The sequence below is a fragment of the Pseudophryne corroboree genome, chromosome 6 (assembly GCF_028390025.1).
Source record: "Pseudophryne corroboree isolate aPseCor3 chromosome 6, aPseCor3.hap2, whole genome shotgun sequence".
Taxonomy (NCBI): domain Eukaryota; kingdom Metazoa; phylum Chordata; class Amphibia; order Anura; family Myobatrachidae; genus Pseudophryne; species Pseudophryne corroboree.
In genome coordinates this window covers 35,693,722-35,765,810 of record NC_086449.1, presented here as the reverse complement: position 1 = coordinate 35,765,810, position 72,089 = coordinate 35,693,722, and the positions used below count along the sequence as shown (strand labels likewise).

At 46.7% G+C, this 72,089-nt stretch overlaps 1 long non-coding RNA gene across 1 annotated transcript; it reads left to right on the top strand.

Annotated features, from left to right (window-relative positions):
- Positions 1–13,403: 13,403 nt before the first annotated feature.
- Positions 13,404–70,324, top strand: LOC134934793 (uncharacterized). Its single transcript, XR_010179807.1, has 3 exons — positions 13,404–13,490; positions 30,713–30,835; positions 70,184–70,324. It is a non-coding gene; the product is annotated as an uncharacterized LOC134934793 (long non-coding RNA).
- The last annotated feature ends 1,765 nt before the right edge of the window (positions 70,325–72,089 follow it).

Here is a 72,089-nt window from a genome sequence, read left to right as displayed (position 1 = left end):
CTTCTGGACTTCTCTCTTAATGTATGATTGCCGGCACCTGTGATGAACAGGTTAATGGAAAGGAAAGGTGTTACAGCACAGGTGATGGCAATCATAAATTAAGAGACAAGTCCAGGAGCAGAGCGTTCTGTCCCTCCTGGAGAGGGTCATGTTGGGAGATATGGATAAGACACCAGCTTTGTACTTATTATTACATTTATAATAAGGCCAGACACATCACAGAGTGTCTCATTACAGCAGAGAATTAAGGGGTCTATTTATTAATATTATTTTCACTAAAATAATGAGAAAAAAAGGTGTTTTCTGTTTTCACATTATTTTAGTATCACCTGAATGTATTAAAAGGCATTTGGAGCAGTTTTCATGAAAAACTGTTCCAAACCCTTTAATTCACTTTTTTTTTAGTAACCCACGTCGCATCCCCCCCCCCCCCCCTATACTTATAATGGGAAATGCAATGTAGACAAATTAAAAAAATAAAATAAAAATTGAAAGAATACAGCAGTGTGCCCTGTGAAAATCTGCCTCTAATAATGTGGCATTTGCCCAACTTTCTCTGCCCCTGGCAGAGAGAGCTGAGCAGGGACCCAGCAGAGTGATCAGCTATGTGTGTCCGATGGACCCACAAGCTGATTACAGTGTAAAAAACAAAACAAACAAACATACTCACCTGTCCAGTTAGCCGGTGTCCGCTGCCCCAATGAGCGCTGCCGGGCGCCGGGTACCCCATATGCTGCGCTGTGACCCCAGTGCAGTAAAGTGATGCTGCAAAACGGCAGCGCACTTTGCAGCATCGGGGGTCACAGCGCAGGAGAAGGACCCGACACCCGGCAGCCTCCTGAAGCAGTGCGGACCGGCTCCCTGGACAGGTGAGTATATTGATCTTCTGGGGGGGGTCCGTGGCACGCAGGGATAGTCGCGACGGGTGGGGGAGTCGACCGGGCGGTGGCGGTATCGGCGATGTCAGCGGGGGTGGCGCATGCGCAGCAGGACATCGTGTATTTTTTACGAAAAGTACCCCGATGATGCTGCGGAGTATCATCGCAGGGACAGAGCTTGACCGCAAGCTCTGTCCCTGCATGCTATAATTGATACATCTCTGCAATGTAATCAGTTATCGCAGTGCGAGTTTGGGCGATTTTATCACCTGTCATCCGCATCCTGGATGCGGATGGTGATAAATAGTCTGACTGACCTGGCTCAATTAATCCTATTAAAGGCCAAGATAAACATGGCTCCATCTGTATGCCCCCCCTGCAGTGCACATCAGTGACGGGCGGTGAAGTCAGTAAGTGGTTAGGCACTGGCTGATTGCGGCGCCCCCCAAGAAACCAACAACAACCCACAGCATAGTGTTTGCCTCATTTTAGTAAAACCAGCACCAGACTGAACCATCCAGCGGGGATAATCCTATAGCAGGGGAGACACTCAGTGTGGGGACCCCCTGCCATAACATTAAACACCCCCCAAACTAGTCATCCCAGGGCTGGAATTCCTTAGAAAGTTAGGACCCTAAAAATTTAAATAGGGTCCCCCCCTCCTGAGCAACAACCAGCACTGGGCTGAAAGCCCACTGCTATGCCCCGCACCCCTGGTGGCGGTGGGTGCGGGGTTCATATCATATTAATGTTGTTCTTTACAGGTGTCCTACAGGTCCCAGCAAGCCTACCCCAGCATGCCAGCACTTGGAGAACCACAAGTGCCAGCATGCCTGGACATTAAGGGCCCGCTGGCACCCGTAGTCCTCCTGTAAGGAAAATGTTGAAATAAAACAACAACACCTAATGTTTCAATAGTTTATTGTACTGCGTCTTCACCTGGGGGTGGCGCCTTTAAGCTCTTTTTCATGGTCGCCGCCTCCCCAGGGCTTCCAGTGTCTTCATCTTTGAGAGCTCTTGCCTGTTCCCTCCTCACCGCCGGACTGACCGCCGCTGCCTCGTGCTGGCTTATATAAGTCAGTCAAGGGGGCGGGGCGATGACGCGGCGAGCCGTGATTGGCTTGCGATGTCCATCTTGAATTTCAAAAATGACGCTGAGGTGCCATTTTTGAAATGGGACTCCGGCTCTCTGCTGCTGAACTCTGCAGAATGGCTGGCAGGGACTGCATCCTCTCAGATCCAAGTCTGCCACCAGCCACCCTTTCTCCGCTGGGTCCCGCCACCACAAATGCCCGCCGAGTAGCGCCGTTGCATGTGACCGCTGGCCAGCGGATCCAGTGGATCCGCTGGTCCAATCACATCTGCGGGGCTGACAGGGGCGTGCTTTCAGGTGGGCTGAATGCACGCCCCTGTCATTGAGGCACATATACTGGTGCCGCTTTACTGTACTGTACTTTTTCAATGGGCTTTTACAGCCCATGGCTGGGCCCTGCCCCCTACCTGCCCCCTGCTTCCTGAACATTGGTATTAATATCGGGAGGCACCTCTCACGCTGCCTCCCACCCCGATATGCAGGGGTTTTCTAGGGGGAGAAATGATTAGAATAGTAAAAGAAGAAATCTATGACACTGTGCATAACTCCCAACATGACCCTCTCCAGGAGGGACACAATGCTCTGCTCCTGGACTTCCCTCTTAATTTATGATTGTCATCACCTGTAATGAAACACCTTTCTCATCCATTAACCTGTTCAACACAGGTGATAGCAATCATAAATTAAGAGAAAAGTCCAGAAGCAGAGCATTGTGTCCCTCCTGGAGAGGGTCATGTTGGGAGATATGAATGTGTCCGGTGTTATAAATATCTTCTTTATATTAGAGTGACCATATTATCCCTTTTACCTGGGACAATCATGGATTACACAGGTTCTGTGGCTGGCTGACTTCAAGCCTACATTTCAGCTGGTTCTACAGATGGCATTAGCTGTAGGAGCCAAGCTTAGGAATGGTTCAGATTCTGGACCTTAGTAACTCTAACAGCATAGCATTCCCCATAGAAACCTAGGATCTGCTGTCAGGAATGGAGGGATCACACCTCTGTGATATACAGAGGTGAGACTAAATATTTGCAGTAATGAATAAAGTGTTTATTTTGACGCTTCTGTTCTGGAAAATGTACTTTGCTCCATCTATGGATGGTGGAGCCCCATGAAACTTGACAAATAGGTTTCCCCACTATGATTCAGGCCCACTGAGATGTCGTGGGTATGGGAGCGTGGCCAAATCCAGGAGTCATGACCACGCTTCCTCCCAAAAATAATCAATGTAATATACTTGTGGTGCCGCACGCTGCAAAGTAGCACATTTGTTCCCCTCAGCAGCTGGCCCAGGCCCGGGTAATTGGTAACCACCCACTCTCAGCACCCCTGGTGAGGCTAGCGTTAATATAAAAGGCAACAAGGCTTATTGCCAATGAAGAATACACATTTCCTTCACCAATTCAGCTTTACATTAGTATTCAAAACCAAAAACTGCCATATTTTAAGGCTGCCCTCTGGCTACAGTGCTCCAGCTAGCCCCTGGCTGTTGGTCATTGCAGTGTTGGGAAGGTGGGCAATGATGCCGTGATATGGTTACATAACGGGAGGTCTAATATAATTCCATGGACATGCCCATTGCATACTGCCTCAGTGGTCTTCCCTGCTGGCTGAACCAATGACCAACCCGCTTTAATGGTGTAAAAGATTGACTGTAATATTGGAATGTGAAAATGCTGAAATATCTGTAAAGACTCCGGTACACACCGAATATGTGACCTTATTATTAAATCTAGATAAATATGATGTGACTCTTACATCATTTCTGCAGGAAAAAAGGTCGATTTATTACTGAGCAGCAACACTGACCAATAGATTTAGTAGGCCAATAGGAATGAATGCTTAATCAGGCATGTTCAACATTTGATCTTATTGCCGTTTTAAAGCCAATGTGATCGATGGATTTGACAACCAGCTTCTTAGTATATCTGCCCCTCAGTCTTCCATGGAACAGTGTCTGGCAGTGTACCATCCATAAACGCACACCCCTCCCCCTCTGGGGGCATACTGTAGGAGCAGGACACGCCACAGACAGCACAAGATACGCCCAGTAAGGGAAGCTAGACACGCCCCCTTCATTTTAATACACAGTCTCCCATAAATAATTAAAAGTGAATAGGTATAACCCCCAGGTGCTCGTACTAGCAATGTCCAGGAATACTGAGTGTTATGCAGGATGGAAGCTCCCTTTATAAGCCTGTAGACACGTGACATTAGCTGATGCTTGCAGATTGGCTTATCTCTCATTTATTCATTATTTAACAAATTGTGAGCAAATCATGGCTGATTCGTGAATTATGAATTCACAGATCATTCGGCAAATATTTTAAATTCATCTGGATCTGGAAAGTGGTTTAATAGGTTTATCTGATATTGTTTTCATGTTTACTCACTATAGGTGACAGGTCCGTATCTCAGCTGGATGAACTGGTAGCTGTCCTAGAAGAACAGGTCACCATCCCCTGTCACTACCCGCAGGAGACCACAGGGGCAGCACAACAGGTGGCCTGGTATATAGGAATCAGCGAAAAGTGTTCAATTGATTCTGGAAATGAACTATTCACTTCGGACAACCCAACAAAAAATCCACGATACTCACTAAGCAGTTTTCCCACAGATGTCTCTCTGCGAATAAAAAATGTAATAACAAGTGAATACACCCATTTCTGCTGCAGAGTGACCACCATTACTGAGACATTAACGAGCAGATCCGCCACAGCGCTGGTCATTGCAGGTAAGATTATAGCCTATCCCAAGTCTGTTAACTCTTTATGAATCATCATTCTTTTAGCCTGGAAATGTCTAGTTGCTGTGTCCTTTAAATTATTATAACCTATAATGAAATCCTACATCTAACACATAGCAGAAGTGACAGCTGATAGATGTATGAATGCAGACAATGCTTAGTCCATGAAATATAAGAACTATGGATCTGATTCAGGTTGTATTGCAAATTTGGATGGAAAATACCAAGAACGGTGCTCGGGCGCAATATGGGCTGTTCTAATGCTGCTGCTATATAACAGGATTAGTCAATCCTGATACCTAAGCATACACAAAAAGAAAACCAATAATAGCAGCGCTGAATTCAATTAATACTAAAAATTAAAAATTGAGATGGATTGAATGAAAACAGATTAAAAAATGTATTAATAACTCTGATTAATAACCAATTAAAAGTCAATGTGACCACCGGCAGAATAAGTGAACCAGAAATGTCCGTTCCTTTTAAATAACTGGACACCAGTTTAGGCAGAATATACAGGCTTAGGAGCTGATTGCACAGTCCCGAAAAGGGTTATTACCGCTTCTTAGGCCGCTGGAGGGAGAAATATCCCATAGATGATCCTTCAATTGTGAGTTGATAGCATATTCTCAATCCTCACCAGTATGCGGAGCTTGACTTGCGGGATGGTCCTAAGTACGCCTGTTAAAATCCACCAAATAGCAAACTCTGGGCATCCAGTATGGTCCGGGCACTGGTTCAGCAACAAAGCAACGGTGATCAGGGTGGCAGCTGACGCGTTTCGCTGCAGGTCCTGCAGCTTTTTCACCTTTGAAAAAGCTGCAGGACCTGCAGCGAAACGCGTCAGGTGCCACCCTGATCACCGTTGCTTTGTTGCTGAACCAGTGCCCGGACCATACTGGATGCCCAGAGTTTGCTATGTGGTGGATTTTAACAGGCGTACTTAGGACCATCCCGCAAGTCAAGCTCCGCATACTGGTGAGGATTGAGAATATGCTATCAACTCCCAATTGAAGGATCATCTATGGGATATTTCTCCCTCCAGCGGCCTAAGAAGCGGTAATAACCCTTTTCGGGACTGTGCAATCAGCTCCTAAGCCTGTATATTCTGCCTAAACTGGTGTCCAGTTATTTAAAAGGAACGGACATTTCTGATTCACTTATTCTGCCGGTGGTCACATTGACTTTTAATTGGTTATTAATCAGAGTTATTAATAATTTTTAATCTGTTTTCATTCAATCCATCTCATTTTTTAATTTTTAGTATTAATTGAATTCAGCGCTGCTATTATTGGTTTTCTTTTTGTGTATTGCAAATTCTGCAAAGTACAGTAGCCAAATATGCAAACCTTGTGAATGCAAGGCTGCCCAGCATTCCGACTGCCGCTCTCCCTCCTTGATGAAGCAGATTGCGATTGCATGGCAATTTCTGCTTCATCGTAGAAATTTGGGTAGCCTCCTACCGGCACAGCCGCCCCGATCATGCCCCTGCCATGTCCTCGTTTGCACCGCACCAACCCAAGTTTTTTAGCCATGCCCCTGCAATGCTCCGTCTCCGCCTAGTAAACGGAGCATTGACGCCAGCCTCTCCCGTTCCCGCGAACACCTCTGTCTGATTGACAGGCAGAGGCGGTCCCATTTTCTGCGCCCGTCCCCCTTCGCAGAAAATGTGGGTGGATGCATGGAGATCGGCGCTACACATGCGCTCGCATCTTTTTTGTAATATTTGCGGTTGGAGCAAATTTGACATACAACTAGAGATGTGCACCGGAAATTTTTCGGGTTTTGTGTTTTGGTTTTGGACTCGGATCCGCGGCCGTGTTCTGGATTCAGGGGCGTTTTGGCAAAACCTCCCTGAAATTTTTTTGTCGGATTCGAGTGTGTTTTGGATACGGGAGTTTTTTTACAAAACCCCCTCAAAAACAGCTTAAATCATAGAATTTGGGGGTAATTTTGATCCCATAGTATTATTAACCTCAATAACCATAATTTCCACTAATTTCCAGTCTATTCTGAACACCTCACAATATTATTTTTAGTCCTAAAATTTGCACCGAGGTCGCTGGATGGCTAAGCTAAGCGACCCAAGTGGCCGACACAAACACCTGGCCCATCTAGGAGTGTCACTGCAGTGTCAGACAGGATGGCAGATTTAAAAAATAGTCCCCAAACAGCACATGATGCAAAGAAAAAAAGAGGCGCAATGAGGTAGCTGTGTGACTAAGCTAAGCGACCCAAGTGGCCGACACAAACACCTGGCCCATCTAGGAGTGGCACTGCAGTGTCAGGATGGCAGATTTAAAAAATAGTTCCCAAACAGCACATGATGCAAAGATAAATTAAAGAAAAAAGAGGTGCAAGATGGAATTGTCCTTGGGCCCTCCCACCCACCCTTATGTTGTATAAACAGGACATGCACACTTTAACAAACCCATAATTTCAGCGACAGGGTCTGCCACACGACTGTGACTGAAATTACTGGTTGGTTTGAGCCCCCACCAAAAAAGAAGCAATCAATCTCTCCTTGCACAAACTGGCTCTACAGAGGCAAGATGTCCACCTCCTCCTCATCGTCCGATTCCTCACCCCTTTCACTGTGTACAAACTCCTCCTCACAGATTATTAATTCGTCCACACTGGAATCCCCCATTTCAGGTCCCTGTGTACTTTCTGGAGGCAATTGCTGCTGGTGTATGTCTCCACGGAGGAATTGATTATAATTCATTTTGATGAACATCATCTTCTCCACATTTTCTGGAAGTAACCTCGTACGCCGATTGCTGACAAGGTGAGCGGCTGCACTAAACACTCTTTCGGAGTACACACTGGAGGGGGGGCAACTTAGGTAAAACAAAGCCAGTTTGTGCAAGGGTCTCCAAATTGCCTCTTTTTCCTGCCAGTATACGTACGGACTGTCTGACGTGCCTACTTGGATGCGGTCACTCATATAATCCTCCACCATTCTTTCAATGGTGACAGAATCATATGCAGTGACAGTAGACGACATGTCAGTAATCGTTGGCAAGTCCTTCAGTCCGGACCAGATGTCAGCACTCGCTCCAGACTGCCCTGCATCACCGCCAGCGGGTATGATCGGAATTCTTAGCCTTTTCCTCGCAGCCCCAGTTGCGGGAGAATGTGAAGGAGGAGCTGTTGACGGGTCACGTTCCGCTTGACTTGACAATTTTCTCACCAGCAGGTCTTTGAACCTCTGCAGACTTGTGTCGGCCAGAAAGAGAGATACAACGTAGGTTTTAAATCTAGGATCGTGCACGATGGCCAAAATGTAGTGCTCTGATTTCAATAGATTGACCACCCGTGAATCCTGGTTAAGCGAATTAAGGGCTCCATCCACAAGTCCCACATGCCTAGAGGAATCGCTCCGATTTAGCTCCTCCTTCAATCTCTCCAGCTTCTTCTGCAAAAGCCTGATGAGGGGAATGACCTGACTCAGGCTGGCAGTGTCTGAACTGACTTCACGTGTGGCAAGTTCAAAGGGTTGCAGAACCTTGCACAATGTTGAAATCATTCTCCACTGCGCTTGAGTCAGGTGCATTCCCCCTCCTTTGCCTATATCGTAGGTAGCTGTATAGGCTTGAATGGCCTTTTGCTGCTCCATCCTCTGAAGCATATAGAGGGTTGAATTCCACCTCGTTACCACCTCTTGCTTCAGATGATGGCGGGGCAGGTTCAGGAGTGTTTGCTGGTGCTCCAGTCTTCGGCACACGTGGCTGAATACCGAAAGTGGACACCGACAGCATCTCTTTCATGCCCCTGTCGTTTTTTAAATAATTCTGCACCACCAAATTCAATGTATGTGCAAAACATGGGACGTGCTGGAATTTGCCCATATGTAATGCACGCACAATATTGGTGGCGTTGTCCGATGTCACAAATCCCCAGGAGAGTCCAATTGGGGTAAGCCACTCTGCGATGATGTTCCTCAGTTTCCGTAAGAGGTTGTCAGCTGTGTGCCTCTTATGGAAAGCGGTGATACAAAGCGTAGCCTGCCTAGTAAAGAGTTGGCGCTTGCAAGATGCTGCTACTGGTGCCGCCGCTGCTGTTCTTGCTGCGGGAGGCAATACATCTACCCAGTGGGCTGTCACAGTCATATAGTCCTGAGTCTGCCCTGCTCCACTTGTCCACATGTCCGTGGTTAAGTGGACATTGGGTACAACTGCCTTTTTTAGGACACTGGTGACTCTTTTTCTGAAATCTGTGTACATTCTCGGTATCGCCTGCCTAGAGAAATGGAACCTAGATGGTATTTGGTACCGGGGACACACTACCTCAAGCAATTCTCTAGTTCCCTGTGAATTAACGCTGGATACCGGACACACATTTAACACCACCGAAGGTGCCAAGACCTGAGTTATCCGCTTTGCAGCAGGATGACTGCTGTGATATTTCATCTTCCTCGCAAAGGACTGTTGGACAGTCAATTGCTTACTGGAAGTAGTACAAGTGGTCTTCCGACTTCCCCTCTGGGATGACGATCGACTCCCAGTAGCGACAACAGCAGCGCCAGCAGCAATAGGCGTTACACTCAAGGATGCATCAGAGGAATCCCAGGCAGGAGAGGACTCGTCAGACTTGCCAGTGACATGGCCTGCAGGACTATTTGCTTTCCTGTCTAAGGAGGAAATTGACACTGAAGGAGTTGGTGGTGTGGTTTGCAGGAGCTTGGTTACAAGAGGAAGGGATTTAGTTGTCATTGGACTGCTTCTGCTGTCACCCAATGTTTTTGAACTTGTCACTGACTTTTGATGAATGCGCTCCAGGTGACGTATAAGGGAGGATGTTCCTAGGTGGTTACTTATTACAGCTTGACAAAGGCAACACACGGCTTGACACCTTTTGTCCGCATTTCTGTTAAAATAATTCCACACAGAAGAGGTGATTTTTTTTGTAATTTAGCCAGGCATGTCAATGGCCATATTCTTCCCACGGACAACAGGTGTCTCCCCGGGTGCCTGACTTAAACAAACCACCTCACCATCAGAATCCTCCTTGTCAATTTCCTCCTCAGCGCCAGCAACACCCATATCCTCATCCTGGTGTACTTCAACAGTGACATCTTCAATTTGACTATCAGGAACTGGACTGCAGGTGCTCCTTCCAGCACTTGCAGGGGGCGTGCAAATGGTGGAAGGCGCCACCTCTTCCCGTCCAGTGTTGGGAAGGTCATGCATTGCAACCGACACAATTGGACTCTCCTTGGGGATTTGTGATTTAGAAGAACGCACAGTTCTTTGCTGTGCTTTTGCCAGTTTAAGTCTTTTCATTTTTCTAGCGGCCTTGGCAGACGACGTTGATGGCATTTCATTGTCTCGGCCATGACTAGTGGCAGCAGCTTCAGCACGAGGTGGAAGTGGATCTTCATCTTTCCCTATTTTACCCTCCACATTTTTGTTCTCCATTTTTTAATGTGAGGAATTATATTTCAGTAATATATCAATAGAAATGGCCTACTGTACCGTACTGCTATATATTATATACTGGTGGTCACCAAATTATGCACTGTCCTCCTACTCTATATACTGCGCACATCTAAAATGCACCACAGGTATGGATGGATAGTATACTTAACGACACAGAGGTAGGTAGAGCAGTGGCCTACAGTACCACACTGCTATATATTATATACTGGTGGTCAGCAAAATTATGCACTGAACTCCTACTATATATACTGCGCACAACTAAAATGCACCACAGGTATGGATGGATAGTATACTTGACGACACAGAGGTAGTTAGAGCAGTGACCTACTGTACCGTACTGCTATATATTATATACTGGTGGTCAGCAAAATTATGCACTGTACTCCTACTATATATACTGCGCACAACTAAAATGTACCACAGGTGTGGATGGATAGTATACTTGATGACACAGAGGTAGGTAGAGCAGTGGCCTACTGTACCGTACTGCTATATACTGGTGGTCAGCAAAATTCTGCACTGTCCTCCTACTATCTATACTGCGCACAACTAAAATGCACCACAGGTATGGTTGGATAGTATACTTGACGACACAGAGGTAGGTAGAGCAGTGGCCTACTGTACCGTACTGCTATATATTATATACTGGTGATCAGCATAATTATGCACTGTCCTACTACTATATACTACAATGCAGCACAGATATGGAGCGTTTAACAGGCAGAGAGCGTATAATACTGGTGGTCACTGGTCAGCAAAACTCTGCACTGTCCTCCTACTATTTAATACTGGTGGTACCCAGTACCCACAATAAAGCACACTGAGCACAGATATGGATGTTTTTCAGGCAGAGAACGTAGATATTTGCAGCACACTGAGCACAGATATTTGCAGCACACTGAGCACAGATATTTGCAAGCACACTGAGCACAGATATTTGCAAGCACACTGAGCACAGATATTTGCAGCACACTGAGCACAGATATTTGCAGAACACTGCACACAACTGAGAGAACGCTGCACGTCCTCGCCCTATCATCTCCAATGCACGAGTGAAAATGGTGGCGATGCGCGGCTCCTTATATAGAATACGAATCTCTCGAGAATACGACAGCGGGATGATGACATTCGGGCGCGCTCGGGTTAACCGAGCAAGGCGGGAAGATCCGAGTCCGCCTCGGAACCGTGTAAAATGGGTGAAGTTCGGGGGGGTTCGGATCTCGACGAACCGAACCCGCTCATCTCTACATACAACACATCATGAAACATATAATAGGCATATATAACACAGTCGGAAAAATATTAATCATTTAATTAAAAAGCCACAAGTACTTCTAAACAAATAGCCAATATACTATGTTGCTAAACGTTAGTCAGTAACATGCACTAGTGCGTTCCTGCCTACACAGCCCTTATAGCAGAGTACATCGCAGCTCAGCATGCACTACATGAAAATGGCGCTGAGTCCAGCCCTCTACACCTTGTAAGAATACCAAGTACTGCGAGAATTCGACGCCGGGAGGATGACGTTCGGCTTCGAAAAAGGCGCTGAGATCCGAGCCAGGACTCGTATCTCCTCAGATTCGCTATGTTCAGGTGGGTTCTGTTTCCAAGAAACCGAACCCGCTCATTTTTATATACAGATGGAGCCTGGCTCATCTAGGCTTCTCTGCTGTGCCTAGGTGCACCAAGGCTTATTAGCATAAGTCTTTCATCTATTGTTCTCAGCTGCAATACAATACAGAGAGAACAATACAGGAGGGGATTAAGTCATTACAGCAGGGGATGAAGTCCGACAGCACTGGCTCAGTTATTCCTATTAAAGGGATAGATGAGCATGGCTCCATCTGTATACATCAAGTTGTGGGTATACCGAACACCCAAGAGTCTATCTATTGAACGCACGCGCGCGCACGCACGCACGCACGCACGCACGCACGCACGCACGCACGCACACACACACACACACACACACACACACACACACACACAGTGTCCAGGTGGGACTGCAGTCATAGGAGGAGATGTGCTAAGCAAGAAAAGAGTGAAGTTGCCCATGGCAACCAATCAGCAGCTGGGACCACAGACAGTACAGATCTTACAGCCTGATGGGTGGTTTGCACAGCATAATTGGGAAAACACAGGCACAGGGGACAAAGTACAGTACATATGGATAAGGGGGAGGGGGGTCAGTAATAAACTTACAGATGGGGAGATGGAACATAATAAGAAGCATGCAGCTATATGAATGTGTGTATACATGTACGTACGTATACACACAATTTAATATCCCCATCAGACCCCTGTCCCTTTTCTCTGTATATGTATAATGATGCAATTCACCCCATACCTTGCACTGGCCCTGCACAAAGAGCACAGAGCCCTGAGGGTGACGCTGCGCCATACTCCGGGCATTGCTGTAGTTCCTGGTGAAGGTAGCCCCACCCATTCCTAATGACATCATGATGCCATGTGATATCGGGGAGTGGGCAGTACAGGCTGCCGGGGCACCCAGTTATGATGCTGATCTCAACAGCCCATATAGACTGTTCAACCAATGTTCAGTTAATTTACGGCATACAATGACAGAAGGTTGCATCCTCTTCCCGGGAAATAAAGCATTCAGATGTGTATTGTGATTGGAGATCTTCCTGCCACTGGGCCTGATTCTGAGTGACACATTGCTGCTACTGCTTTTCTGTACAGTCATGTCATTGTTCTCACTTTCATAGGCAAATGCGACATTTGGCCATGATAAGTGGCATATCCATTGGCCTGAAAGCACAATTCTTTCCTCACTAGTGTTGTAGAGTGCCAAGGCATAGCCATTTGCGAAATTGACATAACAAGCGGAAGGCGTGAAAGTGATAATTATATTATATACTGACAATTTACTCTGAGTTACTGCAATTACTGAGATCATCATTGTCCTATGTCACATTCTCTCTTTCCAGATTCATCATCCTCCTCACCTTTTACTATTATGCAGCCAAATAATATCACAGCTGACACAGAAGGTTCCGTGACTCTCAGCTGCTCATACAGACTTATCAGTGGTTACAGAGATAGGGATATCCTGTGGGTCAGTGTTTACTGGAGAGTGAACAGCACAAGTGGCCCTTACGCCTACCACCCCTACCAGGACATGGTCCATCCCAGGTATAAGGGAAGAACAGAGATAAAAGGACTAGCAGATCTCCACATACAGGGGGTGCAGGTAGAAGACAGCGCCACCTACTACTGCTTTCTGGTGATCAAGCTGTGTGTAGATACTGAGACATCACAACGCATGGCTGCACATGGAGAAGGAACCAGGCTGATCTTGAAAAGTAACAAAATCAATAACAAAATATAAAGGAAAATTATTTGTTTCAAGAGTATGAAAATGGTTCCTAAACATTAGTGTGTAAACATGGATAAAGATCCACATACAGGGGGTTATTCAGGATTGTTAGCAAACCAAAAAAGTTAGCAATTGGGGAAAACCATGTGCACTGCAGGGGGGCAGATATAACATGTGCAGAGAGAGTTAGATTTGGGTGGGGTGCGTTCAAACTGTAATTTAAATTGCAGTGTAAAAATAAAGCAGCCAGTATTTATCCTGCACAGAAACAAAATAACCCACCCAAAGCTAACTCTTTCTGCACATGTTATATCTGCCCCACCTGCAGTGCAACATGGTTCTGCCCAATTGCTAACTTTTTTGGTTTACTAGCAAACTTGAATAACCCCCTGTATGTGGATCTTTTATGTCGATACCCTATAGAAGCCTATGGTCTTCTTACCGCCGCTGCCACATCCCGCCGCCACCCTGCGCTACTCACGATGACTTCCCCCCCCCCCGGGATACCTGTGTGTCCAGTAAGCTGCTGCTGGTGCGGCCCCCCTCCTCCTTCTTCCCCGCAGCACAGCCTTGTCTCCTTCCGGCTGCAGGGGGAAGGAGGAGGACATCATCGCGGGGGCCTCCTATACCGTATTGCGATGTTAATCACATATGTTAGTACATATGCGATTAGCATCACTGCGGTAGGCGGCGAGGGGTCGCGATCCATTATAGTACATCTTGCCCCAAATGTATTAAGCCTTAAAAAGTGATAAAGTGTAGACAGGTAAAGAGTGATAATACATACCTCCCAACTGTCCTGATTTTCACGGGACAGTCTAATTTTTTGGGGGTCTGTCCCGCTGTCCCTCCCGTGGGCCGCAGTGTCCCGCAGTGGTGGTGGTGGTGGGGGGCAGTTGGGAGGATCCCTGTCACTCGCTGCTCTGCTGAGTTTAGAGCAGAGCAGCGGTGAATAGACGCTGTGTGCATGCATTTATTCCAGTGAGCCAGAGGAACTGGGGACATGGCCAGCAGCTCACGGAGCTGTGACAGAAATGGGAGGCGTGGCTCATGATTGAGTCATTCACATGAAGCCACACACCCTTTCATCAGGCCACACACCCTTTTCAGTGCCGCACGGCTTGGCCGCGCATAGCGTCCCCCTTTCATGCCTCCAGATGCCTGGAGATATGTTTAAGTGCCAGCTAATCAACTTCTAACTGTCATTTTTCAAACACAGCCTGTGACATCACAGTTAGGAACTGGTTATCTGGTACTTTATCTCTCTTTATCCATCTCCACTTTATCATATTTTAAGGCTTAATACATTTGGGCCAAAGATCTGTATAGTGAATAAGGGTTAATTATCAAAAACAATTCAGGTAATGCCAGGATTTACAGCTATAGTGCAGTAAGTAGTTAGATATTTAGAGAAAACTTGAGATGTGATTGACAGGAATTCATGTACGCTAAATATTGTATTGTGACTGGCAATTGTATAGCACATTGTTTTTCTTTCTTTGTGATATTGTTGCCCACTAGGGTTCATTTTTGTTAGGAGCCAATTAAGCTACCAGCATATTTTTGGATTGTGGGAGGAAACCAGAGTACCCAGAGGGAACCCTCACAAGCACTGGGAGAATATACAAACTCCACACTGTTAGGGCTGTGCACAATGTAGTTATTATTCTCACTTTGAGGTATCTACATTGTTATTATAATGGAGCTGTTGGGGTAATAAGGCTTACACCTATTACCAACACCTTAGTAGCCCTTCTGTCTTGGAGATTCAAAGTACTGGATACAGCTGGCTGGGGAGCAAGAAATCACACTAGACACAGTTGTCAGTATAATACTGCTTTGTCCTTCCTATGACTGAGAAAGCTTTTATTTATACCAAGTAAGAAGTGGTCTCATTACATGCCCTCCAATCACAGTGAAGTATTCATGATAAAATTAGGTAATGATACAAAGTACAAGTTTCAGTGACATATAAGGAAGTATACATAAGACATATTCCCAAACTATTCTGAGAGTCTGTCTTGTCAAACAATGAGGCCATTGCTGAGGATATTCTATTTCTGTCATTCTCTGTCCTCTGGCTTCGCATTCTTTCTTGTAAAGTATTTAAGGAAAACGCCTGTTGTCTCAAGCACATATACAAGCAATGATGACCTTTCAGTATATGTAAAGGTTTATATATACAGTATTTAGAATGTATTGAAACATTAATACAGCAAAAGCATTTTAATCAATATTATTCCTATAAACCCCTTTTTTGATTAAAATCTTACTCTGATCCTGCCTTACACATATTGTTATAATAATAACCAGAGCACTTCTGATACCTTATATCACCTTATATGTTATCAAAAGGACCATATATGGATGGATGACAACCGATCATTCAGTACCTATACTCCCATTAAACTATGACAATACTATTCCTTCTTAAACCATTAGGGGATGTGAACAATACATACACATACTTCTATTTCCCATGTGAGGTATTTTGCATTTACTACATGTTTCATCCTTTGTGCGCACAACAAGCGCTTTTACTGGGGTGATACTTTTAGTAATCATTTTTTCTGAAACTGCAGGATAGATAACAATTCCAAAGAACAAGCAGAATCAATACTAATATTATCCCTATCACTGGATATATCAGAATGTTATATGCTTTAATGAATGATGGAGATTTACCTGTAAATATATCCCACCAATGATGCTGTAAGTTTCCCTTTAATTCAGCTGCTATTTCTACTTATTTTTCTGCTTCTATAATTGTTTACATCTGAGCGTGACGAGCTGAATATTTTACTTTCTCTAGATGTAGTGCAAGCTTTTATGTATTGTTAATGGCATTGATAATAGCCCGAACCTTTTTTGAGAATATCATTTGCCCCCCTGATGTCACCTGTTGTGTCTGTAATATCTCTAAACTAAGTATTGTTATTAACACGTAAAAAGGATTCATGGTGACTCGATCTTCACAGCCAGCTTCTTACAGTATGAGGTATGTATTCAAGTCTCTTTTCCCTCAATCATGACTGCTGTAAGAGTTGTTAGCAAATCCTGGAATGGACCATCAAAATGTGGTTATAGTGCTTTCTTGACTTTGCGCTTAGTATAGACACAATCTCCTGGTTGTAATGAACGTCCTCCTACAATGAAGACAAGATCTGGAAGAGATGCAAACACTGTATTGTGTACATTAGTCATTTGTTTGCTTAACAAGGTAACATAAGTAGTCATATCTCAATGATTACGTTACAACCGCTGGGGAAAATAACATCCTGTCTTAAGTGCTGTCATGAATAACACTACATATGGTGTCAGCTTGTGTTTCTTATTGGGTGTGGTTCTGAGTATAGGGTTATAGGTAGACACTCAACCATGTTTTCTTTGTTTCTGCCCCTATTTCCTGTATCTTTTTAATTTAAGGGTGCTGTTCAGGTGTTCTACCCTACTACTTGCCTCTGACGTGTGTGTGTGTGTGTGTGTGTGTGTGTGTGTGTGTGTGTGTGTGTGTGTGTGTGTTGGGGATGTGTGTGAAATGCCTGACTGATACCCAAGTCCTGCATTATGTGTTGCATTATTTCTCCTGTGAAAGGAGGTCCTCTGTCTGATTCAATTGTTTCCGGTACCCTATATCTACAGATCACTTCTGCCATTAGTTTCTTAGCTGTATCTTTGGTAGTGGCTTTAGCTGCTGGACAAGCTTCTGGCCACCCATTAAATACATCTACAGTATGCATACCAAAACAAATTCATATATACCACATTTAGGCATCTGTATATAATCTATCTGTAGTTTCTGCAATGGGTATATTGGTCTAGGTGTGTGTTTCTGCAGCACTTTTACTCTTTGTCCTGGATTGTGTTGACCACAAACCCAGCAGGCTGCTACATACATATGCAGTGGCTGCATTGTTAAATCCTGGAGCTATCCGGTGCTGGAACACAATGTTTGACATGGCTTCTTTAGAGTTATGCAATGGTCCATGGGTTACTTGGGTCATCATAGGAAATAGGGCTCTTGGTAAGCACCATTTTTCATCTTTTGCCCACAAGCCTTCTTCTGTAGGTGCAGCTCCTATTTTCTCCCAATTAGCTTTTTCCTCTTGTGAGGCCTGTTTCTGATATTGTATTAGAGTTTCTTCTGTAATTGCCTCACTGTCTTGAGTGTTATATGCTTGAGAACGTTCTTTTAATGCAGCCTGCTTAGCTGACTGTTCAGCGAATTAATTTCCTTTAACTTCAGGTGTTTGTTCCTTGGTATGTGCTTGTATCTTTACTACTGCTACCATTTTTGGTAGCTCCAATGCTGTAAACAGTTCTCTTATTAGTTGAGCATGTTTAATGGGTTTTTCTGTTGTTCCTGTAAAGTCTCTGCTCTTCCATATAGGTCTGTGGTCATGGGCCACTCCCCAGGCATATCTTGAGTCAGTGTGTTAGCTGTTTGGTTTTCCGCTATTTTACATGCTGTTGTGAGTGCTTTTAGGCCCTCATTCCGAGTTGTTCGCTCGTTATTTTTTTCTCGCAGCGGAGCAATTAGTCGCTAATGCGCATGTGCAATGTCCGCAGCGCGACTGCGCCAAGTAAATTTGCTATGCAGTTAGGTAATTTACTCACGGCATTACAAGGTTTTCTCTTCGTTCTGGTGATCGTAATGTGATTGACAGGAAGTGGGTGTTTCTGGGCGGAAGCTGGCCGTTTTATTGGAGTGTGCGAAAAAAACGCTACCGTTTCTGGGAAAAACGCGGGAGTGGCTGGAGAAACCGGGGAGTGTCTGGGCGAACGCTGGGTGTGTTTGTGACATCAAACCAGGAACGAAACTGACTGAACTGATCGCAGATGCCGAGTAAGTGTGGAGCTACTCAGAAACTGCTAAGAAGTGTCTATTCGCAATTTTGCTAATCTTTCGTTCGCAATTTTGATAAGCTAAGATTCACTCCCGGTAGGCGGCGGCTTAGCGTGTGCAAAGCTGCTAAAAGCAGCTTGCGAGCAAACAACTCGGAATGACCACCTTAGTTCAGATTCTTGCACAGAACAGTGTGGAGGGAGTGGTTCTTGGACCAGGACTTAACCCATCGTTGTTACTGCATAACCTGTACGTGGTGACCCTTTATGACAATACCTGGATCCATCCACAAACAGGGTAAGGTCTGCATTGTCCAATGCCAGTTCGGTAACATTATCAAGAGGAGACATCTCTGATTTCATGAGTATGTCTTCATCATATATTTCATCAGATAATGTGTACTTTCTCCCCTCTTTTGAATCCTCTACTGATAATAATGTAGCAGGATTCAATACTGTACAATGTGAAATGGTGATATTTGTAGGACTCAACAGCACCACTACATATTTGGTTAATCTAGCTGCTGAGAGATGTTTGGTACTAGCTTGATTCAGTATTTCTGTAACTGCATGTGGTACCTGTATTGTTAAGGGGTGGTTAAGCACAATGTCTGAAGCCTTGTCTTTACGTTTCAGGTGGACAGGTTGTACTATCAATAATCCAACATCCATCTTTCCTTTGGACCAGAGTTTGGATGGTACCCGGTCTAGCCATTCTGGAAGTTGATCACTTTGTGGCTTCTGTTCTTCCATCAACATTACAGCAACTAGTACAGTTTGTTGAAGCTTGTTGCTGGCTCTTGTGGATAATATTATTCCTTCACTTGTATACTGTACTGTGGCTTGAATGGCTGATAACACATTGGTTCCAAATAAATTGACTAGACAGTCTTCAGAGATGAGGAACTGTGCAGATACTGGAATGACTTCCTGTCCCACACTGATTTTCCAGGCTTGCTTTTCTTCAGAGGGACTGTTGTACCTGCCAGTCCTGTTCCTAATATAGTTTCTTTTGCTTACAGTTTTGTTGGTACCTCCTGTTGTCTTAATATAGTTCATCTTGCTCTGGTATCTATAATACAGTCCAATTGTTCCTCTCCTGGTAGGATAAGTGTGGTTGTTGCTTTGGGTCCAGGAGAGTCAATTACTTGGACCGGGAGATACTGTTCTGGAGCGCCTGTTTCCTATGGGCTGGCCTCAGAGGCTGCCCTATTCTGAGCCCATATTTTGTATTTGGAACAGTCCTTCATGTGTCCTTGTTCATTGCAGAAGAAACACAAACCCTTCTTTTTAGCTTCTTCTGAAGAGACTTTCCTTTGGGGCTTCTTTCCTGTGTTTCTGGACATCTGTTACTTGGATCTTGTTCCTGTTTCTTGCATTACATGGACAGTTAATCTAGGTACAAGCTCTTTTTCTTTCTATTTTCTTCTCTTCTTGTCTTTCTTCTATGGCCTCTAAGACTTGTAGGAGTGATTCCATGTTTAAGGTAGAAGCTTCTGGTCTAACCTGAAACAATTCTCCTCTCAGCGCTTCAGTGAGACCATTTAAGAAATGTGTTTTCAAGAGCCTTGCATGTTGGGCATTGGCCACATCAAATCCTCCATCTATATGTCCTTGATGCACAGTATCATGGTACTATCTGACAGTCTGACCACTCTTCTGTTTAATATCTGGAAATGCAGGTACTCTGTCTCTTTGCTGGTTACACCAGTGTTCTAATCTGTGCATGTACTGTTCCCCGCTTATCTTTGTCCTTTGTACATCCTTTGCTGGTGGATCTGCTATGTTTGCAGCAGCCCTTACTGGATATCCTCTTACTTCAGCTTCAGCTTTTGAACCCAATAACACTGAGTTTAGTTCTCGAAGATCTATCCGAGATCCTGTCCAAACAAGATTTATTCTCTTCATATAATTCAAGTATGCAATTGGACGCTTGGTGGGTCTGGAGTAGTGATGAGCACCGGAAATTTTTCGGGTTTTGTGTTTTGGTTTTGGGTTCGGTTCCGCGGCCGTGTTTTGGGTTCGAACGCGTTTTGGCAAAACCTCACCGAATTTTTTTTGTCGGATTCGGGTGTGTTTTGGATTCGGGTGTTTTTTTCAAAAAACCCTAAAAAACTGCTTAAATCATAGAATTTGGGGGTCATTTTGATCCCAAAGTATTATTAACCTCAATAACCATAATTTCCACTCATTTTCAGTCTATTCTGAACACCTCACACCTCACAATATTATTTTTAGTCCTAAAATTTGCACCGAGGTCGCTGGATGACTAAGCTCAGCGACCCAAGTGGCCGACACAAACACCTGGCCCATCTAGGAGTGGCACTGCAGTGTCACGCAGGATGGCCCTTCCAAAAAACACCCCCCAAACAGCACATGACGCAAAGAAGAAAAAAAAGAGGCGCAATGAGGTAGCTGTGTGAGTAAGCTAAGCGACCCTAGTGGCCGACACAAACACCTGGCCCATCTAGAAGTGGCACTGCAGTGTCACGCAGGATGGCCCTTCAAAAAACTACTCCCCAAACAGCACATGACCCAAAGAAGAAAAAAAAGAGGCGCAATGAGGTAGCTGTGTGAGTAAGCTAAGCGACCCTAGTGGCCGACACAAACACCTGGCCCATCTAGGAGTGGCACTGCAGTGTCACGCAGGATGGCCCTTCCAAAAAACACCCCCCAAACAGCACATGACGCAAAGAAGAAAAAAAAGAGGCGCAATGAGGTAGCTGTGTGAGTAAGCTAAGCGACCCTAGTGGCCGACACAAACACCTGGCCCATCTAGGAGTGGCACTGCAGTGTCACGCAGGATGGCCCTTCCAAAAAACACCCCCCAAACAGCACATGATGCAAAGAAAAAAAGAGGCGCAATGAGGTAGCTGTGTGACTAAGATAAGCGACCCAAGTGGCCAACACAAACACCTGGCCCATCTAGGAGTGGCACTGCAGTGTCACGCAGGATGGCCCTTCCAAAAAACACCCCCCAAACAGCACATGACACAAAGAAAAAAAGAGGCGCAATGAGGTAGCTGTGTGACTAAGATAAGCGACCCAAGTGGCCGACACAAACACCTGGCCCACCTAGGAGTGTCACTGCAGTGTCACGCAGGATGGACCTTCAAAAAACTACTCCCCAAACAGCACATGACGCAAAGAAGAAAAAAAAGAGGCGCAATGAGGTAGCTGTGTGACTAAGGTAAGCGACCCTAGTGGCCGACACAAACACCTGGCCCATCTAGGAGTGGCACTGCAGTGTCACGCAGGATGGCCCTTCCAAAAAACACCCCCCAAACAGCACATGACGCAAAGAAAAAAAGAGGCGCAATGAGGTAGCTGTGTGACTAAGATAAGCGACCCAAGTGGCCGACACAAACACCTAGCCCATCTAGGAGTGGCACTGCAGTGTCTCGCAGGATGGCCCTTCCAAAAAACCCCCCCCAAACAGCACATGACGCAAAGAAAAAAAGAGGCGCAATGAGGTAGCTGTGTGACTAAGATAAGCGACCCAAGTGGCCGACACAAACACCTGGCCCACCTAGGAGTGGCACTGCAGTGTCATGCAGGATGGCCCTTCAAAAAACTACTCCCCAAACAGCATATGACGCAAAGAAGAAAAAAGAGGCGCAATGAGGTAGCTGTGTGACTAAGATAAGCGACCCTAGTGGCCGACACAAACACCTGGCCCATCTAGGAGTGGCACTGCAGTGTCACACAGGATGGCCCTTCCAAAAAACACCCCCCAAACAGCACATGACGCAAAGAAAAATGAAAGAAAAAAGAGGTGCAAGATGGAATTGTCCTTGGGCCCTCCCAACCACCCTTATGTTGTATAAACAGGACATGCACACTTTAACCAACCCATCATTTCAGTGACAGGGTCTGCCACACGACTGTGACTGAAATGACGGGTTGGTTTGGACCCCCACCAAAAAAGAAGCAATTAATCTCTCCTTGCACAAACTGGCACTACAGAGGCAAGATGTCCACCTCATCATCATCCTCCGATATATCACCGTGTACATCCCCCTACTCACAGATTATCAATTCGTCCCCACTGGAATCCACCATCTCAGCTCCCTGTGTACTTTGTGGAGGCAATTGCTGCTGGTGAATGTCTCCACGGAGGAATTGATTATAATTCATTTTAATGAACATCATCTTCTCCACATTTTCTGGATGTAACCTCGTACGCCGATTGCTGACAAGGTGAGCGGCGGCACTAAACACTCTTTCGGAGTACACACTTGTGGGAGGGCAACTTAGGTAGAATAAAGCCAGTTTGTGCAAGGGCCTCCAAAATGCCTCTTTTTCCTGCCAGTATAAGTACTGTCTGACGTGCCTACTTGGATGCGGTCACTCATATAATCCTCCACCATTCTTTGAATGGGGAGAGAATCATATGCAGTGACAGTAGACGACATGTCCGTAATCGTTGTCAGGTCCTTCAGTCCGGACCAGATGTCAGCATCAGCAGTCGCTCCAGACTGCCCTGCATCACCGCCAGCGTGTGGGCTCGGAATTCTGAGCCTTTTCCTCGCACCCCCAGTTGCGGGAGAATGTGAAGGAGGAGATGTTGACAGGTCGCGTTCCGCTTGACTTGACAATTTTCTCACCAGCAGTTCTTTGAACCCCTGCAGACTTGTGTCTGCCGGAAAGAGAGATCCAAGGTAGGTTTTAAATCTAGGATCGAGCACGGTGGCCAAAATGTAGTGCTCTGATTTCAACAGATTGACCACCCGTGAATCCTTGTTAAGCGAATTAAGGGCTCCATCCACAAGTCCCACATGCCTAGCGGAATCGCTCTGTGTTAGCTCCTCCTTCAATGTCTCCAGCTTCTTCTGCAAAAGCCTGATGAGGGGAATGACCTGACTCAGGCTGGCAGTGTCTGAACTGACTTCACGTGTGGCAAGTTCAAAAGGTTGCAGAACCTTGCACAACGTTGAAATCATTCTCCACTGCGCTTGAGACAGGTGCATTACACCTCCTATATCGTGCTCAGTTGTATAGGCTTGAATGGCCTTTTGCTGCTCCTCCAACCTCTGAAGCATATAGAGGGTTGAATTCCACCTCGTTACCACTTCTTGCTTCAGATGATGGCAGGGCAGGTTCAGGCGTTTTTGGTGGTGCTCCAGTCTTCTGTACATGGTGCCTGTACTCCGAAAGTGTGCCGCAATTCTTCTGGCCACCGACAGCATCTCTTGCGCGCCCCTGTCGTTTTTTAAATAATTCTGCACCACCAAATTCAAGGTATGTGCAAAACATGGGACGTGCTGGAATTTGCCCAGATTTAATGCACACACAATATTGCTGGCGTTGTCCGATGCCACAAATCCACAGGAGAGTCCAATTGGGGTAAGCCATTCTGCGATGATCTTCCTCAGTTGCCGTAAGAGGTTTTCAGCTGTGTGCGTATTCTGGAAAGCGGTGATACAAAGCGTAGCCTGCCTAGGAAAGAGTTGGCGTTTGCGAGATGCTGCTACTGTTGCCGCTGCTGCTGTTCTTGCGGCGGGAGTCAATACATCTACCCAGTGGGCTGTCACAGTCATATAGTCCTGAGTCTGCCCTGCTCCACTTGTCCACATGTCCGTGGTTAAGTGGACATTGGGTACAACTGCATTTTTTAGGACACTGGTGAGTCTTTTTCTGAGGTCTGTGTACACTTTCGGTATCGCCTGCCTAGAGAAATGGAACCTAGATGGTATTTGGTACCGGGGACACAGTACCTCCAACAAGTCTATAGTTGGCTCTGCAGTAATGATGGATACCGGAACCACGTTTTTGACCGCCCAGGATGCCAAGGCCTCAGTTATCCGCTTTGCAGCAGGATGACTGCTGTGATATTTCATCTTCCTCGCAAAGGACTGTTGGACAGTCAATTGCTTGGTGGAAGTAGTAAAAGTGGTCTTACGACTTCCCCTCTGGGATGACCATCGACTCCCAGCAGCAACAACAGCAGCGCCAGCAGCAGTAGGCGTTACACTCAAGGATGCATTGGAGGAATCCCAGGCAGGAGAGGACTCGTCAGAATTGCCAGTGACATGGCCTGCAGGACTATTGGCATTCCTGGGGAAGGAGGAAATTGACACTGAGGGAGTTGGTGGGGTGGTTTGCGTGAGCTTGGTTACAAGAGGAAGGGATTTACTGGTCAGTGGACTGCTTCCGCTGTCGCCCAAAGTTTTTGAACTTGTCACTGACTTATGATGAATGCGCTGCAGGTGACGTATAAGGGAGGATGTTCAGAGATGGTTAACGTCCTTACCCCTACTTATTACAGCTTGACAAAGGCAACACACGGCTTGAAAAATGTTGTCCGCATTTCTGTTAAAATACTTCCACACTGAAGAGCTGATTTTTTTGGTATTTTCACCAGGCATGTCAATGGCCATATTCCTCCCACGGACAACAGGTGTCTTCCCGGGTGCCTGACTTAAACAAACCACCTCACCATCAGAATCCTCCTTGTCAATTTCCTCCCCAGCGCCAGCAACACACATATCCTCCTCATCTTGGTGTACTTCAACACTGACATCTTCAATCTGACTATCAGGAACTGGACTGCGGGTGCTCCTTCCAGCACTTGCAGGGGGCGTGCAAATGGTGGAAGGCGCATGCTCTTCACGTCCAGTGTTGGGAAGGTCAGGCATCGTAACCGACACAATTGGACTCTCCTTGTGGATTTGTGATTTCGAAGAACGCACAGTTCTTTGCTGTGCTTTTGCCAGCTTAAGTCTTTTCATTTTTCTAGCGAGAGGCTGAGTGCTTCCATCCTCATGTGAAGCTGAACCACTAGCCATGAACATAGGCCAGGGCCTCAGCCGTTCCTTGCCACTCCGTGTGGTAAATGGCATATTGGCAAGTTTACGCTTCTCCTCCGATGATTTTATTTTAGATTTTTGAGTCCTTTTTTTACTGATATTTGGTGTTTTGGATTTTACATGCTCTGTACTATGACATTGGGCATCGGCCTTGGCAGACGACGTTGATGGCATTTCATCGTCTCGGCCATGACTAGTGGCAGCAGCTTCAGCACGAGGTGGAAGTCGATCTTGATCTTTCCCTATTTTTGGAACCTCAACATTTTTGTTCTCCATATTTTAATAGGCACAACTAAAAGGCACCTCAGGTAAACAATGGAGATGGATGGATACTAGTATACTTATGGATGACGAGCGACTGCCGACACAGAGGTAGCTACAGCTGTGGACTACCGTACTGCGTCTGCTAGTATAGACTGGATGATAATGATATAAAAAATATATATATATCACTACTGCAGGACAGGTATATATTGTATAATGACGTACCTGCTGGACACTGTCAGCACTGCAGACTCCTAAACTACTAGTATGAAGAAGATAGAAAAAAAAAACCCCACCACAGGTAGGTATACAATTATGGACGAGCGACTGCCGACACAGAGGTAGCTACAGCCGTGGACTACCGTACTGCGTCTGCTAGTATAGACTGGATGATAATGATATAAAAAAAATATATATATATATCGCTACTGCAGGACAGGTATATATTGTATACTGACGGACCTGCTGGACACTGTCAGCACTGCAGACTCCTAAACTACTAGTATGAATAAGATAGAAAAAAAAAAAACCACCACAGGTAGGTATACAATTATGGACGAGCGACTGCCGACACAGAGGTAGCTACAGCCGTGGACTACCGTACTGCGTCTGCTAGTATAGACTGGATGATAATGATATAAAAATATATATATATCACTACTGCAGGACAGGTATATATTGTATAATGACGGACCTGCTGGACACTGTCAGCACTGCAGACTCCTAAACTACTAGTATGAAGAAGATAGAAGAAAAAAACCCACCACAGGTAGGTATACAATTATGGACGAGCGACTGCCGACACAGAGGTAGCTACAGCCGTGGACTACCGTACTGTGTCTGCTAGCATAGACTGGATGATAATGATATAAAAAATATATATATATCACTACTGCAGGACAGGTATATATTGTATAATGACGGACCTGCTGGACACTGTCAGCACTGCAGACTCCTAAACTACTAGTATGAAGAAGATAGAAAAAAAAAACCCACCACAGGTAGGTATACAATTATGGACGAGCGATTGCTGACACAGAGGTAGCTTCAGCCGTGGACTACCGTACTGCGTCTGCTAGTATAGACTGGATGATAATGATATAAAAAATATATATATATCACTACTGCAGGACAGGTATATATTGTATAATGACGGACCTGCTGGACACTGTCAGCACTGCAGACTCCTAAACTACTAGTATGAAGAAGATAGAAATATAATGAATGACGGACCTGCTGGACACTGTCAGCAGAATGCGTTTATAGAATTAAAAAAAAAAACACCACACGAGTGTTTAACTTTTTCAGGCAGACAATATACTGGTGGTCACTGCTGGTCAGTCACACTGGCACTCTGGCAGCAAAAGTGTGCACTGTTAAATATGTACTCCTGCTATAACTGCTCCCCAGTCTCCCCCACAATTAAGCTGTGTGAGCAGTGAGCACTACTCAGCACAGTCAGATATACATAGATGATATTATCATGCAGCACACTGAGGCTGAGCACAGATATGGTATGTGACTGTGACTGTATCGTTTTTTTTCAGGCAGAGAACGGATTAATTAAACTGGTGGTCACTGGTCACACTATCAGCAAGTAGTACTCCTAATGCTCCCCCAAATTAGTAAATCAATCAGAATCCAAGTGGACTGTCTAATCTTTCTAAAGTCGGAGAGGACGCCAGCCACGTCCTCTCCCTATCAATCTCAATGCACGTGTGAAAATGGCGGCGACACGCGGCTCCTTATATAGAATCCGAGTCTCGCGATAGAATCCGAGCCTCGCGAGAATCCGACAGCGGGATGATGACGTTCGGGCGCGCTCGGGTTAACCGAGCAAGGCGGGAGGATCCGAGTCTGCTCGGACCCGTGCAAAAAAGGGTGAAGTTCGGGCGGGTTCGGATTCCGAGGAACCGAACCCGCTCATCACTAGTCTGGAGCTTTGAAATTATGTCATTTATATCTGATGCAGCCCATGGTCTGTGTTGTTCCTGTTGTCTAACAAAATTTCTAGTTCCGTGGCATTAAGGTCTCAAGTCTTTTGTACAGATACTGGGTATGCCGTGGTGGTCTCTTCAGGATATGGTGGTGGCTGTATCTGATAAAACATCTGGACATGTGGTGCACAGGTATTACATGAACATGGTGTACTAAGTTCCCCTGATTGTATTTTCTTACACTGTTCTCTTCTATGTATTATCCTTTTCCCAATAGTCTGGGGACTATTTGCCAGAAACGGGTTGTTCTTAGACATTATGGGTGTGTTCTGGCTATTGTCACAGGGTGGTTCGTTGGGGGGTACCCAATTATCACAAAAGAGGCAATGTTCATATCCTTCAGGTATACATTGGTAACATTGTGGACACTTTCTCTGTCTCAATTCCTTTTGCAGATCTGGATATATTGGTTTGTATGGTTCTGAGGAAACTGTATACCACTTGTCATTTCTTTTCTTCAGTACCACATTAGGTACTGGTGAGTGGTGTAAGGGTGCTGCAGGTGTAGTCGGGGTTGGTGCTGTGTTAGATACAAATGGTGGTGGTACCTGAGTCAATGGTGTCACTTTTGTTGGTGGGTTTAATACTGGTATCTGTATGTCCCATGCTATGTCTTCTAAAAATTCTGGTTCTTCTTTGGGCCGATATTCTGCCGCTACTCTCTTCCACATTTCTTCTTGATGTTTATTTTCAGTCTTTTTTTATCCAAACATTCTGTTCCCTTAAAAAAAAATCCCATCTCTTGAAATCGAAAGTCCCCTGAGGGGGAAATCCTGACCTTTTGGATAATTTTTGTATTCCCTTAATGGCTTCAGGACCTTCCTTTTGTCTGACTATCTCAATGGGAGTCTTGGGCACTTCATCCGCCATAACCTTGCTCCCCTGTGCCCCCATATGGGTTAATGGTCACAGTTACCTTAGTGCCTCCGTATGGGTTCCTGGTCACAGATACATTATGTATAGCCTGACGCTTTCAAGGTCCTTATTTTATCCTCTCTCTAGATTCAATTACCTTATATACCACCACTCCTATTACCTCCTGTATCCTTTTGTAAAGACAAAAATATTTGCCCTGCTTTTGCTCCTGTACCTCTTTTATTCATGAGCAAATTTAACACCAGTGATACCCAGATAATGCCTTGTAATTTCTTTAGGTAATTGTGGTCTGATGCATGTGTCCCCACCAATATGGTCAGTGCGTGTTGTGACTTTTTTTTAAATGTGATTCTCTAATGCACACCCCTGGAGTTGATCCTGTAAGCAGGATCCCCCGTAAATGTGGGTATGGGATCTCCTTTTGTTTGGAACTTTAAAACTCCTGTACAATGGCCCTCATTCCGAGTTCATTGCTCGCTAGCTACTTTTAGCAGCCGTACAAACGCATAGTCTTCGCCCATGGGGGAGTGTATTTTAGCATTGCAGGAGTGCGAACGCCTGTGCAGCAGAGTGCCTGCAAACACATTTTGTGCAGAACAAGACTAACCCTGTATTTACTTATTTTGTGTGATGATTGCTGTGAAGAGTGACGCAGAAATGACGTCAGATACCCGTCCAGCAAACTCCCGGCCACGCCTGCATTTTTCCAAACACTCCCAGAAAATGGTCACTTCCTGTCAATCTCCTTGCATTCGCCAGTGCGACTGAAAGCATCGCTAGATCCTGTGCAAAACCACGATGCTCATTGTACACGTATGAGGCGCGTGCGCATTGCGGTGCACATGCATGCGCAGATTAGCCCCATTCTGCCATAATCGCTGCGCTGCGAAAATCCGTAGCAAGCGATCAACTCGGAATGAGGGACAATGTGCACAACTAAGATCACTAGGCCCTTATTCCACCATTTAGTATTTTCCTATCACCTTGTACCCCCGCCTAGATTCCTAAAGACAGTATAATACGACTACCAGCGCTAAGAGACACACTAACGTAATTATTCCAATTTCTGTGCCCTCATCCATCTGCTATTTCTGATACTCTGATCTTCAGGTTATCCCCTTAAAATAATAATTCTTATATATATAATCTGATGTAACAGGTATATAGGGCTGGACTACAGGACACATACTGTGTGTCTGTACAGAAATACAATTTACTGGATAATATGTGATCACCTTTCACCTATCTTATTATACAACTTGTGACAGATATTTTCTAATTGAGATGTGTTCCTACAATGACCACTGTTTCCCCCACCTCCCTGTCTTCCACCCAGATACAAAAAACAGACCTACAGTATTTGCAATTCCTACAATTTTTAGTGCTGCTAAGACTGAACGTTTAAGCAAAACAAATACAGTTCTAACATAAATCTGGCAATCTAGACATATAACACAAATGTCATACACGACACCCTCCAGCCTTAGGAGCCCCGTAGGGTCACCTAGAGGAAACGTGAAGGACCCTGACCTGGAATCGTGGGTACGTATCCAGACACCTGACTTAAGAATGTCCACGTATCACTTTTTTCTCACCAAGGTCTATCTGCAAAAAAAAGATCTTTGGACCCAGGGGCTCCGTTCCCAAAAGACAGGACAAGCCTTTAGGTTGCATTCAGGAAGGGGTAGTCTTTGGTCCTCTGATCAATTTTGCCAGCCTTTTATATTCATCTCATGTACCACTCATACAACACACTCCTATCATGCAGTCATACACTAATAACAAGACAACTTATACTTTACAGACAGAAGGTTACTGGATTCTTGGATCCCCGCTAGCCCGTCCCCACTGAACCACATTATACCTCAGGAAGAGCTGAAAGAGGTTAAGAAGGTGCAAAGACACTTGTATTTGCTTACCCCACTGTACAGATTATTTCAGCTGGTTCCTGGGCATCAGGGGTTGGTCTGGTCAGTGGCGGCAGGAATGTGAAGGAATCCCAGATGAGCCCCCAGGAAATGTTGGGGTAATAAGGCCTACACCTATTACAACACCTTAGTAGCCCTTCCGTCTTGAAGATTCTGGATACAGCCGGCTGGGGAGCAAGAAATCACACTAGACACAGTTGTCAGTATAACACTGCTCTGTCCTTCCTGTGACAGAGAGCTTTTTAATTATACCAAAGAAAGAGGGGGCTCATTACATGCCCTCCAATCACAGTGAAGTAAAAAATTAGCTAATCATACAAAGTACAAGTTTCAGTGACATATAAGGGGGTGGTCTTCAGGTTGCCGAGGTGTATGTTTAAAGGTTTACATATACAGTATTTAGAATATATTGAAACATTAATACAGCAAAAGCATTTTAATCAATATTATTCCTACATCACAAATTGATTAATTTCATGTGTTCTGTAGAATCTTCTAAGGAATCAAAGGAATCCCCTAAGAAAGGACAAAATCTAGTGATCACTGTGTCCATCTCTGCTTCCCTCAAACTGGTCATCATATGTGTCATGTTTATCTACATAAAGACAACAGGTGAGGTGACTTCTACCTGGCTGATTGTATTTTGCCTTTTGCAGAAGAACCTTTTATACCATGGGGTATATTTACGAAAGTATGGGTTTTTAGAAGTGATGTTGCTCATAGCAACCAATTAGATTCTACTTATTTATCTAGCACATTCTAAAAGATAATAGCAAGAATCTGATCGATTGCTATGGGCAACATCTACACTTCTATAAACCTGCACTTTAGTAATTATTTTAAACATATATTATGCACTTTTCAGGAATTTAATTATGACGCATGTCTAATATGTGTCAAAATGTGAGTTTCCACACTATTCTAGATTTTCTAGAACTGCCTCATTATACCAAACATCAGCGAGGAGTTGCATAATTCTTGTGATATGTGAATTTAAAATGACAGTATATCTATAACTGCATCAATATACACTTTAGTTGCATCTGGAAGGAGATACTGCATATCGGGCCTAATTCAGTAAGGATTGCAAATTGCTGACCGCCGCCTCTTCCCCCCTTGATGAAGCAGAGATTGCGATCACCTTGCAATTTCTGCTTCATCATAGAAATTTGTGAAGCCCCCTGCCAGTGCAGGAGGCCCGACGCTATGTTCTTGATCGCAGCGGCCGCATGTGACATCACGCAACTGCCATAATCACGCCCCTGACACGCCCCCGTTTGGCCACCTCTGCCCCTCATTCGCACTGCACTACCCCCGCAACACTCCGTCTCCGGCCTGGAAACGGAGAGTTGCCGCCCTCACCCCGCGACCGCCTCTGCCTGATTGACAAGAAGAGGCAATGTAATTTTCTGCGCCCCCCCCGTTGAAAGTGCGGGTGTATACGGGGGATGGGTACTGTGCATGCACCCGCAGCAATTCATAATAATTCCGGTTGGTTTGCTATTTGTGATCCAACCTGAAATAGCTCCATCATTCCTTCTAAGGAGGACAAGTAGAGAACTTGCTTCTACAGTAGCTGGTATATATAATCAAGTGCATTCTACAAAATGATAGCTAAAAGCAGATCGGTTGCTATGGGTAACTTCTCCACATGTCACCTTTAATAGGTTTGATACATCTCTCACTTTGGGAGTCCATAACTTATTTGTCAAGGAGCCAAGGGGAAGTCACTGGAGGCAAGAAGGTGATCAGTCACATAGAACTTGTGATGTGCACCGGAAATTTTTCGGGTTTTGTGTTTTGGTTTTGGATTCGGTTCCGCGGACGTGTTTTGGATTCGGACGCGTTTTGGCAAAAACTTCCTGAAATTTTTTTTTCTGAATCTGGTGTGTTTTGGTTCGTTTGTTTTTTTTACAAAAAACCCTCAAAAACAGCTTAAATCATAGAATTTGGGGGTCATTTTGATCCCATAGTATTATTAACCTCAATAAACATAATTTCCACTCATTTCCAGTATATTCTGAACACCTTACACCTCACAATATTATTTTTAGTCCTAAAATTTTCACCGAGGTCGCTGGATCACTAAGCTAAGCGACCCAAGTGGCCGACACAAACACCTGGCCCATCTAGGAGTGGCACTGCAGTGTCAGACAGGATGGCACTTCAAAAAATAGTCCCCAAACAGCACATGATGCAAAGACAAAAAGAGGCGCAATGAGGTAGCTGTGTGACTAAGCTAAGCGACCCAAGTGGCCGACACAAACACCTGGCCCATCTAGGAGTGGCACTGCAGTGTCAGACAGGATGGCAGATAAAAAAAATTGTCCCCTAACAGCACATGATGCAAAGAAAAAAAGAGGTGCAATGAGGTAGCTGTGTGACTAAGCTAAGCGACCCAAGTGGCCGACACAAACACCTGGCCCATCTAGGAGTGGCACTGCAGTGTCAGACAGGATGGCACTTCAAAAAATAGTCCCCAAACAGCACATGATGCAAAGACAAAAAGAGGCACAATGAGGTAGCTGTGTGACTAAGCTAAGCGACCCAAGTGGCCGACACAAACACCTGGCCCATCTAGGAGTGGCACTGCAGTGTCAGACAGGATGGCACTTCAAAAAATAGTCCCCAAACAGCACATGATGCAAAGACAAAAAGAGGCGCAATGAGGTAGCTGTGTGACTAAGCTAAGCGACCCAAGTGGCCGACACAAACACCTGGCCCATCTAGGAGTGGCACTGCAGTGTCAGACAGGATGGCAGATAAAAAAAATTGTCCCCTAACAGCACATGATGCAAAGAAAAAAAGAGGTGCAATGAGGTAGCTGTGTGACTAAGCTAAGCGACCCAAGTGGCCGACACAAACACCTGGCCCATCTAGGAGTGGCACTGCAGTGTCAGACAGGATGGCACTTCAAAAAATAGTCCCCAAACAGCACATGATGTAAAGACAAAAAGAGGCACAATGAGGTAGCTGTGTGACTAAGCTAAGCGACCCAAGTGGCCGACACAAACACCTGGCCCATCTAGGAGTGGCACTGCAGTGTCAGACAGGATGGCACTTCAAAAAATAGTCCCCAAACAGCACATGATGCAAAGAAAAATGAAAGAAAAAAGAGGTGCAAGATGGAATTGTCCTTGGGCCCTCCCAACCACCCTTATGTTGTATAAACAGGACATGCACACTTTAACAAACCCATCATTTCAGCGACAGGGTCTTCCACACGACTGTGACTGAAATGACTGGTTGGTTTGGGCCCCCACCAAAAAAGAAGCAATCAATCTCTCCTTGCACAAACTGGCTCTACAGAGGCAAGATGTCCACCTCCTCCTCATCATCTGATTCCTCACCCCTTTCACTGTGTACATCCCCCTCCTCACAGATTATTAATTCGTCCCCACTGGAATCCACCATCTCAGGTCCCTGTGTACTTTCTGGAGGCAATTGCTGGTGAATGTCTCCACGGAGGAATTGATTATAATTCATTTTGATGAACATCATCTTCTCCACATTTTCTGGAAGTAACCTCGTACGCCGATTGCTGACAAGGTGAGCGGCTGCACTAAACACTCTTTCGGAGTACACACTGGAGGGGGGGCAACTTAGGTAAAATAAAAGCCTGTTTGTGCAAGGGCCTCCAAATTGCCTCTTTTTCCTGCCAGTATACGTACGGACTGTCTGACGTGCCTACTTGGATGCGGTCACTCATATAATCCTCCACCATTCTTTCAATGGGGAGAGAATCATATACAGTGACAGTAGATGACATGTCAGTAATCGTTGGCAGGTCCTTCAGTCCGGACCAGATGTCAGTACTCATTCCAGACTGCCCTGCATCACCGCCAGTGGGTGGGCTCGGAATTCTTAGCCTTTTCCTCGCAGCCCCAGTTGCGGGAGAATGTGAAGGAGGAGCTATTGATGGGTCATGTTCCACTTGACTTGACAATTTTCTCACCAGCAGGTCTTTGAACCTCTGCAGACTTGTGTCTGCCGGAAAGAGAGATACAACGTAGGTTTTAAATCTAGGATCGAGCACGGTGGCCAAAATGTAGTGCTCTGATTTTAACAGATTAACCACCCGTGAATCCTGGTTAAGCGAATTAAGGGCTCCATCCACAAGTCCCACATGCCTAGCGGAATCGCTCTGTTTTAGCTCCTCCTTCAATGTCTCCAGCTTCTTCTGCAAAAGCCTGATGAGGGGAATGACCTGACTCAGGCTGGCAGTGTCTGAACTGACTTCAGGTGTGGCAAGTTCAAAGGGATGCAGAACCTTGCACAACATTGAAATCATTCTCCACTGCGCTTGAGTCAGGTGCATTCCCCCTCCTTTGCCTATATCATAGGTAGCTGTATAGGCTTGAATTGCCTTTTGCTGCTCCTCCATCCTCTGAAGCATATAGAGGGTTGAATTCCACCTCATTACCACCTCTTGCTTCAGATGATGGCAGGGCAGGTTCAGGAGTGTTTGCTGGTGCTCCAGTCTTCGGCACGTGGATGAATGCCGAAAGTGGCCTGCAATTCTTCGGGCCACCAACAGCATCTCTTGCACGCCCCTGTCGTTTTTTAAATAATTCTGCATCACCAAATTCAATGTATGTGCAAAACATGGGACGTGCTGGAATTTGCCCACATGTAATGCATGCACAATATTGGTGGCGTTGTCCGATGTCACAAACCCCCAGGAGAGTCCAATTGGGGTAAGCCATTCTGCGATGATGTTCCTCAGTTTCCGTAAGAGGTTGTCAGCTGTGTGCCTCTTCTGGAAAGCGGTGATACAAAGCGTAGCCTGCCTAGGAACGAGTTTGCGTTTGCGAGATGCTGCTAATGGTGCCGCCGCTGCTGTTCTTGCTGCGGGAGGCAATCTATCCAGTGGGCTGTCACAGTCATATAGTCCTGAGTCTGCCCTGCTCCACTTGTCCACTTGTCCGTGGTTAAGTGAACATTGGGTACAACTGCATTTTTTAGGACACTGGTGACTCTATTTCTGAGGTCTGTCTACATTTTCGGTATCGCCTGCCTAGAGAAATGGAACCTTGATGGTTTTTGGTACCGGGGACACAGTACCTCCAACAAGTCTATAGTTGGCTCTGCAGTAATGATGGATACCAGAACCACGTTTCTCACCGCCCAGGATGCCAAGGCCTCAGTTATCCGCTTTGCAGCATGATGACTGCTGTGATATTTCATCTTCCTCACAAAGGACTGTTGGACAGTCAATTGCTTGGTGGAAGTAGTACAAGTGGTCTTCCGACTTCCCCTCTGGGATGACCATCGACTCCCAGCAGCAACAACAGCAGCGCCAGCAGCAGTAGGCGTTACACTCAAGGATGCATCGGAGGAATCCCAGGCAGGAGAGGACTCATCAGACTTGCCAGTGACATGGCCTGTAGGACTATTGGCTTTCCTGTGTAAGGAGGAAATTGACACTGAGGGAGTTGGTGGTGTGGTTTGCAGGAGCTTGGTTACAAAAGGAAGGGATTTAGTTGTCAGTGGACTGCTTCCGCTGTCACCCAAAGTTTTTGAACTTGTCACTGACTTCTGATGAATGTGATCTAGGTGACGTATAAGGGAGGATGTTCCAAGGTGGTTAACGTCCTTACCCCTACTTATTACAGCTTGACAAAGACAACACATGGCCTGACACCAGTTGTCCGCATTTCTGTTGAATTAATTCCACACCGAAGAGGTGATTTTTTTTTGTATTTTGACCAGGCATGTTAACGGCCATATTCGTCCCACAGACAACAGGTGTCTCCCCGGGTGCCTGACTTAAACAAACCACCTCACCATCAGAATCCTCCTTGTCAATTTCCTCCCCAGCGCCAGCAACACCCATATCCTCATCCTGGTGTACTTCAACAGTGACAGCTTCAATTTGACTATCAGGAACTGGACTGCGGGTGCTCCTTCCAGCACTTGCAGGGGGCGTGCAAATGGTGGAAAGCGCCACCTCTTCCCGTCCAGTGTTGGGAAGGTCAGGCATCGCAACCGACACAATTGGACTCTCCTTGGGTATTTGTGTTTTAGAAGAACGCACAGTTCTTTGCTGTGCTTTTGCCAGCTTAAGTCTTTTCATTTTTATAGTGGGAGGATGAGTGCTTCCATCCTCATGTGAAGCTGACCCACTAGTCATGAGGAACATAGGAGAGGGCCTCAGCCGTTCCTTGCCAATCCGTGTCGTAAATGACATATTGGCAAGTTTACGCTTCTCCTCAGACGCTTTTAATTTAGATTTTAATGAACTTTAGTTTTTTGGATTTTACATGCTCTCTACTATGACATTGTGCATCAGCCTTGGCAGATGACGTTGATGGCATTTCATCGTCTCGGCCATGACTAGTGGCAGCAGCTTCAGCGCGGGGTGGAAGTGGATCTTGATCTTTCCCTATTTTACCCTCCACATTTTTGTTCTCCATTTTTTAATGAGTGGAATTATATGGCAGTAATATATCAATAGCAATGGCCTACTACTATATATACTGCGCACAACTTAAATGCACCACAGGTATGGATGGATAGTATACTTGACAACACAGAGGTAGGTAGAGCAGTGGACTACTGTACCATACTGCTATGTATTATATACTGGTGGTCAGCAAAATTATGCACTGTCCTACTACTATATATTTACTGCGCACAACTTAAATGCACTATAGGTATGGATTGATAGTATACTTGACGACACAGAGGTAGGTAGAGCAGTGGCCTACTGTACCGTACTGCTATATATTATATACTGGTGGTCAGCAAAATTATGCACTGTCCTACTACTATATGTATACTGCGCACAACTTAAATGCACCACAGGTATGGATGGATAGTATACTTGACGACACAGAGGTAGGTAGAGCAGTGGCCTACTGTACCGTACTGCTATATATTATATACTGGTGGTCAGCAAAACTCTGCACTGTACTCCTCCTATATAATACTGGTAGTCCCCACAATAAAGCAGTGTGAGCACAGATATTTGCAGTACACTGAGCACAGATATGGAGCATTTTTCAGGCAGAGAACGTAGATATTTGCAGCACACTGAGCACAGATATTTGCAGCACACTTAGCACAGATATTTGCAGCACACTGAGCACAGATATTTGCAGCACACTGAACATAGAAACTGAGAGGACGCCAGCCACGTCCTCTCACGATCATCTACAATGCACAAGTGAAAAATGGTGCAGACGCGCGGCTCTTTATATAGAATACGAATCTCACGAGAATCCGACCTCGGGATGATGACGTTCGGGCGCTCTCGGGTTAACCGAGCAAGGCGGGAGGATCCTAGTCTGCTCGGAACCGTGCAAAAAATGGTGAAGTTCAGGCGGATTCAGATCCCGACGAACCGAACCTGCTCATCACTACATAGAACCCAACAATACCTCACATCTCCAGTCAGACAGTGATCTGGAAGACAATGTGCTAGCTCAAGTTCCTAAACACTACACACATCTCCCATATCATTTCCTCCACATACGTTGTGGTGGGATACAATGACACATATTTAATGGAGGCACAGCGCAGTTGCAAGTGTAATCCCATTGTACAGGTTCTTATTCACAGAGAACATAAGGGCGAGATTAGGGAGGCCAATGCTAAAATCAGGATCAGCGGGATACCAGGATTTAGGCACCAAAACCGCCAGGATTGAATCCCGGGATTGGATGCTCCAATCCTGGGTATTGAGGGATCAGTGTTGAGCGTCCTAAGGATGCTCAGACGCTGTCCATCTCCCTCCTCCCGGCTCCCTTGTGCAACACGACGTGCAGTCACAGCTCATGCTGCGCCATCACCCGCCACCGGGAGCTGCTGAGAGGGTAGAAGAGGATGTTTCTCACCCACCCACCCTGGATGTATGGTGAGTTATGTGTGCGGGGCTGGCGATGCAGGGTGGAGGGAGAGGGGCGGCCTCATAGGGAAAAAACAATCCCGGGAATCCCGAGATTGATCTTTTTTCAATCCTAATACCCGGGATTGAAAAAATGGCCCGGGATTGGCCTTCCTACGTGAAATTGAAAGATTAAATATTTAAGGGCTTGATGTATCAAACAGTGAAACGAGGGGAGATGTTGCCCCTAGCAAACTATTGGTTTTGAGGAAACATCTATCAAGTACATAGAAACATAGAATTTTTCGGCAGATAAGAACCACTTGGCCCATCTAGTCTGCCCCTTTTTTTTATTTCTAACCTTAATTGATCCTTATTTTTTTGTAAGGATATCCTTATGTCTATCCCATGCATGTTTAAATTGCTCTACTGTCTTAGCTTCTACCACCTCCGATGGGAGGCTATTCCACTTGTCCACTACCCTTTCTGTGAAGTAATTTTTCCTCAAATTTCCCCTGAACCTCCCCCCGTCCAGCCTCAGTGCATGTCCTCGTATCCTATTGCTTCTCTTCATTTGGAGAATGTTTCCCTCCTGGACTTTGTTAAAACCCTTGATATATTTGAAAGTTTCTATAAACTGATATGTAGGAGCTGATTGGTTACTATGGGCAACTTTTCCACCGGTCCACCTCCACTCTTTTCACTGCTTGATACATCAACTCCTGAATTTTTTATGCAATCATTAACTTACTGTACCATCACCTTCTTTAATATAAAATTGCCCCCCACCACCACCCACCTTTTGACAAGGTGAAAAGAAACTTGCTCTTACTTACTTCATTCCCCAACTCCAACATGCGGGGGGCTGCTGCTGAGCCCTGAGAAGCACAAAAAATGGCGTTGTAGTAAATGCTGTTTTATTAAAATTTTCAGTAAAATGCTTCTGCGTCTAGTCCAGGGACTTTCGTGTGTTCCATATACAGCATTTCTGAAAATTATTGGCTGCAAGAAAGGAAAGATCCTCTCATGTTACTGTTCCCATAATGCTCTGTAGGGGCGTGGCCAGTTCTAGACCTTGTGGCGCCCAGGACGAAAGTTTCCTTCGCCCCCCCCCCAGATCAAACATAGTGCGCGCTGGATGCGCGTGCCAAAAAATAGAGATGTGGCTTCATAGGGAAGTGGCGTGGCAACAGTTATGCCCCCTGTAGTTATAACCCCAGTAGTTATGCCCCCAGTAGATGTGAACCCTTTAGCTGTGCCCTCTGTAGATTTGTCCCCAGTAGTTGTGCACCCTGTAACTGTGCCCCCTGTAGATTTGCCCCCTGTAGTTGTGCCGGGAGTAGTTGTGCCCGCTGTAGATTTCCCCCAATAGTTGTGCCCCCAGTAGCTGTGCCACCTGTAGATTTGCCCCCAGTAGTTATGGCCCCTGTAGCTGTGCCCCCAGTAGATTTGCCCCCACTAGTTGTGCACCCTGTAGCTGGGCCCCCTGTAGTTTTGCCCCCAGTAGTTGTGCATCCTGTAGCTGTGCCCCCTGTAGATTTGCCCCCAGTAGTTGTGCCTGGAGTAGTTGTGCCCCCTGTTGTTGGTCCCAGAGTAGTTATGCCCCCTGAAGTTGTGCCCCATATAGGTTTGCCCCAAGTAGTTGTGCCCCGTGGTTTGTGCCCCCTGTAGATTTTCCCCTAGTAGATTTGCCCCTTGTAGCTGTGTGCCCTGTAGTTGTGCCCAGAGTAGCTGTGCTCACTGGTAGCGCCGCTAACAAACCCAAAAAACAAACAAACAAAAAACAATAATCACCAACCCCGCTCCTGCTTCCCGCCCCCTGCTGCTGCTCCACCCACTCCTCTCTATGGGAGAGACGTCATGACTTGTCCATTAAGTCTGGCCTGCCGCTGCTCACTCCGTCCGCGGAACGCAGAAGCCATCCTGATGCTGTGCAGCCACGTGCTCAGTCTGCACCTCCTTCCTTCATGTGGCCGTTCCCGAGTCCCACAATGCTGTGCGGTGAGCGATGACGTTAGGTTCACAGCATGGAATCATGGGAAAGTGGGAGGTAGGGTCAGCACTGACTAGCTGCATTAACAGGCACCGTGAAAGCAGGCTGAACACTGTGTGGCAGCGCCCTCATGACTGTGGCGCCCCGGGCAAAAGTCCTGCTTGCCCGGGGCAAGAGCCACTACTGTGTGTGGGTTATTGAGGATGGATCGCATAACCGATCCCCTGCGCAGTTTTCTGCTTATCGTATAACTGCGCAGGCACAGGACCCTTTCTGCGCATGTGCAGAACTGATCATGTGATCGCATCGCAGGCTTGCGAATGCCTCTGCCTGATTGCCAGAGAGAGGTGTTCAGGGAGTGGTGAGGCCGAGGACTGCGAGAAGATTTGCAACTGCAATTCATGCTGAATGAGGACCTGTGTCCCACCTAATTATTTACATATACAGCTTCTATATACATATTGCAGCGTTGTGGCTTAAGGGCCCGATTCAGACCTGATCATTGCGGTGCGTTTTCGCACTGCTGGCGATTATCGATAGACTGCACATGTATATGCATCACAATGCGCACACGCATCGCCAAACAACAACAGGCATCGCCGAACAGCGACAGGCTGGTGCGAAAATTTCAATCGCACAGCCAGTCACATGCTGATTGACAGGAAGCGGACGTTTTTGGGTGGTAACTGGGCATTTTCTGGGAGTGTCACGGAAAACAGGCGTTCCCAAGCATTTTCAGGGCGGGTGTGTGACGTCAGCTCCGGCCCCGATCAGCCTGTTCTCATCACACTGGAGGAGTAAGTCCTGGGCTGCGCACACACTGCACACACAGTGGAAAAACTATTCACTGATGAGTGAGGTGGGAACGGATTTGCAGCTGTCCGATGACTGGGGGACATTTGCAGCTCGGCGTACACATGCGATCGCACAATTGCACAGCGAATTTACACTCCCCCTTGGGCAGCGACTATCTGATCGCAGGACAACAAGCAGCCCAGCGATCAGGTCTGAATTAGGCCCTTAATCAACAAAGTCTAGTCAATTCTGTCACAACTGAGGGCTGGTGCTGACCAGGGGGAAGCCTCAGTTGTAGGGGCTGAGGTATATGTGTACCTGGGAGGCAGTACAGGGTTCTTATACATGCAGGGAACCTTTAGAACAAATGCCTGAAGGCGTGACCACGACAACAAGGGAAAGTTCAAAGGTTTTATTAAACACAGTTCAGAGGAATACTTGTGACTTGGTACTGGTAATAGGAAACACAGTTCAGAGAAATACTTGGGATCGATGACGGAACACCGATGGTGACTTGGAATCGATGATGGAACACCGATGGTTACTTTGGGATCGATGGCGGAACACCGATGGTTACTGGGGATCGATGTTGGACAACCAATGGTTACTGGGGATCGATGGTGGAACACCGATGGAGACTTGGGATCGATGATGGAACACCGATGATTACTGGGGATCGATGGCGGAACACCGATGGTTACTGGGGATCGATGGCGGAACACCGATGGAGACTTGGGATCGATGGCGGAACAACGATGGAGACTTGGGATCGATGACGGAACACCGATGGTTACTGGGGATCGATGGCGGAACACCGATGGTGACTTGGAATCGATGGCGGAACACCGATGGTTACTGGCAGGGCAGAGCACCGCTGGAAGCTGGAAGCCAGTGTCAGGTAACTGCCAGTCACAAGGTGCAATGATGATACACTGCAGAGTCAGGCTGTACTGCAGAGAAAGTCCATGGGAGGACTGCACACTAGAATCACTGAAGACAATTGAAGCACTGACCTCCTTCCACCCCAGGAACAAGATATTTATACCAGCTGGGAAACAGGGATTGGCTGGCTGATTAACCAGAGACCAGAGTGCAGCTGCTGTGTAATCAGGCTGAGAGCAGAGTGCAGCTGATAGGCTGAAAGGTAACATGTGATTAGAAAAACATGGCTGCGCCCATGTTAGCTTTTGGAGGGAAAGATTGTTTGTAACTTGCATGTGAAACTTAACCCTGAAGCTGCCAGAATCACAGTAAAGAGATTAGAGACAATGAGATGCAGCGTGCTGCATGCAGACAGTGCAGATGGAATCCAGGCTTGGAACACTGGGACAGTCTCAGGAGGCATTTGGAAGGTAAATACTGATAAGGAATTACCTAGATCGTGACAGCAGCCCCTCCTTTAGGAGTGGCCCCAGGACACTTCTTATAAGTTCTTTACCTGAACAAACGGAAGGATCTAGATTGAATCCTGATGAACTTGAACTGGCTGGAACCAGAGGAGACTGTACTGGACCTATGGACGAAAGCAGATTGAGTCCAGACAAACTTGAACCGGCTGAGACCGGCGGAGACTTTGGACCGACGGATAGGGCAGGATTAGATCCAAAGGTACTGGAGTCGGCTGGAACTAAAGGAGGCTGATCCGGACAGACGGATGGGACCGGATTGGGTCCAGAAAAGCTTGAACCAGCTGGGACCGGAGGAGTCTTTGGATTGACATTCGAATCAGCTGGAACTGAAGGAGTCTTTGGACCTACGGATGGAACTGGATTGAGTCTGGAGACAGTTGAATCAGCTGGAACTGAAGGAGTCAGAATACAGTTAGAACCGGAATGAGTGGTATCCGAGTGTTCAGTTAGACCATCCTGGACCTGGTCCATGCTGGATGCCAACAGGGTGGTGCTCTCTGAAGACGGCAAACTGGAGTTCATAACATGTAGCACAAAAATTTCCATCTGGACACTTGGCTCTGGATATTTCCCTTGGGGCTGAAACTTTGGTGACCCCTCCTTGGGTTGACGAATCAGACACCTCTCTCAGGGTTATTTTCTCCAGCACCCCTCCTGGGGTTGACAGATCAGAAACTCCTTTTTGAGAAGACTCATATGCCCCTACTAGAGCTTGAACATTGGATACCCCTCCTAGGGCTGTAGACACAGACGCCCCTCCTTGGGCTGTAGACACAGACGCCCCTCCTTGGGCTGAGTAAAGAGCATCATCATTCCAGGAAAGTTCGGACGCTAGGATCTGGTACTGTACCAGATATTTACTGACTGTTCGTGTCCCCTGATGTAGCTGGAGGATATCAGAGGAGGCTGAGGTCACACGACCTGGTTCGTCAAAGAGGCACCTGAAGGTTGCCACAAAATCTGTGTATGAAGAGAGCAGGGCATCAGACTTCTCCCATAGAGGTGATTCCCAATCTAGGGCGGAGCCACTGAGGAGGGAGATGATGTAAGCAACCTTGGTGCGGTCAGTTGGGAAACTGCCAGGCTGTAACTCGAAATGTATCTCACACTGATTTAGGAAACCCCGACAGGCTTTTGGGGAACCATCAAACTTGGCAGGTGTCGGTAAATGGAGACAAGGAGCAGAAACGGGAATGGTGGGTGGGGATACCACCAAAGGTACTGCAGTCGGCACACTGGACGCCCCTGAACCACGGAGGGTTACTTGTATTCCATCCAGCTGAGAGGAGAGGTCCTGGAGACAGCGAATCACATAGCCCCGTGTAGCCCCCTGACGTTCAAGGCAGGCTGCAAGTTCTTGCATCGGCCTGGTCGCTTGGACCTGGTCTCCGGCCGGATCCATTAGAGGTCAGTGCTTACTGTCACAACTGAGGGCTGGTGCTGACCAGGGGGAAGCCTCAGTTGTAGGGCTGAGGTATATGTGTACCTGGGAGGCAGTACAGGGTTATTGGACATGCAGGGAACCTTTAGAACAAATGCCCGAAGGCGTGACCACGACAACAAGGGAAAGTTCAAAGGTTTTATTAAACACAGTTCAGAGGAATACTTGTGACTTGGTACTGGTAATAGGAAACACAGTTCAGAGAAATACTTGGGATCGATGACGGAACACTGATGGTGACTTGGAATCGATGGCGGAACACCGATGGTGACTTGGAATCGATGACGGAACACTGATGGTTACTTTGGGATCGATGGCGGAACACCGATGGAGACTTGGGATCGATGGCGGAACACCGATGGTTACTGGCAGGGCAGAGCACCGCTGGAAGCTGGAAGCCAGTGTCAGGTACCTGCCAGTCACAAGGTGCAATGATAATACACTGCAGAGTCAGGCTGTACTGCAGAGAAAGTCCATGGGAGGACTGCACACTAGAATCACTGAAGACAATTGAAGCACTGACCTCCTTCCACCCCAGGAACAAGATATTTATACCAGCTGGGAAACAGGGATTGGCTGGCTGATTAACCAGAGACCAGAGTGCAGCTGCTGTGTAATCAGGCTGAGAGCAGAGTGCAGCTGATAGGCTGAAAGGTAACATGTGATTAGAAAAACATGGCTGCGCCCATGTTAGCTTTTGGAGGGAAAGATTGTTTGTAACTTGCATGTGAAACCTAACCCTGAAGCTGCCAGAATCACAGTAAAGAGATTAGAGACAATGAGATGCAGCGTGCTGCATGCAGACAGTGCAGATGGAATCCAGGCTTGGAACACTGGGACAGTCTCAGGAGGCATTTGGAAGGTAAATACTGATAAGGAATTACCTGGATCGTCACAAATTCATTATAAATTGAGTCATACCGGCTTCAATCATTAACCACTTGCCTGGCGCAGATGCATCAGATGCGACCACGCCAAGCTGGGCTGTCTATCACACAGTCCCATCTGATGCAACCATGTCAGAAACACCCATGATGGCCGCTGGAAGGTTATTTTCCAACAGTAGCCGTTCTCAGGAGGCAGAGCCAGCCCCTCAGCTGCCTAGGAATTCCCTGCACTCCCCCCAGTACAGTGAAGGGCGATCCAGCCAGTGGGATCACAACAGGGGTGTGGGCCACACCCGGGTGTCAGGATTTGGGTGCTGGGTGTGGCTTTCTCCTGTAGCACCCGACTCCTGTCATAGACGAGGAGACAACAGCGCAGGCAGACTGCCTCCGGGGGCAGCCAAGCACCTCCGGAGATGCTGGGCACGCCCCAAGAGTGATGACATTGGGATTCCCCATGAAGCCATGCCAATTTTTAACGTGACCACCCCCCATTTTTGGCGGGAATATACAGAGTGCGCACCGTGTGTCACCAGACCCGGTGTCACCTCTGAATCCAGCCATGGCTGCAGGAAGACAGTCTACCTGCAGCCTGACTTCACAGTGCTCAGAGTAACCTTAGCTGCTTGCACAGCTCTCCATCCAGGCTATGACCAATGACCCTGACAGGATCACCCACAGTCTGAGGCTCTGAGCTCCGTACAACTGTGCCTCCCTCAGGCACTCCTCCTTTCCCAGGCGGAGAGCTGCAGCAGTGATGGACAATTCTCAGGATGGCTTGTACCCTGCTAATAGCTTCTCTTCTTGCTAGACTGTGAAGTTAAGTACCAACATGGGGACAATGTTGCACATGCTGCATTGCACCATACTTGCCTACTTTTGAAAACTGCTTTCAGGGAGATTGCAGGTGTTAGCAGAATACGCCGCACAAATCGTGTCGTTGAGAAGGCGTGTCAGGTTTGACCCAAGGGGCGTGTCTAGCTCCACCTATGGGCGTGTCTGTTGCCACTCAGTGGTGTGTACTGAGCGGTAGGTAAAAACTATAGTATGAAGAGCAACATACCACCAGAGCAGGTTTATGTTATGTATTAAATGCTGTCTCTGGTGGGTGGAGATGCCGAGTTTTCCTGCTTCTGCCAGAACACCTGGCTGCCGAGCATTATGATGGATAGGGCTTACAGCAGGGGCGGCCAGACTTTTGGAGTCGGTGATCTACTGTGAAAGCTAAAAAGCTTTTGTGATCTACCTAGGCGCAAAAAAGGGGCGTGGTATAACAAAAAGTGGGCGTGGTATAACAAAAAGCGGGCGTGGTATAACTTAAAAAAAGGGACGTGGCCTTGCTGCACAGAGTGTAATGACTGCCTCACACGAAATAACACATTGGCCCCCACAGGTAAAAACCTCAAACACATATGCCCCCACAGTGCCCCCCACAGTGCCATGTGCCCACAGTGCCAGATACAGATATGCCCCCACAGTGCCAGAAACACATGCCCCCACGGTGCCATGTGCCCACAGTGCTAGATATGCCCCCACAGTGCCAGATATGCCCCCACAGTGCCATGTGCCCACAGTGCCAAATATGCCCTCACAGTGCCATGTGCCCACAGTGCCAGATATGCCCCCACAGTGCCAGATAGATATGCCCCCACAGTGCCATGTGCCCACAGTGCCAGATATGCCCCCACAGTGCCAGATAGATATGCCCCAACAGTGCCATGTGCCCACAGTGCCAGATATGCCCCCACAGCGCCAGATTACAGATATGCCCCCACAGTGCCATGTGCCCACAGTGCCAGATATGCCCCCACAGTCCCAGATATGCCCCCACAGTGCCAGATATATCCCCACAGTGCCATGTGCCCACAGTGCCAGATATGCCCCCACAGCGCCAGATTACAGATATGCCCCCACAGTGCCATGTGCCCCCATAGTGCCAGATATGCCCCAACAGTGCCATGTGCCTGCAGAGCCAGATATGCCCCCAGTGCCACATATGACCCCACATTGCCAGATATGCCCCCACAGTGCCATGTGCCCGCAGAGCCAGATATGACCCCAGTGCCACGTATGACACCACAGTGCCAGATATTAGAGATGTGCACTTGAAATTTTTCGGGTTTTGTGTTTTGGTTTTGGGTTCGGTTCCGCGGCCGTGTTTTGGGTTCGACTGCGTTTTGGCAAAACCTCACCGAATTTTTTTTGTCGGATTCGGGTGTGTTTTGGATTCGGGTGTTTTTTTCAAAAAAGACTAAAAAACAGCTTAAATCATAGAATTTGGGGGTCATTTTGATCCCAAAGTATTATTAACCTCAAAAACCATAATTTCCACTCATTTTCAGTCTATTCTGAATACCTCACACCTCACAATATTATTTTTAGTCCTAAAATTTGCACCGAGGTCGCTGGATGACTAAGCTAAGCGACCCTAGTGGCCGACACAAACACCGGGCCCATCTAGGAGTGGCACTGCAGTGTCACGCAGGATGGCCCTTCCAAAAAACACTCCCCAAACAGCACATGACGCAAAGAAAAAAAGAGGCGCAATGAGGTAGCTGTGTGAGTAAGATAAGCGACCCTAGTGGCCGACACAAACACCGGGACCATCTAGGAGTGGCACTGCAGTGTCACGCAGGATGGCCCTTCCAAAAAACACTCCCCAAACAGCACATGACGCAAAGAAAAAAAAGAGGCGCAATGAGGTAGCTGTGTGAGTAAGCTAAGCGACCCTAGTGGCCGACACAAACACCTGGCCCATCTAGGAGTGGCACTGCAGTGTCACGCAGGATGGCCCTTCCAAAAAACACTCTCCAAACAGCACATGACGCAAAGAAAAAAAGAGGCGCAATGAGGTAGCTGTGTGAGTAAGATAAGCGACCCTAGTGGCCGACACAAACACCGGGCCCATCTAGGAGTGGCACTGCAGTGTCACGCAGTATGGCCCTTCCAAAAAACACTCCCCAAACAGCACATGACGCAAAGAAAAAAAGAGGCGCAATGAGGTAGCTGTGTGAGTAAGATAAGCGACCCTAGTGGCCGACACAAACACCGGGCCCATCTAGGAGTGGCACTGCAGTGTCACGCAGGATGGCCCTTCCAAAAAACACTCCCCAAACAGCACATGACGCAAAGAAAAAAAGAGGCGCAATGAGGTAGCTGTGTGAGTAAGATAAGCGACCCTAGTGGCCGACACAAACACCTGGCAAATCTAGGAGTGGCACTGCAGTGTCACGCAGGATGGCCCTTCCAAAAAACACTCCCCAAACAGCACATGACGCAAAGAAAAAAAGAGGCGCAATGAGGTAGCTGTGTGAGTAAGATAAGCGACCCTAGTGGCCGACACGAACACCGGGCCCATCTAGGAGTGGCACTGCAGTGTCACGCAGGATGGCCCTTCCAAAAAACACTCCCCAAACAGCACATGATGCAAAGAAAAAAAGAGGCGCAATGAGGTAGCTGTGTGAGTAAGATAAGCGACCCTAGTGGCCGACACAAACACCGGGCCCATCTAGGAGTGGCACTGCAGTGTCACGCAGGATGGCCCTTCCAAAAAACACTCCCCAAACAGCACATGACGCAAAGAAAAATGAAAGAAAAAAGAGGTGCAAGATGGAATTGTCCTTGGGCCCTCCCACCCACCCTTATGTTGTATAAACAGGACATGCACACTTTAACCAACCCATCATTTCAGTGACAGGGTCTGCCACACGACTGTGACTGAAATGACGGGTTGGTTTGGACCCCCACCAAAAAAGAAGCAATTAATCTCTACTTGCACAAACTTGCTCTACAGAGGCAAGATGTCCACCTCATCATCATCCTCCGATATATCACCGTTTACATCCCCCTCCTCACAGATTATCAATTCGTCCCCACTGGAATCCACCATCTCAGCTCCCTGTGTACTTTGTGGAGGCAATTGCTGCTGGTCAATGTCTCCACGGAGGAATTGATTATAATTCATTTTAATGAACATCATCTTCTCCACATTTTCTGGAAGTAACCTCGTACGCCGATTGCTGACAAGGTGAGCGGCGGCACTAAACACTCTTTCGGAGTAGACACTTGTGGGAGGGCAACTTAGGTAGAATAAAGCCAGTTTGTGCAAGGGCCTCCAAATTGCCTCTTTTTCCTGCCAGTATAAGTACGGACTGTGTGACGTGCCTACTTGGATGCGGTCACTCATATAATCCTCCACCATTCTTTCAATGGGGAGAGAATCATATGCAGTGACAGTAGACGACATGTCCGTAATCGTTGACAGGTCCTTCAGTCCGGACCAGATGTCAGCATCAGCAGTCGCTCCAGACTGCCCTGCATCACCGCCAGCGGGTGGGCTCGGAATTCTGAGCCTTTTCCTCGCACCCCCAATTGCGGGAGAATGTGAAGGAGGAGATGTTGACTGGTCGCGTTCCGCTTGACTTGACAATTTTCTCACCAGCAGGTCTTTGAACCCCAGCAGACTTGTGTCTGCCGGAAAGAGAGATCCAAGGTAGGTTTTAAATCTAGGATCGAGCACGGTGGCCAAAATGTAGTGCTCTGATTTCAACAGATTGACCACCCGTGAATCCTTGTTAAGCGAATTAAGGGCTCCATCCACAAGTCCCACATGCCTAGCGGAATCGCTCCGTGTTAGCTCCTCCTTCAATGTCTCCAGCTTCTTCTGCAAAAGCCTGATGATGGGAATGACCTGACTCAGGCTGGCAGTGTCTGAACTGACTTCACGTGTGGCAAGTTCAAAGGGCAGCAGAACCTTGCACAACGTTGAAATCATTCTCCACTGCGCTTGAGACAGGTGCATTCCACCTCCTATATCGTGCTGAATTGTATAGGCTTGAATGGCCTTTTGCTGCTCCTCCAACCTCTGAAGCATATATAGGGTTGAATTCCACCTCGTTACCACTTCTTGCTTCAGATGATGGCAGGGCAGGTACAGGCGTTTTTGGTGTTGCTCCAGTCTTCTGTACGTGGTGCCTGTACGCCGAAAGTGTCCCGCAATTCTTCTGGCCATTCCGCGATGATCTTCCTCAGTTGCCGTAAGAGGTTTTCAGCTGTGTGCGTATTCTGGAAACCGGTGATACAAAGCGTAGCCTGCCTAGGAAAGAGTTGGCGTTTGCGAGATGCTGCTACTGGTGCCGCCGCTGCTGTTCTTGCGGCGGGAGTCCATACATCTACCCAGTGGGCTGTCACAGTCATATAGTCCTGACCCTGCCCTGCTCCACTTGTCCACATGTCCGTGGTTAAGTGGACATTGGGTACAGCTGCATTTTTTAGGACACTGGTGACTCTTTTTCTGAGGTCTGTGTACATTTTCGGTATCGCCTGCCTAGAGAAATGGAACCTAGATGGTATTTGGTACCGGGGACACAGTACCTCCAACAAGTCTCTAGTTGGCTCTGCAGTAATGATGGATACCGGAACCACGTTTCTCACCACCCAGGATGCCAAGGCCTCAGTTATCCGCTTTGCAGCAGGATGACTGCTGTGATATTTCATCTTCCTCGCAAAGGACAGTTGGACAGTCAATTGCTTGGTGGAAGTAGTAAAAGTGGTCTTACGATTTCCCCTCTGGGATGACCATCGACTCCCAGCAGCAACAACAGCAGCGCCAGCAGCAGTAGGCGTTACACGCAAGGATGCATCGGAGGAAGCCCAGGCAGGAGAGGAATCGTCAGAATTGCAAGTGACATGGCCTGCAGGACTATTGGCATTCCTGGGGAAGGAGGAAATTGACACTGAGGGAGTTGGTGGGGTGGTTTGCGTGAGCTTGGTTACAAGAGGAAGGGATTTACTGGTCAGTGGACTGCTTCCGCTGTCGCCCAAAGTTTTTGAACTTGTCACTGACTTATTATGAATGCGCTGCAGGTGACGTATAAGGGAGGATGTTCCGAGGTGGTTAACGTCCTTACCCCTACTTATTACAGCTTGACAAAGGCAACACACGGCTTGACAAATGTTGTCCGCATTTCTGTTGAAATACTTCCACACCGAAGAGCTGATTTTTTTTGGTATTTTCACCAGGCATGTCAACGGCCATATTCCTCCCACGGACAACAGGTGTCTCCCCGGGTGCCTGACTTTAACAAACCACCTCACCATCAGAATCCTCCTTGTCAATTTCCTCCCCAGCGCCAGCAACACCCATATCCTACTCATCCTGGTGTACATCAACACTGACATCTTCAATCTGACTATCAGGAACTGGACTGCGGGTGCTCCTTCCAGCACTTGCAGGGGGCGTGCAAATGGTGGAAGACGCATGCTCTTCACGTCCAGTGTTGGGAAGGTCAGGCATCGCAACCGACACAATTGGACTCTCCTTGTGGATTTGGGATTTCGAAGAACGCACAGTTCTTTGCGGTGCTTTTGCCAGCTTGAGTCTTTTCATTTTTCTAGCGAGAGGCTGAGTGCTTCCATCCTCATGTGAAGCTGAACCACTAGCCATGAACATAGGCCAGGGCCTCAGCCGTTCCTTGCCACTCCGTGTGGTAAATGGCATATTGGCAAGTTTACGCTTCTCCTCCGACAATTTTATTTTAGATTTTGGAGTCCTTTTTTTACTGATATTTGGTGTTTTGGATTTTACATGCTCTGTACTATGACATGGCAGACGACGTTGCTGGCATTTCATCGTCTCGGCCATGACTAGTGGCAGCAGCTTCAGCACGAGGTGGAAGTGGATCTTGATCTTTCCCTAATTTTGGAACCTCAACATTTTTGTTCTCCATATTTTAATAGGCACAAAAAAAAAGGCACCTCAGGTAAACAATGGAGATGGATGGATACTAGTATACTTATGGATGGACGAGCGACTGCCGACACAGAGGTAGCTACAGCCGTGGACTACCGTACTGTGTCTGCTGCTATTATAGACTGGATGATAATGAGATGAAATCAATATATATATATATAATATCACTAGTACTGCAGACGGACAGGTATATATATTTATTATGTAATGACTGATGACGGACCTGCTGGACACTGTCAGCTCAGCAGCACCGCAGACTGCTACAGTAAGCTACTATAGTAGTATGTATAAAGAAGAAAAAAAAAAAACCACGGGTAGGTGGTATACAATTATGGATGGACGAGCGACTGCCGACACAGAGGTAGCTACAGCCGTGGACTACCGTACTGTGTCTGCTGCTAATATAGATTGGATGATAATGAGATGGAATCAATATATATATATATATATATATATATATATAAAATCACACTAGTACTGCAGCCGGACAGGTAGATATATTTATTATGTAATGACTGATGACGGACCTGCTGGACACTGTCAGCTCAGCAGCACCGCAGACTGCTTCAGTAAGCTACTATAGTAGTATGTATAAAGAAGAAAGAAAAAAAAAACCCACGGGTAGGTGGTATACAATTATGGATGGACGAGCGACTGCCGACACAGAGGTAGCTACAGCCGTGGACTACCGTACTGTGTCTGCTGCTAATATAGACTGGATGATAATGAGATGAAATCAATATATATATATATAATATCACACTAGTACTGCAGCCGGACAGGTAGATATATTTATTATGTAATGACTGATGACGGACCTGCTGGACACTGTCAGCTCAGCAGCACCGCAGACTGCTACAGTAAGCTACTATAGTAGTATGTATAAAGAAGAAAGAATAAAAAAAAAACCCGGGTAGGTGGTATACAATTATGGATGGACGAGCGACTGCCGACACAGGGGTAGCTACAGCCGTGGACTACCGTACTGTGTCTGCTGCTAATATAGATTGGATGATAATGAGATGAAATCAATATATATATATATATATATATATATATATAATATCACACTAGTACTGTAGCCGGACAGGTAGATATATTTATTATGTAATGACTGATGACGGACCTGCTGGACACTGTCAGCTCAGCAGCACCGCAGACTGCTACAGTAAGCTACTATAGTAGTATGTATAAAGAAGAAAGAAAAAAAAAAAAAACACGGGTAGGTGGTATACAATTATGGATGGACGAGCGACTGCCGACACAGAGGTAGCTACAGCCGTGGACTACCGTACTGTGTCTGCTGCTAATATAGACTGGATGATAATGAGATGAAATCAATATATATATATATATAATATCACACTAGTACTGCAGCCGGACAGGTAGATATATTTATTATGTAATGACTGATGACGGACCTGCTGGACACTGTCAGCTCAGCAGCACCGCAGACTGCTACAGTAAGCTACTATAGTAGTATGTATAAAGAAGAAAGAAAAAAAAACCACGGGTAGGTGGTATACAATTATGGATGGACGAGTGACTGCCGACACAGAGGTAGCTACAGCCGTGGACTACCGTACTGTGTCTGCTGCTAATATAGACTGGATGATAATGAGATTAAATCAATATATATATATATATAATATCACACTAGTACTGCAGCCAGACAGGTAGATATATTTATTATGTAATGACTGATGACGGACCTGCTGGACACTGTCAGCTCTGCAGCACCGCAGACTGCTACAGTAAGCTACTATAGTAGTATGTATAAAGAAGAAAGAAGAAAAAAAAACCACGGGTAGGTGGTATACAATTATGGATGGACGAGCGACTGCCGACACAGAGGTAGCTACAGCCATGGACTACCGTACTGTGTCTGCTGCTAATATAGACTGGATGATAATGAGATGAAATCAATATATATATATATATATATATATAATATCACACTAGTACTGTAGCCGGACAGGTAGATATATTTATTATGTAATGACTGATGACGGACCTGCTGGACACTGTCAGCTCAGCAGCACCGCAGACTGCTACAGTAAGCTACTATAGTAGTATGTATAAAGAAGAAAGAAAAAAAAAAAAAACACGGGTAGGTGGTATACAATTATGGATGGACGAGCGACTGCCGACACAGAGGTAGCTACAGCCGTGGACTACCGTACTGTGTCTGCTGCTAATATAGACTGGATGATAATGAGATGAAATCAATATATATATATATATAATATCACACTAGTACTGCAGCCGGACAGGTAGATATATTTATTATGTAATGACTGATGACGGACCTGCTGGACACTGTCAGCTCAGCAGCACCGCAGACTGCTACAGTAAGCTACTATAGTAGTATGTATAAAGAAGAAGGAAAAAAAAACCACGGGTAGGTGGTATACAATTATGGATGGACGAGTGACTGCCGACACAGAGGTAGCTACAGCCGTGGACTACCGTACTGTGTCTGCTGCTAATATAGACTGGATGATAATGAGATTAAATCAATATATATATATATATAATATCACACTAGTACTGCAGCCAGACAGGTAGATATATTTATTATGTAATGACTGATGACGGACCTGCTGGACACTGTCAGCTCTGCAGCACCGCAGACTGCTACAGTAAGCTACTATAGTAGTATGTATAAAGAAGAAAGAAGAAAAAAAAACCACGGGTAGGTGGTATACAATTATGGATGGACGAGCGACTGCCGACACAGAGGTAGCTACAGCCATGGACTACCGTACTGTGTCTGCTGCTAATATAGACTGGATGATAATGAGATGAAATCAATATATATATATATAATATCACACTAGTACTGCAGCCGGACAGGTATATATATTTATTATGTAATGACTGATGACGGACCTGCTGGACACTGTCAGCTCAGCAGCACCGCAGACTGCTACAGTAAGCTACTATAGTAGTATGTATAAAGAAGAAAGAAAAAAAACCACGGGTAGGTGGTATACAATTATGGATGGACGAGCGACTGCCGACACAGAGGTAGCTACAGCCGTGGACTACCGTACTATGTCTGCTGCTAATATAGACTGGATGATAATGAGATGAAATCAATATATATATATATATAATATCACTAGTACTGCAGCCGGACAGGTATATATATTTATTATGTAATGACTGATGACGGACCTGCTGGACACTGTCAGCTCAGCAGCACCGCAGACTGCTACAGTAAGCTACTATAGTAGTATGTATAAAGAAGAAGAAAGAAAAAAAAAAAAAAACGGGTAGGTGGTATACAATATTATATATATATTATATACAATTATATATATATATATATATATATATATATATATATATATATATATATATATTAAACTGGTGGTGATTATTAAACTGGTGGTCAGGTCACTGGTCACACTATCAGCAACTTGCAAGTAGTACTCCTAAGCAGACAATCACAATATATATTATACTGGTGGTCAGTGTGGTCACAATGGCAGTGTGGCACTCTGGCAGCAAAAGTGTGCACTGTACGTTATATGTACTCCTGAGTCCTGCTCTCAGACTCTAACTGCTCCCCACTGTCAGTGTCTCCCCCACAAGTCAGATATACATTATACAGTCACACTATCTATCTATCTATCTATCTATCTATCACTTCAGCAAGTAGTAGTACTCCTCCTAATGCTCCCCAAAATTACTACTGTGTCTCTCTCTACTCTAGTCTCACTCTCTTCTCTATAAACGGAGAGGACGCCAGCCACGTCCTCTCCCTATGAATCTCAATGCACTTGTGAAAATGGCGGCGACGCGCGGCTCCTTATATAGAATCCGAGTCTCGCGATAGAATCCGAGCCTCGCGAGAATCCGACAGCGGGATGATGACGTTCGGGCGCGCTCGGGTTAACCGAGCAAGGCGGGAAGATCCGAGTCGCTCGGCCCCGTGTAAAAAAAAATGAAGTTCGGGCGGGTTCGGATTCCGAGGAACCGAACCCGCTCATCTCTACCAGATATGTCCCACATTGCCAGATATGCCCCCACTGAGTCATGTGCCCACAATGCCAGATATGCCCCCATAGAAGAACTCACCGTTGCTGTGTGGAGAGCACAGCGCGCGCTTCTCCTGTCTGCCGCCCTGCCTCTCCGTCTAATCTACGGCGGTGACGGCAGCGTGTATAGCTCAAATCAGGCGCCGCTAAGCGAGCTCTCATTGGCTAACGAACCGGCACCTGATTTGAGCTATACACTCGGCCGTCACTGCCGCAGGACAGACTGAGGAGGCAGAGCGGCAGGCAGGAGAGGCGCGGCTTCGGGTGGCTTGGCGGCGGATCGCGATCGACTAATCGCATGTCCGCGATCGACCAGTCGATCGTGATCGACTGTTTGGCCACCCCTGGCTTACAGACACATTCTGTGTGCGATAAAATTACAGTATAGAGATGAAAGTTTCTAACTGTGAAGATTCTTGGGTAAACCATAACAGTTTAGTTTTCTCATTTATTTATTGTGGTAAAAACCCCTTTTCAGGTTTTTACAGCATTTCTTGTATGTCCTAAGACCCAGACGCTGGGTTTCCGATGCGGAGGGTAACATCAGCTATACCTGGCATTATCCTATAGAAGCCTATGGGCTTCTTCCCACATCAGTGCTGTCACAGGGAGAAGATCGGATCCCTCCCAGCATCCTCCACGGCCGTCACTCTATGCAACAGCAGACGGGAGTCCCGGGTCATAATCCCAGAAGTCCAGGGACCGGCAGGAGAGCTGCACGTTGTGTTACTAATCACGTATGTTAGTACATATGCGATTAATAACACTGTGGTAAGGGGCGGGATGTACCGCATATGATTGGTACATCCCGCCCACTGTCTCTTCCTGTGCTGTGATTGCCAGTGCCAGCCTCCTCCCAGGGCTCTTGTTTCCTATACTGAGGGCCTCATTAGCTATGCCGCGGCAGGTTAAATTGTTCTGCTGGCTACGTTTAACCTTAGTAGTCCTGGAGGTAATGGCTTTTAACAAATAAAGGCGCCAGTTGCCATTGTAAAAAAATAACTTTGTGTCCATGATTTACGGGATTGGAAAGCATTGTGTTATTTCCCACTGGATATGTGACAAGAGCAGGTCTGCCTGTCCCTTTAAAGTTTTTTTAAATATAAAAATTGAGGGTTCACATTAGTACATTGCACCAAATTGCATCCAATTAGTAGGATATACAATTAGTAGAACACATTATACACATTACACCAGGCAGAGAACAGTATACACACTACGCCAGGCAGAGCACGTCGCACACACTACGCCAGGCAGAGCACGTCGCACACACTACGCCAGGCAGAGCACGTCGCACACACTACGCCAGGCAGAGCACGTTGCACACACTACGCCAGCTAGAGCACGTCGTACACACTACGCCAGCTAGAGCACGTCGTACACACTACGCCAGGCAGAGCACGTCGTACACACTACGCCAGGCAGAGCACGTCGCACACACTACGCAAGGCAGAGCACGTCGTACACACTACGCCAGGCAGAGCACGTCGCACACACTACGCCAGGCAGAGCACGTCGTACACACTACGCCAGGCAGAGCACGTCGTACACACTACGCCAGGCAGAGCACGTCGCACACACTATGCCAGGCAGAGCACGTCGTACACACTACGCCATCCAGAGCACAGTATATACATTATGCAAGGTAGAGTCCCGCAGTACAGGATGAGGGGAGGGCAGAGCACACATTTCCCGATGCCCTTACTGCTGCTTTGCTCAAATGGCGCCTGCTCACTAGAGATGTGCACTTGAAATTTTTCGGGTTTTGTGTTTTGGTTTTGGGTTCGGTTCCACGGCCGTGTTTTGGGTTCGACCGCGTTTTGGCAAAACCTCACCGAATTTTTTTTGTCGGATTCGGGTGTTTTGGATTCGGGTGTTTTTTAAAAAAAACACTAAAAAACAGCTTAAATCATAGAATTTGGGGGTCATTTTGATCCCAAAGTATTATTAAACTCAAAAACCATAATTTCCACTCATTTTCAGTCTATTCTGAATACCTCACACCTCACAATATTATTTTTAGTCCTAAAATTTGCACCGAGGTCGCTGGATGACTAAGCTAAGCGACCCTAGTGGCCGACACAAACACCGGCCCCATCTAGGAGTGGCACTGCAGTGTCACGCAGGATGGCCCTTCTAAAAAACACTCCCCAAACAGCACATGACGCAAAGAAAAAAAGAGGCGCAATGAGGTAGCTGTGTGAGTAAGATAAGCGACCCTAGTGGCCGACACAAACACCGGGCCCATCTAGGAGTGGCACTGCAGTGTCACGCAGGATGGCCCTTCCAAAAAACACTCCCCAAACAGCACATGACGCAAAGTAAAAAAAGAGGCGCAATGAGGTAGCTGTGTGAGTAAGCTAAGCGACCCTAGTGGCCGACACAAACACCTGGCCCATCTAGGAGTGGCACTGCAGTGTCACGCAGGATGGCCCTTCCAAAAAACACTCCCCAAACAGCACATGACGCAAAGAAAAAAAGAGGCGCAATGAGGTAGCTGTGTGAGTAAGATAAGCGACCCTAGTGGCCGACACAAACACCGGGCCCATCTAGGAGTGGCACTGCAGTGTCACGCAGGATGGCCCTTCCAAAAAACACTCCCCAAACAGCACATGACGCAAAGAAAAAAAGAGGCGCAATGAGGTAGCTGTGTGAGTAAGATAAGCGACCCTAGCGGCCGACACAAACACCGGGCCCATCTAGGAGTGGCACTGCAGTGTCACGCAGGATGGCCCTTCCAAAAAACACTCCCCAAACAGCACATGACGCAAAGAAAAAAAGAGGCGCAATGAGGTAGCTGTGTGAGTAAGATAAGCGACCCTAGTGGCCGACACAAACACCTGACCCATCTAGGAGTGGCACTGCAGTGTCACGCAGGATGGCCCTTCCAAAAAACACTCCCCAAACAGCACATGATGCAAAGAAAAAAAGAGGCGCAATGAGGTAGCTGTGTGAGTAAGATAAGCGACCCTAGTGGCCGACACAAACACCGGGCCCATCTAGGAGTGGCACTGCAGTGTCACGCAGGATGGCCCTTCCAAAAAACACTCCCCAAACAGCACATGACGCAAAGAAAAAAAGAGGCGCAATGAGGTAGCTGTGTGAGTAAGATAAGCGACCCTAGCGGCCGACACAAACACCGGGCCCATCTAGGAGTGTCACTGCAGTGTCACGCAGGATGGCCCTTCCAAAAAACACTCCCCAAACAGCACATGACGCAAAGAAAAAAAGAGGCGCAATGAGGTAGCTGTGTGAGTAAGATAAGCGACCCTAGTGGCCGACACAAACACCTGGCCCATCTAGGAGTGGCACTGCAGTGTCACGCAGGATGGCCCTTCCAAAAAACACTCCCCAAACAGCACATGACGCAAAGAAAAAAAGAGGCGCAATGAGGTAGCTGTGTGAGTAAGATAAGCGACCCTAGTGGCCGACACAAACACCGGGCCCATCTAGGAGTGGCACTGCAGTGTCACGCAGGATGGCCCTTCCAAAAAACACTCCCCAAACAGCACATGACGCAAAGAAAAAAAGAGGCGCAATGAGATAGCTGTGTGAGTAAGATAAGCGACCCTAGTGGCCGACACAAACACCGGGCCCATCTAGGAGTGGCACTGCAGTGTCACGCAGGATGGCCCTTCCAAAAAAACACTCCCCAAACAGCACATGACGCAAAGAAAAAAAGAGGCGCAATGAGGTAGCTGTGTGAGTAAGATAAGCGACCCTAGTGGCCGACACAAACACCGGGCCCATCTAGGAGTGGCACTGCAGTGTCACGCAGGATGGCCCTTCCAAAAAACACTCCCCAAACAGCACATGATGCAAAGAAAAAAAGAGGCGCAATGAGGTAGCTGTGTGAGTAAGATAAGCGACCCTAGTGGCCGACACAAACACCGGGCCCATCTAGGAGTGGCACTGCAGTGTCACGCAGGATGGCCCTTCCAAAAAACACTCCCCAAACAGCACATGACGCAAAGAAAAAAAGAGGCGCAATGAGGTAGCTGTGTGAGTAAGATAAGCGACCCTAGTGGCCGACACAAACACCTGGCCCATCTAGGAGTGGCACTGCAGTGTCACGCAGGATGGCCCTTCCAAAAAACACTCCCCAAACAGCACATGACGCAAAGAAAAATTGAAGAAAAAAGAGGTGCAAGATGGAATTGTCCTTGGGCCCTCCCACCCACCCTTATGTTGTATAAACAGGACATGCACACTTTAACCAACCCATCATTTCAGTGACAGGGTCTGCCACACGACTGTGACTGAAATGACGGGTTGGTTTGGACCCCCACCAAAAAAGAAGCAATTAATCTCTACTTGCACAAACTGGCTCTACAGAGGCAAGATGTCCACCTCATCATCATCCTCCGATATATCACCGTGTACATCCCCCTCCTCACAGATTATCAATTCGTCCCCACTGGAATCCACCATCTCAGCTCCCTGTGTACTTTGTGGAGGCAATTGCTGCTGGTCAATGTCTCCACGGAGGAATTGATTATAATTCATTTTAATGAACATCATCTTCTCCACATTTTCTGGAAGTAACCTCGTACGCCGATTGCTGACAAGGTGAGCGGCGGCACTAAACACTCTTTCGGAGTAGACACTTGTGGGAGGGCAACTTAGGTAGAATAAAGCCAGTTTGTGCAAGGGCCTCCAAATTGCCTCTTTTTCCTGCCAGTATAAGTACGGACTGTGTGACGTGCCTACTTGGATGCGGTCACTCATATAATCCTCCACCATTCTTTCAATGGGGAGAGAATCATATGCAGTGACAGTAGACGACATGTCCGTAATCGTTGACAGGTCCTTCAGTCCGGACCAGATGTCAGCATCAGCAGTCGCTCCAGACTGCCCTGCATCACCGCCAGCGGGTGGGCTCGGAATTCTGAGCCTTTTCCTCGCACCCCCAGTTGCGGGAGAATGTGAAGGAGGAGATGTTGACTGGTCGCGTTCCGCTTGACTTGACAATTTTCTCACCAGCAGGTCTTTGAACCCCAGCAGACTTGTGTCTGCCGGAAAGAGAGATCCAAGGTAGGTTTTAAATCTAGGATCGAGCACGGTGGCCAAAATGTAGTGCTCTGATTTCAACAGATTGACCACCCGTGAATCCTTGTTAAGCGAATTAAGGGCTCCATCCACAAGTCCCACATGCCTAGCGGAATCGCTCCGTGTTAGCTCCTCCTTCAATGTCTCCAGCTTCTTCTGCAAAAGCCTGATGAGGGGAATGACCTGACTCAGGCTGGCAGTGTCTGAACCGACTTCACGTGTGGCAAGTTCAAAGGGCAGCAGAACCTTGCACAACGTTGAAATCATTCTCCACTGCGCTTGAGACAGGTGCATTCCACCTCCTATACCGTGCTGAATTGTATAGGCTTGAATGGCCTTTTGCTGCTCCTCCAACCTCTGAAGCATATATAGGGTTGAATTACACCTCGTTACCACTTCTTGCTTCAGATGATGGCAGGGCAGGTTCAGGCGTTTTTGGTGTTGCTCCAGTCTTCTGTACGTGGTGCCTGTATGCCGAAAGTGTCCCGCAATTCTTCTGGCCACCGACAGCATCTCTTGCACGCCCCTGTCGTTTTTTAAAAAATTCTGCATCACCAAATTCAAGGTATGTGCAAAACATGGGACGTGCTGGAATTTGCCCAGATTTAATGCACACACAATATTGCTGGCGTTGTCCGATGCCACAAATCCACAGGAGAGTCCAATTGAGGTAAGCCATTCCGCGATGATCTTCCTCAGTTGCCGTAAGAGGTTTTCAGCTGTGTGCGTATTCTGGAAACCGGTGATACAAAGCGTAGCCTGCCTAGGAAAGAGTTGGCGTTTGCGAGATGCTGCTACTGGTGCCGCCGCTGCTGTTCTTGCGGCTGGAGTCCATACATCTACCCAGTGGGCTGTCACAGTCATATAGTCCTGACCCTGCCCTGCTCCAATTGTCCACATGTCCGTGGTTAAGTGGACATTGGGTACAGCTGCATTTTTTAGGACACTGGTGACTCTTTTTCTGAGGTCTGTGTACATTTTCGGTATCGCCTGCCTAGAGAAATGGAACCTAGATGGTATTTGGTACCGGGGACACAGTACCTCCAACAAGTCTCTAGTTGGCTCTGCAGTAATGATGGATACCGGAACCACGTTTCTCACCACCCAGGATGCCAAGGCCTCAGTTATCCGCTTTGCAGCAGGATGACTGCTGTGATATTTCATCTTCCTCGCAAAGGACTGTTGGACAGTCAATTGCTTGGTGGAAGTAGTAAAAGTGGTCTTACGATTTCCCCTCTGGGATGACCATCGACTCCCAGCAGCAACAACAGCAGCGCCAGCAGCAGTAGGCGTTACACGCAAGGATGCATCGGAGGAATCCCAGGCAGGAGAGGAATCGTCAGAATTGCCAGTGACATGGCCTGCAGGACTATTGGCATTCCTGGGGAAGGAGGAAATTGACACTGAGGGAGTTGGTGGGGTGGTTTGCGTGAGCTTGGATACAAGAGGAAGGGATTTACTGGTCAGTGGACTGCTTCCGCTGTCGCCCAAAGTTTTTGAACTTGTCACTGACTTATTATGAATGCGCTGCAGGTGACGTATAAGGGAGGATGTTCCGAGGTGGTTAACGTCCTTACCCCTACTTATTACAGCTTGACAAAGGCAACACACGGCTTGACAAATGTTGTCCGCATTTCTGTTGAAATACTTCCACACCGAAGAGCTGATTTTTTTGGTATTTTCACCAGGCATGTCAACGGCCATATTCCTCCCACGGACAACAGGTGTCTCCCCGGGTGCCTGACTTAAACAAACCACCTCACCATCAGAATCCTCCTTGTCAATTTCCTCCCCAGCGCCAGCAACACCCATATCCTCCTCATCCTGGTGTACTTCAACACTGACATCTTCAATCTGACTATCAGGAACTGGACTGCGGGTGCTCCTTCCAGCACTTGCAGGGGGCGTGCAAATGGTGGAAGGCGCATGCTCTTCACGTCCAGTGTTGGGAAGGTCAGGCATCGCAACCGACACAATTGGACTCTCCTTGTGGATTTGGGATTTCGAAGAACGCACAGTTCTTTGCGGTGCTTTTGCCAGCTTGAGTCTTTTCATTTTTCTAGCGAGAGGCTGAGTGCTTCCATCCTCATGTGAAGCTGAACCACTAGCCATGAACATAGGCCAGGGCCTCAGCCGTTCCTTGCCACTCCGTGTGGTAAATGGCATATTGGCAAGTTTACGCTTCTCCGACGACAATTTTATTTTAGATTTTGGAGTCCTTTTTTTACTGATATTTGGTGTTTTGGATTTTACATGCTCTGTACTATGACATTGGGCATCGGCCTTGGCAGACGACGTTGCTGGCATTTCATCGTCTCGGCCCTGACTAGTGGCAGCAGCTTCAGCACGAGGTGGAAGTGGATCTTGATCTTTCCCTAATTTTGGAACCTCAACATTTTTGTTCTCCATATTTTAATAGGCACAACTAAAAGGCACCTCAGGTAAACAATGGAGATGGATGGATACTAGTATACTTATGGATGGACGAGCGACTGCCGACACAGAGGTAGCTACAGCCGTGGACTACCGTACTGTGTCTGCTGCTAATATAGACTGGATGATAATGAGATGAAATCAATATATATATATATATAATATCACTAGTACTGCAGCCGGACAGGTATATATATTTATTATGTAATGACTGATGACGGACCTGCTGGACACTGTCAGCTCAGCAGCACCGCAGACTGTTACAGTAAGCTACTATAGTAGTATGTATAAAGAAGAAAGAAAGAAAAAAAACCACGGGTAGGTGGTATACAATTATGGATGGACGAGCGACTGCCGACACACAGGTAGCTACAGCCGTGGACTACCGTACTGTGTCTGCTGCTAATATAGACTGGATGATAATGAGATGAAATCAATATATATATATATAATATCACACTAGTACTGCAGCCGGACAGGTAGATATATTTATTATGTAATGACTGATGACGGACCTGCTGGACACTGTCAGCTCAGCAGCACCGCAGACTGCTACAGTAAGCTACTATAGTAGTATGTATAAAGAAGAAAGAAAAAAAAGAAAAACGGGTAGGTGGTATACAATTATGGATGGACGAGCGACTGCCGACACAGAGGTAGCTACAGCCGTGGACTACCGTACTGTGTCTGCTGCTAATATAGACTGGATGATAATGAGATGAAATCAATATATATATATATATATATAATATCACACTAGTACTGCAGCCGGACAGGTATATATATTTATTATGTAATGACTGATGACGGACCTGCTGGACACTGTCAGCTCAGCAGCACCGCAGACTGCTACAGTAAGCTACTATAGTAGTATGTATAAAGAAGAAAGAAAAAAAAAACCACGGGTAGGTGGTATACAATTATGGATGGACGAGCGACTGCCGACACAGAGGTAGCTACAGCCGTGGACTACCGTACTGTGTCTGCTGCTAATATAGACTGGATGATAATGAGATGAAATCAATATATATATATATATATAATATCACTAGTACTGCAGCCGGACAGGTATATATATTTATTATGTAATGACTGATGACGGACCTGCTGGACACTGTCAGCTCAGCAGCACCGCAGACTGCTACAGTAAGCTACTATAGTAGTATGTATAAAGAAGAAGAAAGAAAAAAAAACGGGTAGGTGGTATACAATATTATATATATATTATATACAATTATATATATATATATATATATATATATATATTAAACTGGTGGTGATTATTAAACTGGTGGCCAGGTCACTGGTCACACTATCAGCAACTTGCAAGTAGTACTCCTAAGCAGACAATCACAATATATATTATACTGGTGGTCAGTGTGGTCACAATGGCAGTGTGGCACTCTGGCAGCAAAAGTGTGCACTGTACGTTATATGTACTCCTGAGTCCTGCTCTCAGACTCTAACTGCTCCCCACTGTCAGTGTCTCCCCCACAAGTCAGATATACATTATACAGTCACACTATCTATCTATCTATCACTTCAGCAAGTAGTAGTACTCCTCCTAATGCTCCCGAAAATTACTACTGTGTCTCTCTCTACTCTAGTCTCACTCTCTTCTCTATAAACGGAGAGGACGCCAGCCACGTCCTCTCCCTATGAATCTCAATGCACGTGTGAAAATGGCGGCGACGCGCGGCTCCTTATATAGAATCCGAGTCTCGCGATAGAATCCGAGCCTCGCGAGAATCCGACAGCGGAATGATGACGTTCGGGCGCGCTCGGGTTAACCGAGCAAGGCGGGAAGATCCGAGTCGCTCGGCCCCGTGTAAAAAAAAATGAAGTTCGGACGGGTTCGGATTCCGATTAACCGAACCCGCTCATCTCTACTGCTCACTCCTCTGCGGCGTCCCATAATAGCTCTGCAGGGTACTAAGGTGACGTCATCATGACAGAGCAGCGTAATTTCGCAAAACGCCGCCCAGCAAACTGAGTACTATGGATGGGACTCGGAGATGGATGTTATCTGTGCAGGGAGTGCCAGTAGAAATGGCCCTGCAGCCATCACTCTGTTCCTGGACACATTTTCATACAGGACCTTGCCCCCCTCTCCAGATTTCTGGGAAACCCTGCTGTCACACATAATTACCAGCTTTTGAGTAGTGTTCCAGCCAGGCATCTGAGCAGAGGAGTCACCTCCGTGACACACAGTGCAGAAGCAGCTCCTCCTGCAAAAGGGGGCGTGGCCGTGTTGTGAGGGGCGTGGCTTTGCAACCCGATCCCGTTTACAGTTACACCAGGTCCCGGAGATGCGGGCTGGTACACCCGCTGACACTTCTCACGCCTCCTTTATGCCTGACGTCACCTGCTAGTGAGGAGCTGCCAGCCAGTGATATAGAGAAGGAGGAGGAGAGCTACGTCAGCAGCAGAGAATATGCATAGGTGTGCGCAGGGGGGGTGCCTGGTGCGCACAGGCACCCCCTAATGTCTGGCACCCTGATCTCCATGCCTGATGCAGCGATCGCTGAGCAGGCTGATTACTGTCCCCTCTGCGCTGCACCCTGTCAGAACTGTATTACTGATCGGACGCCTGGGTTAATCAAGGGAGCCACTGCCACCGGCTTTCAAACTCCCGGCTCCACCTCCATGTACAAAAACAGCGAGATGTGACGTGATTACGTAATGCTGCTCGCACGCCACCTGTCACATGCCCACCTCTCTCCTTCTATATTATGCCACACCAGCCACTGATGAGGAGCAGCATGCAGCCAGCGTTCCTCTTATGAAGACAAATTCAACACTGGCGGCCGGCAGCAGCACTGACACGTCACTCGTTTTTCCAGCAGCAGCAGTACTAGTCTGCGACTGTCAGTGTCAGTGAGTGACTGACTTGTAAGTAAGCTGCTGCAGCTTGCAGGGGAAAGAAAGGGGGAGGAGCAGTGTAATTGCAGTGAGTGCCATCTGGGGTGTTTGTTTGGTGCACACCACAACATCTGACAATGTATCTGCTTTATTAGGATTGGTACAAGGGTGGATATTTTATATTGCGTTGACCGTCAATAGATGGTTCTAGACACGCCCAAAAGGCGGTGCTAGACACACCCCTCCGAAGGTGCACCCCCTAATAAAATGTGCTGCGCACGCCTATGAGAATATGTACCACGGGAGAACATTGGCAGAGGCAGCAGGTAACCAGCCTCCCTGTGCATGCGCAGTCCGGACTCCAATGGGGGCCGGAGAGTGTAGTTGAAATCCGGGAGCTGCAGCTCTATTTGCGGGGCAGCGGGGGACTTCGGCAAAAAACGTGAGCCTCCCGCTAAATGCGGGAGGGTAGGCAAGTCTGCATTGCACTGGTTATGTCCCTGTTTATAGGGGATTAACATGTCAAGATAAGATGGTGAATAGGTGCCTGGTAGGATTTAAATAAATTACATGATTTACAATCTGGACTCATGGGGCTTCCGCTGGTCAGTGGATGCTTATCTCCATCTGGTTATCATTTTCTTCCCACAGAATATCCGACGGCACATTTTAAATGTAGAGATTCTAGGAGTGTGACATCTGACTACTTCCAGTAAAACTGCTTCATTCTATCCTAATACATTTTACACAGTTATCAAAATTCTAAACACCTAATCAAATACTGTATACAAAATAGAGATGAGGTTTCTGGAAGAAACAGTCCTGGTGTCCTTTATTCACCGTTCAAATTTAAAGTTCACAGGGAGGAGCCAAACACTCTAGCAGTGGTTCTGCCTGAATGAATAGCAAAAAATATTCTACTAACTCTTACACTTAAAACTTGCTGTATGTCCGAGTAAACATGTGGCATAATGGGTGGGAGGTATTAACATACATTGCCGCCTACCGCAGCGATGTTGATCGCATATGCACTAACATATGCGATTAACATCGCAATGCGGTGATGGAGGCCACCCACGATACCTGTGAGGTGGTGTGCTGGGGGGTCTTCGTCACCTCCCCGGGCTCTCCTTCTCCTCAGCTGCCGGGAACAAGGCAGCAGACTGTCCCCGATACCTCTAGCTTCCGGGACCAGGGCTGCCTGGCAGAAGTTATGCCAGGGTGAGGGAGGTCGATGACTGCAGCGGGGGGAGGGGGGGGGGGCGGTGGATGCGGCCGGCCGGCAATAAGAAGCCCATAAGCTTCTATAGGGTATCACCATCAAAAGATGGCGATACCCTCAGGGGCGACAACGCGACGGCTGGGGGTTAGTACATACGAAAATTAGTGATGTGCACCGGAAATTTTTCGGGTTTTGTGTTTTGGTTTTGGATTCGGTTCCGTGGCCGTGTTTTGGATTCGAACATGTTTTGGCAAAACTTCCCAGAAATTTTTTTGTCGGATTCGGGTGTGTTTTGGATTCAGGTGTTTTTTTTACAAAAACCCCTCAAAAACAGCTTAAATCATAGAATTTTGGGGTCATTTTGATCCCATAGTATTATTAACCTCAATAACCATAATTTCCACTCATTTCCAGTCTATTCTGAACACCTCACACCTCACAATATTATTTGTAGTCCTAAAATTTGCACCAAGGTCGCAATGAGGTAGCTGTGTGACTAAGCTAAGCGACCCAAGTGTCCGACACAAACACCTGGCCCATCTAGGAGTGGCACTGCAGTGTCAGACAGGATGGCACATCAAAAAAATAGTCCCCAAGCAGCACATGATACAAAGAAAAAAAAGAGGCGCAATGAGGTAGCTGTGTGACTAAGCTAAGCGACACAAGTGGCCGACACAATGACCCAAGTGGCCGACACAAACACCTGGCCCATCTAGGAGTGGCACTGCAGTGTCAGACAGGATGGCACTTCAAAAAATAGTCCCCAAACAGCACATGATGCAAAGAAAAAAAGAGGCGCAATAAGGATGGCAGATTTAAAAAATAGTCCCCAAACAGCACATGATGCAAAGAAAATAAGAGGTGCACCTAGGTCACTGGATGGCTAAGCTAAGCGACACAAGTTGCCGACACAAACACCGGGCCCATCTAGGAGTGGCACTGCAGTGTCAGACAGGATGGCAGATTTAAAAAATAGTCCCCAAACAGCACATGATGCAAAGAAAAAAAGAGGTGCAATGAGGTAGCTGTGTGACTAAGCTAAGCGACCCAAATGGCCGACACAAACACCTGGCCCATCTAGGAGTGGCAATGCACTGTACTACTACTATATATATACTGCGCACAACTTAAATGCACCACAGGTATGGATGGATAGTATACTTGACAACACAGAGGTAGGTAGAGCAGTGGCCTTCTGTACCGTACTGCTATATATTATATACTGGTGGTCAGCAAACTGTGCAAAACTGAAATGCACCACAGGTATGGATGGATAGTATACTTGACGACACAGAGGTAGGTAGAGCAGTGGCCTTCTATACCGTACTGCTATAGATTGTATACTGGTGGTCAGCAAAATTATGCATTGTTCTCCTACTATATACTACAATGCAGCACAGATATGGAGTGTTTTTCAGGTAGAGAACGTATAATACTGGTAGTCACTGGTCACTGGTCAGCAAAACTCTGCACTGTACTCCTTCTATATAATACTGCTGGTCCCCAGTCCCCACAATAAAGCAGTGTGAGCACAGATATATGCAGCACACTGAGCACAGATATGGAGCGTTTTTCAGGCAGAGAACGTATAATACTGGTGGTCACTGGTCAGAAAAACTCTGCACTGTACTCCTTCTATATAATACTGCTGGTCCCCAGTCCCCACAATAAAGCAGTGTGAGCACAGATATATGCAGCACACTGAGCACAGATATGGAGCGTTTTTCAGGCAGAGAACGTTTAATATTGGTGGTCACTGCTCAGCAAAACTCTGCACTGTACTCCTATATAATACTGCTGGTCCCCAGTCCCCACAATAAAGCAGTGAGCACAGATATTTGCAGCCCCCTGAACAAAACTGAGAGGACGCCAGCCACGTCCTCTCACTATCATTTCCAATGCACGAGTGAAAAATGGCGGACGACGCGCGGCTCCTTATATAGAATCCGAATCTCGCGAGAATCCGACAGCGGGATGATGACGTTTGGGCGCGCTCGGCTTAACCGAGCAAGGCGGGAGGATCCGAGTCTCCTCGGAACCGTATAAAATGGGTGAAGTTCGGGAGGTTCGAATTCCGAGGAACCGAACCCGCTCACCACTAACGAAAATGTGATAAAACCCTCAAAAACGGGGGTTTTATCGCATTTTCCCTTTAGTAGATCCCACCCAATATGAGATGACATTTTACAAGCTTTTAAGGAATTATTTATAATGTAACATTGCAAGAATGTATGATGGCTAGCTCTCTAAATACATATAATTGTTCTTTCAGCAGAGGAGTTACATTGGGGTATATGTAATAGAATTTGAGTTTGTTGGAGGTGCGGGATGTTGGCCGAGAATGGCCATATTTTTAAAGCAGCAATCATTTACAAGGTAAAACCAGGTTAGCTTTGCCTTGTAAATGCCGCTTTAAAATTACGGCCATTCTCGGCTGACATCCTGCACTTCTGGCAAACTCAGACCCTATTACATGTACAGATGGAGCCTTGTTCATCTTTACAATCTATGGTGTTTGTCCCGATCATGGAGTTGCAGTGTGCCTAGTCGCAAGGCAGCATGTTTTGTAGCAGGGTGGTGCATGCAGCTTAGAGAGGCGTATGGCGTTACCAGTGAGTGTAATACCAGTGATCATCCACCAGATGTCGCTTTTGAAAATCACCATTGCGCATGTGTGAGGTTACCAGCAAATGACGGCTCACTTACGCCAGTCATCTCTCGATCTCTAGGTGCATGCACAATGCTAACATGCTTTACAAATGAATGTACCTACTGTGGCTTCAGGGTGAGCCGTCATTTGCAGAGCAGCTCTGCTAATGTCGGGCATCTTTTCTTGCTATAAATGCATCTTACAGATGTGTCCTCTTACATCATTGTTGCAGTCATGCTAAACAGCCCTTGAAGTCACACCATGCCATGGTGGGACTTGTTAGCGCTGAACGTTTTTTTTTTGCTTTGTTTCATGCGAAAATGCGTCATAGATGCAAAGTAATATAATAGGACGCACAAGCAACTTCTGCTGATTAAAATGACGTGCAACATGCCCAGTGCACAGTACCTGGGTCCCAATGGACCTACACCCTCTTTATGACATCATGATGTGACATTTGCAGGGGGTGGCGGAGCCAGAATATTGCACATTTTTTACCTGCTATGGGCATAATGATGAATATGGGCATAAATCCTTCCCCTCTGCAATTTCACTTTTTCAAATCTAGTTTTTTAACCTCTTCTTCTCCTTTCTCAGGACCATGAGCAGATGTATGGAGGGCATCAGCACCACAAGACTTTAAGAGCTTTCAGGCATGCAGCCAAGATGGAGATATGTCGCCACTGTATATATGAGGGCATCAGTTCTAGTCTGTAAACCTCAACAATATATATTTGATGTAAGGAGCCAATGATTCTATTAAAGTAATATAGTTTTACAATCTAAAAGTATTGATTTAGAATTAGGTCAGCAGAAGCAATCTACCACATTTACAGCTGGACATTCCTCTGATGAAATCACATGCTAATTGAAGAAACGCGTCAGTATCATGGATTATGGCCTTATTACTCTACAGCTTTATATCATCATTGTGGATTCCTGAGAAAATTCCAAGTGAGGACATTAATCACAGAATGTAATACTAACTCTGCTGTGCTGAATGCCTATGATACCGTCACCAGTTATCTACTGTAGGTCATTTGGAAACATATGGAAATATTTCCCACACTGGATTTAATCACCTCCACCTTCAGTAGTATTATGTGTGGGAATCGTCACCCTTATTCCTTGATTATAAATTTAAATGTTGCAATTTACTCAATATTTATTGGATGTGCTACTGCCAGACTTGATAAAACATGAGAAAATGTGAGATAGTTGATAATTCTGTTCATTACAAATTGATGATATCCTCTTCCATCCACCACAGTGATATTCATGAGATACACAGATTGTGTTTGCCTCATATATGTGATTACTTTCTATGGATCATACAAGATCAATAACATGCCACACTTTATAGGCTGATTTATATTATAATGTAATCTATTCCTTTTATTTTCTCTGTAGTTGGCTTAGTTCAATTTATCGGTTGTGAAGCAATGAATTTTAGCAGAACTAAATGTAGCAATTGTTAATCGCCATTTAATTGAAAATTATTTGACATAGGAGGACATTTACTAAGCAGTAATAAAAGTGGAGAAGTGATCAATTGGAGAAGTTGCCCATGTCAACCAATCAGCTGCTCTATATACTGTTGTAGTATGCAAATGATAAATGTTACATCAATGTTGATTGGCTGCCATGGGCAACTTCTCCACTAGCTCACTTATCCACTTTTATCACTGCTTAATAAATGTCCCCCTTAGCCTCTACCACCTCCGCTGGGATGCTATTGCACTTGTCCACTAACCTTTCTGTGAAATAATTTTTCCTCCAGTCTCAGTGCATATTCCTGGGGTTCTGAAACTTCTCTTCAGTGGCGGATTTAGGGGGGGGGGGCACCAAGGCACATGCCCCCCTGTCATTTTTAATTTATTTTTTGGATTGATTTTTGCGCCACTGCGCGCACCCGCACCAGGCACCCGACATGTCCCCCTCCTTCCCTGTCACCCGCTGCTGCTGCTCTGCTCACATCTGTTCCTCCTCCTGATTGGCTCCCTGGAGAAATGTGACATGTGGTCAGTTCAGAGGAGCCGAGCAGGAGGAGGAACGTCACAGATCCACCCCGCTGCCGCCGCTGATGCAGAGCGCACCGCCGCTGAGGGTCAGCACTCAGGAACAGTGCACGGCCACCCGTACACAGCAGCGCAAGGGTCCATCCGGGACAGCAGCCACCCTGCTTTCTGCCGGTGAGAAGTGTGTGGGGGTGACCTGGGGAAAATGCTGCTGCAGTGGTGAGCGGTCTTTTGCTGGGGGGGGACACCTGGTAAGGGAGACTGGTGCTGCTGGGGAGGGAGACTGGTGCTGCTGTGAGCTGTCATTTGCTGGGGGGGGGGCCCTGGGGAGGGAGACTGGTGCTGCTGGAGAGGGAGAATGGTGCTGCTGGGGAGGGAGACTGGTGCTGCTGGGGAGGGAGACTTTTGCTGCTGTGAGCGGTCATTTGCTGGGGGGGGGCTGGGGAGGGAGACTGGTGCTGCTGTAGAGGGAGACTGGTGCTGCT